The sequence below is a fragment of the Nicotiana tabacum genome, chromosome 1, assembly GCF_000715075.1.
Source record: "Nicotiana tabacum cultivar K326 chromosome 1, ASM71507v2, whole genome shotgun sequence".
Classification (NCBI taxonomy): Eukaryota; Viridiplantae; Streptophyta; class Magnoliopsida; order Solanales; family Solanaceae; genus Nicotiana; species Nicotiana tabacum.
Window position 1 is genome coordinate 211,403,175 of NC_134080.1, and position 60,948 is coordinate 211,464,122.

General features: G+C 38.1%; 2 protein-coding genes and 1 long non-coding RNA gene across 3 annotated transcripts; 2 read left to right on the forward strand and 1 right to left on the reverse strand.

The window, feature by feature from the left end:
* Nucleotides 1–27,845: 27,845 nt before the first annotated feature.
* Nucleotides 27,846–37,665, forward strand: LOC107808489 (uncharacterized). The gene is made up of 7 exons (XM_016633020.2): nucleotides 27,846–28,281; nucleotides 34,169–34,309; nucleotides 34,401–34,514; nucleotides 34,598–34,771; nucleotides 35,921–36,036; nucleotides 37,162–37,246; nucleotides 37,335–37,665. Exons 1-7 carry the CDS (start codon nucleotides 27,910–27,912, stop codon nucleotides 37,338–37,340), a joined length of 1,008 nt encoding a protein of 335 aa, XP_016488506.2. The 5' UTR covers nucleotides 27,846–27,909; the 3' UTR covers nucleotides 37,341–37,665.
* A 993-nt stretch (nucleotides 37,666–38,658) lies between these two features.
* On the forward strand, nucleotides 38,659–47,676 carry LOC107808486 (uncharacterized). The gene is made up of 2 exons (XR_001653144.2): nucleotides 38,659–38,878; nucleotides 47,397–47,676. It is a non-coding gene; the product is annotated as an uncharacterized LOC107808486 (long non-coding RNA).
* Nucleotides 47,677–48,810: 1,134 nt separating this feature from the next.
* Nucleotides 48,811–56,638, reverse strand: LOC107808485 (putative protein phosphatase 2C 1). Its single transcript, XM_016633019.2, has 6 exons — nucleotides 56,322–56,638; nucleotides 54,691–54,977; nucleotides 54,290–54,610; nucleotides 54,075–54,192; nucleotides 53,767–53,990; nucleotides 48,811–49,638 (listed from the first exon to the last, which is right to left on the reverse strand). Exons 2-6 carry the CDS (start codon nucleotides 54,949–54,951, stop codon nucleotides 49,168–49,170), a joined length of 1,395 nt encoding a protein of 464 aa, XP_016488505.1. The 5' UTR covers nucleotides 54,952–54,977; nucleotides 56,322–56,638; the 3' UTR covers nucleotides 48,811–49,167.
* Nucleotides 56,639–60,948: the final 4,310 nt, after the last annotated feature.

A 60,948-nucleotide genomic window follows, 5' to 3' on the forward strand; every position in this document is an offset into this window, starting at 1 on the left:
AGGGTGCGTATGAACTATTGCAAGCTCAACAAAGTTACAAGGAAATATCATTTCCTACTTCCCTTCCTTGATCAAATTCTTGATATGTTGGTCGGGCGTGCTTTCTATTATTTCCTCGATGGGTATTCCGGCTACAATCAAATTCTCATTGCCCTAGAGGATCAAGAAAAAAACTACCCTCACTTGTCCCTATGGTACTTTTGCATTCTCACAGATGCTATTTGGTTTATGTAATGCACCGGTGACTTTTCAACAGTGTATGATGACCATTTTTACTGATATGGTAGAGGATATTTTTGAGGTCTTCATGGATGATTTCTCCGTGGTTGGAAACTCTTTTGATGATTGCTTGAACAATTTAGATAGGGTCTAGGCCAGATATGAGGAGACTAATTTGGTGTTGAATTGAGAGAAGTGTCACTTCATGGTTGAGGAAGGCATTGTCCTCGGCCACAAAATTTCAAAACATGGTATTGAGGTCGACAAGGCCAAGATTGAGGTGATCTCCAAACTCCCTCCCCTACATCCGTGAAGGGAATGAGGAGTTTCTTAGGTCGTGTGGGTTTTTATCGCTGATTCGTCAAGGACTTTTCCTAGGCGGTGAACCCATTGTGCAAACTTTTGGATAAGGATGCCAAGTTCCATTTTAATGAAATTGTATGAAGGCATTCGAGTTGCTTAAGTTCAAATTGACTACTAATCCTATTATCACCGCACCAGATTGGAGCTTGCCTTTTGAGCTCATGTGTGACGCTAGTGATGTTGCGATTGGAGTGGTGTTGGGGCAAAGAATCAACAAAATCTTCCATATGGTCTACTATGCTAGCAAGACCGTGAATGATGCCCAAGTCAACTACACAGTGACCGAAAAGGAGCTACTTGTTATTATTTTTGCTATGGAGAAGTCTCGGCCATATTTGATGGGTACTAAGGTGCACCGACCATGCGACGCTTCGATATTTGATAAGCAAGAATGATTCTAAGGAAAGGTTAATGCGGTGGGTGCTTCTACTGCAAGAGTTTGATCTAGAGATTGCAGACCGCATGGGTAGTGAAAATCAAGTGGTGGACCACTTGTCCCGATTGGAGGAGGAGGGGAGGATACATGGCGGCCTTGAGATCAATGATTCATTTCCCGACGAGCAACTCCTAGCCGTTTCAATGACCAGGATTCCATGGTTTGCCGATTCAGCCAACTATCTTGTGAGCGGCATTGTGTCGAATGAGTTCTCTTCAAACCAAAGGAAGAAGCTCAAACAGGATTGCCTTGTTTATTATTGGGATGAGTCATATCTCTTTCAGATATGTACTGATGGTGTGATCCGACTATGTGTGCCAGAAGAAGAACAAGTGGGTATTCTTGAGGCTTGCCACTCTTCCGCATATGGTGGTCACCATGGTGGAGCAAGAACGACGGCAAAAGTTTTGAGTTGTGGATTTTGTTGGCTTACGCTCTACAAGGATGCTAGTGAGCGTGTCAAGCATTATGATGAATGCCAAAGGGCCGGTGGGATCTCAAAGAAGAATGAAATACCTCTCACCACCATTTTGGAGATAGACATCTTCTACGTGTGGGGTATTGATTTCATGGGTCTATTTATTAGTTCTTGTGGGAACACCTGCATTCTAGTCGTGGTTGATTATGTGTCCAAGTGAGTCGAGACCATTGCTTTGCCCAACAATGAAGCAAGGAGTGTGGTGGCATTCTTAAAGAAAAGCATATTTACGAGGTTTGGTACACCAAGGGCCATTATTAATGATGGGGGTTCACATTTTTGCAATAAGGCTTTTGATCCCTTACTCACAAAGTATGGTGTCACTCACAAAGTATCGACCCCCTACCATCCTCAAGCAAATGGGCAAGTTGAAGTCTCCAAACGGGAGATCAAGAGTATTTTGTCAATGACAGTCAATGCCAACCAGACGGATTGGTCAAGAAAAGTTGATAATGCTCTTTAGGCTTATAGGACGGCCTACAAGACGCCGATGGGGATGTCTCCATATCGATTGGTGTTTGGGAAGGCATACCATCTTCAGGTAGAACTTGAGCATAAGGCCATATGGGCTTTGAAAAAGTTAAACCTTGAGTGGGATATTGCAGCAAACCTAAAGATGTCAAAATTGAATGAGATTGATGAATTCCGGTACCATGCCTATACAAGTTCATCCCTTTACAAAGAGAAAATGAAGTGCCTCCATGACAAGTACATCCACAACAAGGATATTAAAGAAGGTGATCTTGTGCTATTGTTCAATTCCCGATTAAGGATGTTTTCGGCCAAATTGAAATCAAAATGGAGTGGTCCCTTTGAAGTAGTGAATGTAACCCTCTTTGGTGCTCTAGATTTGAAAAATAAGAATGATGAGGTTTTTAGGGTCAATGGGCACGGGGTTAAACATTATCTTGGCAAGGTTGATGATAGCCACATTGTGGCGGTTCTTCATTTAGAGTGATTGGTAATCTACGTCATGCCGCGACGTTAAATCAGGCGCTTCTCAACCCATATCTTTTTCTTTACTTTGTTTTTCTTCTTTAGAATAGATAGGTTTTGTTTTGTGCTAACTAGTTTTGAAGTGTATGCAGGAATGGGTGTGCATTGCAGGGACTGTGAAAGAAAATTTAGCTAAGTGTCACAAAAAGTGTGGACCGCATTGACACTCTGCGGTCGTATAATTCTATATGCGGTTGCACAACTAGAAGATAAAAAAATGCATGGTCTCTGAAGTTAGCCTGTCAAAAATGCCTAAGAAATTGCGGTCGCACACATTTTTGTGCGATCCGCACTAATTCTGCGGTCGTACTTATTTTTGTGCGGTATACAACAAGTCTTCACGGAAGCAGATAACGAGTGCGGACCACATCAAAATTATACAGCCGCACTCGGGTAAAACTGTGGGATCTACGGGTCAAAGTATAAATAGGGTCTTACTTAGCTTTTTACACTTTACGATCCTTGAACCTTGAAACTAAGCTAGCACAGTGGATATCCCCATTGTTTTCAATTTCTCCTCATTTCATCAGTGTTAAATCTCACCTGCATCTTCATTACCGGTATGTTAATTTCCTCTTTAGATTTTTCATTTTTTCTTAATTTTGTTCTTTGGTCTAGGGTTAATTACATGCTTCAAAATGTCAATAGTTAGTCATTCTTTGCTTAGAATCATGTAGGTAGCATATTAAGTGTTAATTGGGGTCTGGGTAAGTGGATATCCCTGTTTAATTGTGCAAACTAGGGGTGTTCAAACCGAACCGAAAAACTGCACCAATCCGAAAACCAAACCAAACCGATTAAAAACTCCGACTAGGTTTTGGTTTGGTACTGACTAAAAAAACCTGAACCAAACCGACATATAAATATATAAATTTTATTTATATTTTTAAGACTTTATAGTGATTTTTCTTTAGAGAATGTAAAAATATCTGGGATCCTCTCATGTATTAACCTTGAAAGCGTAAATTAACGAACAATTATTGTTAGCCGACTAAGAAAATAACTATCATGTGTTATTAAAAAATTTCTCCCATTAGAATATTTTAATAGATCATATGTTTGTCAATTTTTTCCATATTTACTAAACATATATTCACTTATCAAAGCTTTATCTATAATTTTAATAAAGTAAGATTGAAATAATATTCATGTAACAAAAAAATCCGAAAACCCGACAAAACCGAACCAATCCAAACCGATATAATTGGTTTGGTTTGATTTTGATAAAAATCGAACCAACTCGGTCCATGTACACCCCTAGTGCAAACTATGTCTAAATTATGAAAAGAATGCATGAAACCCTAAGAAAGTGCCGCCTAAATTCAAAATGTGCGGCCGCACTCATTTTTGTGTGGTCCTCACCATGAGCTTTGCGGCCACACTCATTTTTGTGCAGTCCGGAGCTCTCTGAGTTGGGGTAGTATGTGTGCATGACTTGTGCGGCTGCACTCAAATTTGTGGTGTCCGTAGTGGACTTGTGCGGCCGCACTCACTTTTGTGCGGTTCGCACTGATGAAACATCAGAGACCCCAGTAGTTTGAACCTAGGGGCTGTCCACACTCAAAATTGTGCGGTCCGCACTTTTGGTTGTGCGGACGCACTCACTTTTGTGCGGTCCACACCCGGCAGTTTGCGGTCGCACACACTTGTGTGCGGTCCGCACTGCCCCTTCTGAGACTGCTTTACTACAATTCTTATGCATGCATCTGTAGTTTACAAATCTAACTGACTCTTATCCTTATGCATTGCAGACAATGGTTAGATCACGTAGAAAGGGAGATATGTCAAAAGGGAGGGCAAAACTCTCCCGAGGCTGGGGTCGAGGTAAACGCAACCTACCTCTAGCACTTCAAAGAGTCATAAGCAAGAAACCAACCACAACCAGAGTTCCTAAACCCTCCGAGACCAGTGAGTACCTCACATCTTGGGAAGCTTCTGAGGGTAACTCCGTGCAAGCACAGCCGGAAGCCCAATTACAACAAATTCAGGGCAGATTCCACTTGGTGGATGAGTCATCTTCTGCTGCCAGTTCGTCTAAAGGTTCGAAAGAGGGTATCCAAGACTCTGAGCCCTCTTCCTCGCTTGCTCCAGCAGCTCCAATTAATGTGGATGATGATGATGATATCCCAGATGATGGAGGGGGTGATACTACAGTTGAAGGGTTAGAAAGATCACGGAGGCCAGATCTATGGGAAGACAGATTTGTCAGTGCCAATGCCTTTACAAAGTTTAGTGAATGGTGGCCGTAAAGGTTGCTCACTCTTGAACGACGATTCTTGATGAAGGATTTGAACAAGCACAACCCTAATGTCCTTAGACAATTCCAAGAGCAGAAAAGATGGAAATGGTTCACCAACAGCATCCTAGATGCAAATGAGCACCTGGTTAAGTAATTCTACGCAAATGTAGCTCACATCAAAAGGGGTACTAAGGTGACAAAAGTGTAGAATCTAAAAATCTGCTTTGACTCCTGTCTGAACAAATTTGTAGGGTTCGAAGAAGTAGAAGCAGTGCAATACTTGGAAAAGCTAGCTATGTGTGATGCAACTCGTCCGTGGTTAGCTGAGATTCTGGCAATTCGAGGGTCAACACCTCTGTGGCTCACAACAGGGGTTCCAATAGTCCGAGCCACCCTAAACTTTAAAGCAAAAGGGTGGCAAACAATCGTGTGCAGTCGCATTGATCCTTGCCTCAATAAGAATAACCTCCCACTTCCCCATGCAGTTTTGGTGGCATCCATTATGGCTGGGTATCCAATTAATGTTAGTGACATCATGTCTAACAATATCATTTTAGCTGTCTAGAAGGGTGAAAGATCCTATCCGTACCCGAACTTCCTCACAAAATACTTCAAGGATCAAGGAGTGGAGACGAGGCATTATGATACCGAAGTAAAGGCAAAGAAGCCTTTCTCATGGTACCACCTTTAGGGAGATCACAACCCGAAATTCAAGTGTAAAGCTACTACCTCCACTGGCTAGTCTGAGGAGCCAGCGGTAGTGGTTACTGATTCAGTTGCCAAGCCTTCCACAACAGCCGGTACTTCTATCAGGACAGTAGCCATGCCACCTTCATCTTTCGGACCACCTACTTCTGCTAGACTATCATTGTCATTATCAGTTCCAGCTTCATCTACTTATCCTCAAACTGTACTGCAAGTCTCAAATTGGATGCAGACAGCTACTACAAAGCTGATTGACATATCCAGTGTTGTTTCAGCAGTCCCAGCAGAGCCACAAGTACCTCCGCCAGTGGAGGAAACTTTGAAGAAGATTCTGGACAACCAAAAGACCATCTTGGATACTTTAGAGATGCATGGGAAGGCCATTAAGGATTTGGGCAAATAGGTCAAGAAGATGCGGAGGTCTCATACATCAAAGAAGTTGGTAGAGAAACTAAGGAAAGAGATTGAGAAGATTGCATCTGCTAGAGATGTACCACTGGATTTACTCATGGAGGGTGACCCAACAACACAGACAACACCAGCAGCAGTACCCAAGGTAGTAGCCGGCCAGTTTGAGGAGCCGATTGCGACTGCCTACACTACTGAGGAGATGATCCAAATGCTCATCAATCCCGTTGTCCCTCAGTTAGGAGATGATGAGATTCAGCTAGAGGAACCCGAGGGTGTTGTGGATGCCATGGAGGCTGAGACCACATAGCGAGTTTTCTTCACTCTCTACCCTTCTCTGTTCTTTTTTTATTAAGCATTGGGGACAATGCTTATTTTCATTTTGGGGGGTGGTCTATTTTGATTGATTTACATTGACATTTGGCATGTAGTAACTATTACACTATTTTTCTTTTATCTTTATTTTTCCTTTGGTATGTATATATTTGTCCCGTTAGAATTGATGTATATATTCATTCCCCTTATGTATATATTCATTTCCTTTTAGTTTGTATATTTATTTATCTTACTTTCCGTAGTCTATTTCGTAGCTTCTTTACCTTGTCTCTTTTAGTAGTATAACTTCTTATCTACTTTAGTAGCTTCTTTTTGATTTGTTAGCTTCTCTGTCTTTTCTTTGTGAACAATAAGACTTTGGTTTTCTTAATGCCACAGTTCTTTCTAAAGGTGAATTTTGTGTGAACCGGGTGGCTCTTCCCAACGATGGATGGTTAACAATCTTCTTAAGGGATTGAGTCTGTTTTCTTTTATGTTTAGGCAAATATAGCAGTAATAAATAAAAGGGTTTCAAGCAGGATTCACTTGGTACCAACACATTTACCTATGATCGTATGGTTAGAAATAAGTTGTGGCAGAAAATAGTTCTAGTTATGACCTTTTGACTCTTCTGTTGACTTAAACAGTCATTGAGTGGTTCAGTCAAGTCATTTGTGATTCTTAATCTTAGATAGGGTTGTTGTGGGCCCTCGACTCCATTCTCTTTAGCAATCCAGAAGCGTAAGAGGTGAGATGTTTAGTTACAAGTCCAAGTACCCGTGCTAATGGTCTAGAACTTGCCCCAAATATGTTTCTAGGCGAAATTCTAAGTGTAGCTTGGCTTGAGAAATGATTGTAGGTTCTCTTTGATCCAATCTAAAATTTTAAATCTTCCATAGCCTACCAATGTGATATCCCTAGTCAACCCCTTTGAGCCGAATCTCTTTTTCTCTCAATAACCACATTACAAGCCTTTATCCGTTTTGTAATGATCCTCTCTTGGCACCCAATATTTTCTTAGCATTCTTGAGAAACAATTGGCAAAAACATAAGTTTGGGGGAGAGACAAGAAGCTTGAAAGTGATAAAAGGTACAAAGAAAAGAAAGAAATGAAGAAAAGGGAAGGTAATGAAAAGAAAGAAAGAATAAAAAGAAAAATTCCAAAAAGAAAGTGAATAAGGTATAAAGTTGAAATGACTTAAAGAAAACAATGATGAAAGGTATGGAGTGAATAGAAAAGGAGAAAAATGAATGTCATGATCAAGAAAGAGTGACGTTACGTCTCTCTAGTTCCCCCGAGGAAGAAGAAAATGACTCAAAGAGTCGAGAAAGTATGAACCGAAAAGAGAAAATGGAGTGCTTAAGGAAAGATGAAACCATTCTATTCCAACAAGTCTTACCTTGGTCCAAAAGCCTTCATTACATCCCGCAAAAGCCCTACATGATTTCAAGTTGAGTAAATTTACATTAGTGGTGATTTACATAAAGGGCAAGCTTATGGTACTTAAAGCCAGACTTGTGACGTTCTTTTGAGATAGATGAGCGAACTTTTTATAGTCCTTGCTTCAAGTGTTACAGTCTAAAGTGAGATTTGCTAATGGAGAGTAGATGAGGAAGAGTTTGGGATCCATAATGACCTACGTAAAAGAGCGAGCTTCCTTGATGAATAGATCAACTCTTGATGCTCTAGTGTCACATTAGAACTATGGTACTCAAAAAGTCATATCATTGTGTTGTTGATAATTCATAAGTGTTGTGGTTAATTGTTGATCTCAATTGATGCGTAATTGATTCACCTTAGGCCAGCTGAAATATCCCTTTTCTAGTGGAGGTGAGAATTGCCTTAATTTCTTGAGGACAAGCAAAAGCTTAAGTTTGGGGGAGTTGATAAGTAGGGATTTTGACCATTTATTTGCTTTCTTTTACTTGCGTTTTAGCTCAAAAATGCTTAAAGGTATTCCCGAAAACTAATGAAATGTGTTTTCTTGCAGGTGCATTGTGAAACGAGCCAAAAAAGTCAAAATCAACTCATAAAGGAGTCAAAAGTGAACAAGAACCAAAACAGGGCAACAGTTCGGACCGCACAATTATAGTGCGGCCGCACAAAAGAGATTCAGAGAGTAGTCTTTGGGCCAGCTGAAGGAGTGCGGATTGCACCGAAAATGTACGGCTGCAGGATGTCAAGTGCGGCCGCACTCATTATTATGTAGACTACAGGAGTGAAGAATCAGAGAGTTGGGATCAAGTCCAAAGTCAAGGAGTGCGGACCGCATCATTTTTGTGTGGCCGCATAATCAGAAGCACAACCGCACTCATTTTTATGCGGACCGTAGAAGCCCCGAAGTTCCAAGCCCAAGTTCTAAAGAATGCAGACCGCACGATAATTGTGGTTGTTAAGTTTGATTTATTGGTTTGGGGTGGAGATTCTTAGTTTTTGATGTTATTTCGGTGTTCCGATCACGCGAGCAAGTTTGTATGATGTTGTTATACTTGTGTGAGTATTCGGTGTGGATCCCCGGGGGCTTGGGTGAGTTTCAGATGTGTGATAGGAGTGAAAACAGTCCACTTTCTGGTGTCTCATGGAAGCTGTTGCAGGTCTCGCAAATGCGAGGATCTGTTCGCATTTGTGATTATTGCATTTGCGAGGAAGTCTTTGGAATTGCGAATAAGACTGAGCTGGGCAGCGATCGTATTTGCGACATTTTGATCGCATTTGCGAACCCAGCAGAGTTCGCATTTACGACCCCTTTTGTCGCGTTTGCGTCCTTTGCAGAGGGAGCCCAGGTTCACATTTGTGATGTTTTTGTCGCAATTGTGACCTTACCATTTGCGAATCAGATGTTGCAAATGTGACATCTGAGACCTGTGCACAGCTTAATAAATGCAGGACTTAGACCATTTGGGTCTTTCAACTCTTAGGCGATTTGGGAGCTTTAAAAGGGGAGATTTCAACCTAGCTTTGTGAGGTAAGTTATTTCTACTTAATGTGAGTTTAATACATAGTTTATGGGTAGATTACAACATGTAAATTAGTGGAAATTATGAGTTTAGAGTAAAACCTAGGTTGTTGATAAAAATAAGATTTAACCACGAAATTCGTAATGGAATGAAGTAATAATCATATATTCTTGATCCTTAGGTTATGTGTGACAACTTTATTCGAAAATTTCCAAAATCCGGGCACGTGGGTCCGAGGATGAATTTTAGGGATCTTGCCTTTGGGGTTGGATAATCACTTTATAGCTAGATTATGAACTTGTAAACCTATAATGAATGATTTTTACACTATTTGACTAGTTTCAGATTTTGCGGCTCCGGTTTGAGAGTTTAAGCGCGTTCTTGGGTTGGAAGTAGGATCGAAACGAGGTAAGTCTCTTTTCTAACCTTGTAAGAGGGAAATTTCCTCATATGTGAACTTAAATAATATGTGATTAATTGTGGGGGTTATGTACGTACGAAGTGACGAGAGTCCGTACGTAGCTAGTATTCCTGTTATGTCCGGGTAGTTATAGGCTTACACCATGCTTTGGGGGTACCATTGTATAATTATAAATTGTTGATTTCCATTGAATGAAACTTCATTGAGAATGTCACGATTTCAAGGATTCCAAGCAAATATTTATTTTGAAAAAAATTAAGGAAACATTTACGTTGTATTTATACTTAACCGCATCGCAAGTATAATCCGCGAGCGGGGTGATTATTTCAACTACTCTCATGGGAGCAGGCCATTCGCCTTGGCAGGTTGATAATTGTATATGTATATGTTTCAAGCAATTCGACCCTCAACAATGCATAATTTACTTTTATGTTGGAATGGGCCGAACATCCTCGGTGGTATTTGTGTGTGATAATAGAACTAGAACCTCTATAATTCGTATGATTCATTGCTTGAAAGGTCACTTGTTTTAAATGAAGGAAGTGCCTAGATTTATTGATTTGATGAAAGGATTTTCAGTATTATTCTTGTCTGAGCTTGTTGTTATCTACGCACATTGAGAATTAAAATATTGAACTTCATATTATTATATTATTGACCCTAGTAAGTGTCAAGGAGGTTAGACTGGATACTTACTGGGTACATGTTGTTTATGTACTCATACTATGCTTCTGCACTTGATTGTGCAGGCTTTGAGGCAGGTGCATCTGGCCACCAGTCCGGCGCGTAGAGTGGACTCTTTGGCTTGAGACTTCTGGTGAGCTTCCCTTCTGAGCCGTTCTGCAGCAGCTGGAGTCTTTTTATGTCTTTACTTTTCCTATCTATTTCCTTTCCAGACAGTAGGATAGGATGGTTTCTTTTTTGTATATTCTACTAGATTTCCCACACACTTGTGACACACCAGGTCTTGGCACACACATTGGTAGATATTGTGATTTTTGGATTACTATTATGAATCTAAGTTTGTATCTATTACTTTCACTTGATTATGCTTAAGTTTTAAACCCCTAATTTCTTTATCAATAAGGAAAGTTTTCACGCACTAATTAATTAATTGAGGATTTACTAATTGACTAGTGTTGGCTTGCCTAACAACGATGTTTGGCGCCATCACGGCCTAATATGGAATTTAGGACGTGACAACATGGTATTAGAGCCCTAGGTTCACGTAGGTCTCACAAGTTATGGGCAAACCTGGTAGAGTATTACGGATCGGTACAGAGACGTCTGTACTTATCTTCGAGAGGCTACAAGGTATTAGGAAACTACTCTTTATTCATCTTCTATCGTGCAGTTGATGGTATACTAAATTTCCTTCTTCTATTCTCTCACAAATGGTGAGGACGCGTACGACAAACGTTTTAGACCGGGGAGGAGCTGCTCCCCCCATTGCTAGAGGCCGAGGTAAAGGCTGGGGGAGGGCACCGACCCGAGGTAGGGGACGAGGGCACCCCAGAGATGCCCCAATTGAACCACTGGCTGATCTAACAGGAGATCCCATTATTGAAGAGCAGGGCGAGGTACCCGCAGCAGAGCCTGCCCCGGCAGATTTCATGACAACACCAGGTTTCCAGGAGGTCATGGGTCGTATGCTGCAGTTCATGGACTCTATGACTCAGGCTGGTTTATTTCCAGCAGACCCAGCCACATCTCAGGTAGGTAAAGGAGCACCAACCCCTATTGATCAATCTCCTAGGCACGCAATTACCATATATCAGACTCCAAGTACTCTACCCGCAAGCGGTGCTCAGCCAGTTGCAGTAGTGACACCTGAGCCTAGACCAGTTACGGACGACGATCCGCAGAAGTTATTAGACAGATGGACTAGGCTATACCCTCCTATCTTTGGAGGTGAGCGTCATGAAGATGTCCAAGATTTCATTGACAGGTGTAGGGACAGACTACATAATATAAGGATATTGGAGTCCTATGGAGTGGATTTCACTGCCTTCCAGTTAGAAGGCAGGGCCCGTTGAGGGTGATAGTCTTACCTTCTCGGCAGACCAGTAGGTTTTCCTCCTATGACTTGGGATCAATTTTCACAACTTCTATTGGATAGGTATATTCTACCCTCTTAGAGGGAAGAGTTACGGTGTCAGTTTGAGCAGCTCAAGCAGGGTCAAATGTTTATGGCCGATTATGACGCGAAATTCTCTGAGTTATCTCGCCATGAACTCATGATACTTCCTATGGACGTAGAGAGAGTGCGAAGATTTATTGTGGGGTTACACCCTGGTATTCGAGCTAGCATGGTCTGAGAGGTTGAGATGGGGACTGAGTATCAGCTACTAATGGAGATTACTCGGAGGATCGAGGGTTACCGGTAGAGGGGTAGAGAGCAGTTGCAGCAGGATAAGAGGACCCGATTCTCTGGAGAGTTTAGAGGTGCCCTACCTAGGGGAAGAGGACAGGCCCCCATATTCAGCACCACCACCACCTCCTTGAGGTGCTCCAGTGAGGCCTTATTTCAGTGTGATGCTGGAGAGTTCTTATAGCCCGCCAGCTATTTTGTGTTCCTCCAATGGATATTCTAGTCACCAGGGTTTTTCTAGTGCCTACTTCAGTGCTTTGCCAGAGAGTTCATATCGCCCACCAGCCATTTAGGGTTCTTCTAGTGGGTATTCGGGCCATCAGGGTCAGGCTTCAAGACAACAATCTATGGCACCTGGGGTTGTTACGAGTGTGCGAATCCGGGCCACATGAAGAGATTTTGTCTTAGACTTCGGGGCAAGACAATATAACAGGGTCATCAGCCTATGATTACCGCACCAGCCGTCTAGCCGCCCAGAAGTGGGGGGACAGGTTGGTAGGGGCCGTCCTACAAGTAGAGGCCAGGTAGGGGGAGGTCAGTCAGTCATTGCTCAGCCAAGCAAAGGCCAGCTAGCCGGTGCTCCAGCCAGATTCTATGCTTTTCCGTCTAGACCAGATGCAGTGGCCTCAGATGCCGTGATCACAGGTACTATTTCTGTCTACAATAGGGATGCTTCGGTATTGTTTGATCCAGGGTCTACATATTCATATGTGTCATCCCTGTTTGCTCATTTCCTGGATATTCCTCGTGAATCTTTGGGTACTCTTGTCTATGTGTCCACTCCTGTGGGCGATTCTGTAGTTGTGGATCAGATCTACCGGTCTTGTGTGGTTACATTCTATGGTTACGAGATTAGAGCAGACCTTCTGTTACTTGACATGATCGACTTTGAGGTCATCTTGGGCATGGATTGGTTATCTCTATATCACGCCATTCTTGATTGTCATGCCAAGATTGTTACTTTAGCGATGCCAGAGTTGCCGAGATTGGAGTGGAAGGGTTCCTCCGTTAGTTCATCTAGTTGGGTTATCTCTTTTATGAAGGCTCAACATTTGGTCGATAAAGGTTGTTTGGCATATCTAGCGTATGTTTGGGACACCACCGCAGAGTCTCTGATGATTGATTCAGTTCCACTAGTCCGGGAGTTCGCTGATGTGTTTCCTTCTGACCTTCCAAGCATGCCGTCAGATTGTGACATTGATTTTTGCATTGATTTGGCTCCAGGCACCCAGCCTATATCTATTCCACCATATCATATGGCTCTGAAAGAGTTGAAGAAGTAGCTTGAGGATTTGTTAGCAAAGGGGTTTGTTACACCCAGTGTGTCACCTTGGGGTGCACCAGTCTTATTTATGAAGAAGAAGGACAGGACTATGCGGATGTGCATTGATTATCGCTAGTTGAACAAAGTCACCATCAAGAACAAGTACCCGTTGCCTCGTATCGATGATTTGTTTGACCAGTTGCAGGGTGCTAGGGTGTTTTCTAAGATCGACTTGAGATCGGGGTACCATCAGTTAAAGATTCGGGACTCAAATGTTCTGAAGACTGCCTTCCGTACTAGATATGGCCATTATGAGTCTCTGGTGATGTCTTTCGGCTTGACTAATGCCCTAGTGGCATTTATGGACTTGATAAACAGGGTGTTCAGGCCTTATATTGACTCCTTTGTTATTGTCTTCATTGATGACATCTTGATCTACTCACGTAGCCTGGGGGAGCACGAGCAATATTTGAGAGTAGTGCTTCAGACATTGCGAGAGCAGAAGCTATATGCTATGTTCTCCAAGTGTGAGTTTTGGCTAGAGTTAGTAGCATTCTTAGGGCATGTTGTATTAGGAGAGGGTATTAAGGTGGATCCCAAGAAGATTGAGTCAGTTCAAAGTTGGCCACGTCTCACTTTGGTGACTGAGATCAGGAGTTTCCTAGGATTAATAGGTTATTATCGCCGGTTCGTGAAGGGATTTTCATCCATTGTAACACCTTTGACTAAATTGACCCAGAAGGGTTCTCCCTTCCGTTGGTCCGATGATTGTGAGGCGAGCTTTCAGAAGCTCAAGACAACTTTGACTACATCATCAGTCCTAGTGTTGCCTTCCGGTTCGGGGATGTATAGTGTATACTGTGTATTGTGACGCTTCACACGTTGGTTTGGGATGTGTATTGATGCAGGAGGGGCGAGTCATTGCATATGCTTCACGTCAACTGAAGCCCCATGAGAAGAATTATCATGTACACGATTTGGAGTTGGCCATGATTGTTCATGCTCTTAAGATATGGAGGCATTACCTTTATGGGGTGTCCTGTGAGGTTTACACCGATCATCGCAGCTTGCAGCATTTGTTCAGGCAGAGGGATCTCAATTTGAGGCAGCACAGGTGGCTTGAGTTACTAAAAGATTATGATATTACCATCCTATATCATCAGGGAAAGGCGAATGTAGTTGCAGATGCCTTGAGCAGAAAGGCAGAGAGCATGGGTAGCTTGGCATTCATATCAGGAGAGGAGAGGACACTAGCTTTGGACATTCAGTCCTTGGCTAACAGACTTGTAAGGTTGGACATTTCAGAGCCCAGTCGGGTCCTTGCGTGTGTTGTTGCTCAATCTTCATTATTGGGGAAGATCAAGGCTCGACAGTTCGATGATCCGCATTTGGCAATTCTCAGAGAGACGGTGCTACAGGGTGGTGCCAAGGAGGTTTCTATTGGCGAGGATGGTGTTCTGCGACTCTAGGGTCGCCTATGTGTTCCTAATGTCGATGGCTTGAGGGAGAGGATTCTAGAAGAGGCACACAATTCACGATATTCTATTCTTCCAGGTGCTACGAAGATGTATCGTGACCTAAGGCAGCATTATTGGTGGCGGCGGATAAAGAAGGACATAGTGGAGTATGTAGCTAGATGCCTAAATTGCCAGCAGGTCAAGTATGAGCATCGGAGGCCACGTGGTTTACTTCAGCAGATGACTATACCTGAGTAGAAATGAGAGCGAATTACTATGGACTTCGTAGTTGGGTTGCCGCGGACTTTGCGGAAGTTTAATGCGGTTTGGGTCATTGTCGACAGGTTGACCAAGTCAGCACACTTCATCCCAGTTGTGAATACACATACTTCAGAGAGGTTGGCCCAGATTTATATTCGGGAGATAGTTCGGTTGCACGGTGTGCCTATCTCCATCATATCAGATAGAGGCCCTCAGTTCACTTCACATTTCTGGAGAGCTGTTCAAAGTGAGTTGGGGACGCGTGTGGAGCTCAGCATAAGATTTCATCCTAAGACCGGCGGACAGTCAGAGCAGACAGTTCAAATATTAGAGGATATGCTGAGAGCATGTGTGATTGACTTCGGAGGGCAGTGTGATCAGTTCTTGCCTTTGGCCGAGTTTGCTTACAACAACTGTTATTAGTCCAGCATCGAGATGGCTCCATTTAAGGCTTTATATGGTCGGCAATGTCGTTCTCCTATCGGGTGGTTTGAGCCTGGCGAGACTAAGTTATACGGTACTGACTTGGTGAAAGATGCCTTGGAAAAGGTAAAGTTGATTCAGGAAAGATTTCGCATAGCACAGTCTAGACAGAAGAGTTACGGGGATCAGAAGGTGCGTGATGTATCATTCATGGTCGGCGAGAAGGTTCTCTTGAAAGTTTCGCCAATGAAGGGTATTATGCGATTCGGGAAGAAGGGCAAGTTGAGCCCAAGGTTTATAGGCCCATTTGAGGTGTTGAGGCGAGTTGGAGAGGTTTCTTATGAGCTTGCTTTACCTCCCAGCCTATCAGGGGTTCATCCATTTTTTCACGTGTCTATTCTTTAGAGGTACCACGTCGACTTGTCTCATGTGTTAAGACTTCAGTACTATCCAGCTAAATGAGAGCTTGGGTTATGATGAGGAGCTAGTTGCCATTGTTGACATAATCGCCAGTTGAGATCCAAGAAGATTTTTGTGATAAAGGTCCAGTGGAGGGTCCAACCAGTCGAGAAGGCGACCTGGGAGTCCGAGGAGCACATGCGGGGCAGATATCCACACTTGTTCAACACTTCAGGTAGGAATCTAACCCGTTCGAGGACGAACGTTTATTTAAGAGGTGGAGAATGTAACGACCGACTGTTCGTTTTTCTTTCTAGAACCCCATTCCCTTAAATAAGACTTCTTGTACTTACTTTAACTGATTTATGAATTGCGGAGATGGTTAGTTAGGGATTTGGAAGAGTTTGTGTTGAAATCGGAGCACTTGGTTCCTTAAGGTTGGCTTAAAAGGCCAAGTTTGACTTTGGTCAATATTTTGAGTAAATGACCTCGGAATCGAGATTTGACGATTTCAATAGGTTCGTATGATGATTTTTGACTTGGGATTATGTCCGGATCGGGTTTTGGATGACCTGGGAGCGTTTTAGCGCATAATAATGAAAGTTGGTTCTTGAAGGTTTTAGAAGTTCTATAAATTTGGTTTGGAATGCATTTTGGTGATATCGAGGTCCTTCGGTATGGAGCCCCAATGGCTCAGATGAGCTTCAGATGTGTGATAGGAGTGAAAACACTCCAATTTTCTAGTGTCTCATGGCAGATGTTGCAGGTCTCGCAAATGCAAGGTTTGTTCGCATTTGCGAGGAAGGCTTCGAAATTGCGAAGAAGACTGAGCTGGGCAGCGATCGCATTTGCGACATTTTGATCGCATTTGCGAACCCAGCAGAGTCCACATTTGCAACCCCTTTTGTCGCATTTGCGACTCTTGCAGAGAGAGCCTAGGTTTGCATCTGTGATGCTTTTGCCACAATTGCGACCTTCGTATTTGCGAACCAGATATTGCAAATACGACATCTGAGACCTGTACACAGCTTAATAAATGTGGGACTTAGACCATTTGGGTCATTTTCTTTCAACTCTTGGGCGATTTGGGAGCTTCAAAAGGGGAGATTTCAACCTAGCTTTGTGAGGTAAGTTGTTTCTACTTAATGCGAGTTTAATACATAGTTTATAGGTAGATTACAACATATAAATTAGTAGAAATTATGAGTTTAGATTAAAACCTAGGTTGTTGATAAAAACAAGATTTAACCACGAAATTCGTTATGGAATGAAGTAAAAATCAAATATTCTTGATCCTTAGATTATAGGTGACAATTTTCTTCGAAAATTTCCGGAATCCGGGAACGTGGGCGGTGGGCCCAGGGATGAATTTTAGGGATCTTGACTTTGGGGTTGGATAATCAATTTAATAGCTAGATTATGAACTTGTAAACCTATAATGAATGGTTTTTACACTATTTGACTAGTTTTGAATTTTGCGGCTCCAGTTTTAGGGTTTGAGCGCGTTCTTGAGTTGGAAGTAGGCTCGAAACGAGGTAAGTCTCTTTTCTAACCTTCTAAGAGGGACGTACGTACGAAGTGACGAGAGTCCGTACATAGCTACTATTCCTGTTATGTCCGGGTAGTCTAGGCTTACACCATGCTTTGGGGGTGTCGTTGTATGATTATAAATTGTTGATTTGCATTGAATTAAACTTCGTTGAGAATGTCATGATTTCAAGGATTTCACATAAATATTTATTTTGAAAAGAATTGAGGAAACTTTTAAGTTTTATTTATACTTACTCGTGTCGCAAGTATATTCCGCGAGCGGGGTGATTATTTTCACTACTCTTATGGGAGCAGGTCGTTCGCTTCGGTAGGTTGATAATTATATATATATATATATATATATATATATATATATATATATATATGGTTCAGGCCGTTCGACCCTCAGTAGTGCACAATTTACTGTTATGTTGGATCAGACCGAACGTCCTCGGTGGTATTTGTGCGTGATAATAGAACCGGAACCTCTATAATTCGTATGATTCATTGCTTGAAAGGTCACTTGTTTTAAATGAAGGAAGTACCTAGATTTATTGATTTGATGAAAGGATTTTCAGTATTATTCTTGTTTGAGCTTGTTGTTATCTACGTACATTGAGAATTAAAATATTGAACTTCATATTATTGTATTTGTTGGCCCTAGTAAGTGTCAAGTCGACCCCTCGTCACTACTTCTTTGAGGTTAGACTAGATACTTATTGGATACATGTTGTTTATATAGTCATACTACGCTTCTGCACTTGATTGTGCATGCTTTGAGGCAGGTGCATCTGGCCACCAGTCCGGAGCATAGAGTGGACTCTTTGGCTTGAAACTTCCGGTAAGCTGCCCTTCTGAGCCGTTCTGCAGCAGCTGGAGTTTTTCTATGTCTTTACTTTTCCTGTCTATTTCACTTCCGGTAATATTCACTTCAACAATAATACGAACATGAAATAAACATGAAAAACAAGTAATTAATCTTTCATTTGGAATCTGAAAAATTAATTTAACAAACAACACATGAACATGAACTAAAAATTAATTCAAATGATAAACAAAACAAACATTTGTTGATTTTAGATTCGAAAATATCAAAACAAAATACGGGTAAAAATAAGACTCAAAATCTACCAACCGGATTGAAACGAAATACGTACGGACTGTTTTGTCGACCAAAGCTTAGAACAAACGACGATGAGAACAGACTGTCCGGAACCGAGTATCGCACCAAGATAATTTGTCGCCGAAGACGACCACGAACGGACGACCAAAGAAGATGGCCGCCCGTCACAAGAAGATGGCCTGTGAAGCAGATGGGGCGTGTTTGGTTACGAAGAAGAAAATGGCGCGGGCAGCAGTGATGGTTCTGTGAAGACGCAGCAACGGGGGGACTGGACGACGAGGCAGTCACATAACCAGCTTGGGGGGACTGGACGACGGGTTTGGAACATGAAGAAACAGCAGCGGGGGGGACTGGACGACGAGGCAGTCAAAGCAGCCATGGCGGACTACTTTTGTCGTTCATGGTGAAGCAGCTTGGAGAAGATGAAGCTCGACCAAACGACGACGAACTCGACGGAACGGAGCAGCAGCTCGGAGCAGATGAAGTTCGGAGAAGATGAAGCTCGTAGAACAGGAGCAGCTGGTCGACGACGTCCATGGCGGAACGGGCTGGACGTGACTGAGTTTGGACAACACAGCAGCGCCTGCCCGAGTTCCGACGAGAGGGGAAGCTTGTGTGTGGTTGATGTGTGTGCGTGTGTGCTGTCGATGGGGAGGCAGCCATCGGAGCTGCTCGTGTGGAAGGGGAGGTAGCCATGGTTGTGAGCTTGGAGTTTTGAGAGGATGAAGAGAGGAGGCGGATGAGTTAGTGTTTTAGGGTTTTTGGTTTTGTTATTTTTTTGTTTTGTTTTTGTGTTTAGACCAAAAAATGAAGAAAGGGGTTGGGTATTGGGTTAATGGGGCGGACCGGGTCGACCCGTGTGAAGTGGACTGGGTCGTGGACAATTGTTTGGGCCTGGGGTTGAAAATTGAAGAAGTGGCCCAATCCGATTTTTATTTGTATTTTTGTTCTCTTTTCTTCTTTTATTTTCTAAAACTAAATTATAAAAATACTTAAGTTATTATTAAGAACTAAATTAAATTATAAAAGCGCAAATTAACTCCCAATAACAATTAACGCACAATTAAGTAATAATTAAGCATAAAATTGTTCATTTGGACATTAAATGCTAAAAATGCAAAAGATGCCTATTTTTGTAAATTTTTAATTTTTGTAAAACTAATTTAATTACTAACAATTGTAGAATGAAATCCTACATGCAAAATGCGACATATTTTTATATTTTTTATTAACTTAACAAATAAGCAAATGCAGACAAATACAAATGATTATCCAAAAATATCACAAAATTACTCAAAATTGCACACCAAGAAAAATCATTTTATTTTGCATTTTCTGGGAGTATTTCTCATATAGGGCAAAAATCACGTACTTACAGCTGCCCCTCTTTGCCCGAAGATACGAAGGGTTTTCGCGCAAAGATAAAGTGAGCGATTTTTGCCTATCCGAGTACTCCGTGTGAAGCATTTTTTTTTTTGAAAAAGATTTAACCGAACCTCTGCTTCAAAGGTTTCCTACATATCACTGGCTAAAGGGGAATCAGGTTAATGTAGTTCGGGAAGTTTTGGTAGCTGGGACTACCATGGGATTGCGATGCTTGTTGCTACTGCTGTTGCTGTTGTCACTGCTGCGTCACTGACCGCCTTATTACAACCAAACGAAAATTGGAAACTGAACTAACTACTTATATGCATGTCAACTGCTAGTTACAAGATTCCTATCTATGATTCTTTTATGACTTGATCTTGAGTCTTAGCTGATTCTGCTTGTAGACTCCGATCTGAATCTTGATGCTTGCAAGTTGTAGGCGCCTATTTATTTCTGCAATACTGAATAGGACGGGGTTGGTAGAACTCGGGACCTTGATCAAACCTTTGAACGATCCGCCTCTCGCCTTTCCGAATATCTCGGGACATCTTTTTTGTCTTTTTCTTCTTAGATTCTGAGTTGAGACTCATCTCGTGGGTCATTTCGATCCGCGTGGCTCGAGGTTAGACCTGCGGGAAAAACAAACGAACGAAATTTTTTGCCCCAGTTTCACTAGGAAAATTTCGTGAATTATTCGCCAAGAAGTTCATAAAATTGATGAAAGAAAATATGAATGCTTAGTTCAGGGTTGGAGCCCTAATATCGACTAGCTGGGGAGAAGTTCAGTTTTAGAGTTGAAACTCTAATACTGACCAACTGGGGAAAAAGTTCAGTTTAGGGTTGGGGCCCTAATGCTGACTAAAGGAAAAGTTCAGTTTAGGGTTTAAAACCCTAATGCTGACTAAAGGAAGAAAGTTCAGTTTAGGGTTCAAAACCCTAATGCTGACTGAAAGGAAAAAGTTCAGTTTAGGGTTTAAAACCCTAATGCGACTGAAAAAGTTCAGTTTAGGGTTTAAAAACCCTAATGCTAACTAAAGGGAAAAGTTCAGTTTAGGGTTTAAAACCCTAATGCTGACTGAAAGGGAAAAGTTCAGTTTAAGGTTTAAAACCCTAATGCGACTGAAAAAGTTCAGTTTAGGGTTTTAAAACCCTAATGCTGACTAAAGGGAAAGAGTTCAGTTTAGGATTTAAAACCCTGATGCTGACTGAAAGGAAAAAGTTCAGTTTAGGGTTTAAAACCCTAATGCTGACTAAAGGGAAAGAGTTCAGTTTAGGGTTTAAAACCCTAATGCTTATTGCATGGAAAAGCTCAGTTTAGGGTTTAAAACCCTAATACTGGCTGAATGGAAAAAAGTTCAGTTTAGGGTTTAAAACCCTAATGCTGACTAAAGGAAAAAAGTTCAGTTTAGGGTTTAAAACCCTAATGCTGACTAAAGGAAAAATTCAGTTTAGGGTTTAAAACCCTAATGCTGATTAAAGGAAAAATTCAGTTTAGGGTTTAAAACCCTAATGCTGATTGCATGGAAAAGCTCAGTTTAGGGTTTAAAACCCTAATGCTGGCTGAAAGGAAAACAAGTTCAGTTTAGGGTTTAAAACCCTCATGCCGACTAAAGGAAAAATTCAGTTCAGTGTTTAAAACCCTAATGCTGATTGCATGGAAAAGCTCAGTTTAGGATTTAAAACCCTAATGCTGGCTGAATGGAAAAAAGTTCAGTTTAGGGTTTAAAACCCTAATGCTGACTAAAGGAAAAATTCAGTTCAGGGTTTAAAACCCTAATGCTGATTGCATGGAAAAGCTCAGTTTAGGGTTTAAAACCCTAATGCTGGCTGAATGGAAAAAAGTTCAGTTTAGGGTTTAAAACCCTAATGCTGACTAAAGGAAAAAAGTTCAGTTTAGGATTTAAAACCCTAATGCTGACTAAAGGGAACGAGTTCAGTTTAGGGTTTAAAACCCTAATGCTGACTGAAAGGGAAAATTTAGTTTCGAGTTTAAAACCCTAATGCTGACTGGTTGGGGGGTAAAGTTCGAGAATGCTAGCTAGCTTCTTTTTTTGGATTTTCTTGTTTTAGTAGCAGATAAAAGGGAGTCTCGTAGAAACTTACCTTTTGAGTGAATTCCTTATTGTCAAAATATTTCTTGTACCCATGTACCTTCTTCTTTGGGCGACACCTGCTTCTTGCACGGTTGTCTTGGATTATACCTGTTTCAACTTTTCAGACAGAGAACAATTGTTAGTTCGGAAATAACGGTCGGTTTGGTGACCTTGATCGTTCCTGTTGCTTTGTTGTGTCCTTATTTCTGTCGCGAAGTCCCGCCGTTGATTGGATTCAAATGGCGAAACTCTTTTGACTGCTCAGGCTTTGTATTTTCAGATCCTGTGATGATTTGCCTCGTAAGGCTCTCTTTTATTTATTTTTTTTGTGTCCCATCTTGCTTGGATATTCTCAACGGGGATTTTATTGGGGATACTCTGTGGGGATTTGTACAAAAGGAAGCTCTGTGGGGGGAATATTTACAAAGTGGATTTTTGTACAACGGGGCATGCTGGGGATTTGTTTCAAAGCGGGCTTTCTAGGATTTGTTGGGGTAAGCTTGTTGGGGAATTTTTACAAAGGGAATCGCTGGGGATGTGCTGAGGAAATTCCAACGGGGATTTTTTTTTTTTTTAATATTGGGGAGACTCTGTGGGGGATTGTACAAGGGGAGACTCTGTGGGGATTTGTAGAGAACGGACTTGCTGGGGATTTGTTGGGGCAAGCTTGCTGGAGGATTTTTACAAGGGAACTCGCTGGGGATGTGATCTTAGGATGTTTTGGCATCTTAGGAGAAAGATTCATCAGACTAAGATTTTGATCCTAGGAGAAGGTTCATCAGACTAGGTCTCTATCTTAGGAGAACAATTCGTCGGACTAAGATTTTGATCCTAGGAGAAGGTTCGTCAGACTAGGTCTTGTTTTTTTGGTATCCTAAGAGAAAGATTCGTCAGACTAAGATTTGGATCCTAGGAGAAGGTTCATCAGACTAGGTCTCTATCTTAGGAGAAAAATTCATCGGACTAAGATTTTGATCCTAGGAGAAGGTTCGTCAGACTAGGTCTTTTCTTTTTTGGTATCTTAGGAGAAAGATTCATCGGACTAAGATTTTGATCCTAGGAGAAGGTTCATCTGACTAGGTCTTGTTTTTTTGGTATCCTAGGAGAAAGATTCGTCAGACTAAGATTTGGATCCTAGGAGAATTCATCAGACTAGGTCTCTATCTTAGGAGAAAAAATTCATCGGACTAAGATTTTGATCCTAGGAGAAGGTTCGTCAGACTAGGTCTTTTCTTTTTTGGTATCTTAGGAGAAAGATTCATCGGACTAAGATTTTGATCCTAGGAGAAGGTTCATCAGACTAGGTCTCTGTCTTAGGAGAAAGATTCGTCGGACTAAGATTTTGATCCTAGGAGAAGGTTCATCAGACTAGGTCTTTTCTTTTTTGGTATCTTAGGAGAAAGATTCATCGGACTAAGATTTTGATCCTAGGAGAAGGTTCATCAGACTAGGTCTCTATCTTAGGAGAAAGATTCGTCGGACTAAGATTTTGATCCTAGGAGAAGGTTCATCGGACTAGGTCTTGTTTTTTTTTTATTCTTTTTTTTTATTTTAATTTTAATTATTATTATTCTTTTTTTTTTGCATAGCTTCTTCCTTCGAAGACTACCTCCCTTGAGAGTCGTTTTGCCTTTCCCCGAAAGGAATCGCTGAGGATACCGACTTTCCAACCTTGTGTTGGACTCCTCGCAACTGCTAGGGATAACACTGTTGGGGAATTATTTACTTACATGTTGGGGGTACCTGACTTCCAGAAAATTTTCTAAATGGAAGGAAAATTTTCTGCCCCAGTTTGATAATATCCCTGTGCATGCATTTCTGGCATCAATGCCATTTCCCTTACCTGTTTCAAATCAGACAAAATTTGTTAGTTTAAAACATGGTGGTTGGTTGTGATACTCCCACTGGGATGGTTTTCCCTTTCTCCTTCCTTGCTCTACGCTCCACAGCTTGTTGGGGATGATATTATGTGCTGGGGATAATCCCTTTCTGCTTGGGATATCCCTCTTCTTTTGCGACATAGCTCGGAAACTGGCATTTCCCCGACCTTTTAGTCTAGTATGAATTTACCAAATCATGTTCACTGCTCTCCCTGCTCTGTTCATGGGCCTTGGCCTTGAGGTTTATAACTTTTGATAAAGGCAGTGGTATCCCTCTTGACACTTGTCAACCCTTCTGTCAATTCCCTTTTTGCTAGGGATATCTTTTTGACACTGGCCTCGCGTTTGTTCCCTGTTGACTATACCACTTGGATGTACTAGTCAGATCTCATTTTGGAAAGCTGATGGCCTATTTTGAAGTCAATTCACACTTGTTCTGACCAAACAGACTCTATTGAGGATTTTTTTATGAAAGAAAAAAAAAGATAAAAGGGAACAGAATAAAAGGACAAAAGGAAAAAATGACTCTTTAACAAAAGAAACTATAAATAAAAATCTATCAAACGCAGATACCGACTCTAATGGCCATGACATGCGTATGTGGCCTATCCTCTACCGTCAATCATCTTTCAAGATCTTCAATTGGCGATTCCCCATCTGATTCTCAATCTTATTCGACTTGTAGTGCCCGAAGGGTTTTCACTATCAGGTCTCTCTCATTTTTGGTTCTTCTCTCAGCTTTCATCGCCTTATGGTGTCCGTGAAGATTTTCACCGATAAGACTCTCTCATTTGTATCACTTTCCAGCTGGGGTTTTGGAGTGTTGCCGGTATGACTCTTTCTGCTGTGGAATAGAGTCCTTTCTGCTGTGGAACAGAACGTTATGCTCACCGGTGAGACTCTCATTTGTCTGACTTGGCATCTTTTGAAGACTGATCAGAAGGTCTTTCTTTGGACCGTAATGTGGGTTTTGGATAGGGCTAGAAAGAAAAGGTATAAAAGGCTCAAAAATACATTAATTTTTGGGTTATTAGTTACAACCTTCGGAATTAGATTTATTTACAACAAACGCAACTTTTGCCCCAGCTTCTTGCCTGGGGATATTTTAATTGATTTTTTTTTCATTTTCAAAACTATGACCGAGCCGTGAAGCGCCTACGTATCCTCTTTGAGGAATCAGGTCAAACGTAGTTCCCAATTCCTCGTCTTTCAGTTGACTTTCTTTCTTTGTTATCATTTTTCTTTTCTTTTTTCTTTTCTTTTTTTTCGTTTTGTTGTTTTCTATTTTTTTTATTTCTTTTTGGAGCAATTGTCGCGCGAAAACAAAAATCACGTGCTCACAGTTTCTTTTTTGTATATTCTACTAAATTTCCCACACACTTGTGACACCAGGTCTTGACACACACATTGGTAGACATTGTGATTTTTGGGTTACTATTATGAATCTAAGTTTGTATCTATTGCTTTCACTTGATTATGCTTAAGTTTCAAACCCCTAATTTCTTTATCAATAAGGAAAGTTTTCACGCACTAATTAATTAATGGAGGATTTACTAGTTGCTAGTGTTGGCTTGCCTAACAACGGTGTTTGGCGCCATCACAACCTAATATGGAATTTGACTCGGACAGGAAGTCTGCCCACACCACAAACACAGAAGCCTGAACTTCTTGCAGCGCTGCAGGGATTACAAATTGCTGAGCAAAGAGGATTCATACCACTTGAGATCAACCCAGATTCGACTGAGGTAATAAGAATGCTTAATTCGGATAACCATGTCTTTGACTCAATATTTTTGAATGCAGGTCAATCATCCTAAGATTAGGAGACGTGGTGGTGAAGCACAACTACAGAATGACGAATAAAATAGTTGATCTGATGGCAAAGGAGGGTGCAAACAAATGTTTTTTTTGGTAGAACAAGCTATGACATTTCCTACGGTATTTGCAAATCAAGCTTTTTGGACAGATATTTTAGGAACTGTTTTTCCTAGAAAATTTTTGGATTGTAATATTAATACATTTGATCACAGCTCAGGGGTTAACTCATACCCCCCGAAAACAATACTCAGGGGTTAACTCATACCCCGGAAAACAATGCTCTTGTTTTAACTTAGTTGGTAATATATATATATATAATCATCCAGTTAACCCAAAAAAAATGGGACGAAAGGAATACTTGTTTTTTAAAATTGTTGTCCCTCACTTTCCTCGTGCTTTTTGTGTTTCGAAGTTTGCGCTTTAACGTTTGAATGAATTATTAATCTTTTATATACCATTGTCAATTCTATTGTAGCAAGGCCTTTTGCTTTCATTTAGAAGGGAGCATTGGCATAATAATCGGTAATATTGCTGCCATCTGATCAGAAGGTTACGAGTTCGAGCCGTAAAAATAATATTTTGTAGAAATGCAGGGTAAGGTTGCATACAACAAGACCTTTATGATCCGACTCTTCCTTGAACCTCACACATAGCGGGAGGTTAGTGCACTGAACTGCCGTTTTAACTTTCATTTAGAAAAAGGGATTACTTTCAATTATTTGGTAGCAAATATTAATGAAGAAAATACATAATTAAGATTAAAAACATGTATACGCATATTAGGCATTTATCCTGGTTAGATAACGCTTCATCAATGTTTCCTGGTTAACAACACATGACATTTTAGAAGATCCATTCAAATTTCCCAATATTTGTTGCTGAAATTTATTTGGTAAATAATTGTTGCTTCTTAGCACAAGTAAACCAAGCAAGCAATCAACTCAAAAAAGAGGCCTAACAAATTGTATGTCAATCTTGAAATAAATAAATATCTCATGTAATATTTTAATATAATCGAAGTATATCTGTTAGATAACAAATTCAAAATTGTAATAGGAAACTTAAATTGTTTAAGATTTAGTATTTGCTAGTTTATTTAATTCATGTATAATTAGGATATGTATTAGAATTATATAAAAAGAGGTTTTTATATTTTTAGTTAAAATAAGTTTCGTACTAGAGTATAAGTTTTCAAAGGAGTTGTAGTAAATTTATTTTGTTGTTTTTAAATCCCAGGTCAAGACTCAAAAGAGATGTTTGTAATTTTGCTTTAGGAAAAAGAGAAGAGAATATATTTTACTATGATTTTTCAAGTTGTCAAGTGATGAAATTAGAAAAAGATAAAAGCATTTATAGGATTCTAGACTGTGGTTTTGTGTTCTCACAATTGAAGAACAAAACTATTGTTGCATATAGGATAAGGGTTTGACGTTTTACTAATTTTAAGCCATATGTTTTTGTTGAAATTTGACTAAATAAAGTGGCAACCTAGAATAGACATCGTGGAAAATTGGTTTATAGAATCATACGAAGAAACAGCAAATTGAAACTCTTCCCTCTCCCCATCCCCCTCCCCCCCCCCCCCATTTTTCTTTTTCTTTTGAGAAGGTTATAGAATAATCTAGCTGGCCATTTTAATTTTTAATTAGCACTAACATTTTTAAACATTTCCAAAAAATTTGCCAATTGCATTTGAGTTGTATTTTTTGGGTTCTTTTGTTTTTCTAATTTATTTAATGATAAGTTTGTCATTTTATTGCCATTTTTTTTGTTCATAAGCAGCTGGTTCGGTTAGTTAGAATTTACATTCGTAGGCTTAATATGGGATAAAAATACTCTTTACCAAAAAAAATTACATATTCTTCAAAATCAACATATTTAATTAAAAAAAAAAAAGAATCTCAATCATCTCATCATGTAGACATATCCTTAATGGCGGAAATTCCCTTCCATATCATTTTTTCGACAAAAATAAAATATCCCTATAAGAAAATGTTTCTTTACCAAAATGTTTGACACTTTCTTTTTTCTATGAGGAGTAAACCCCCACCGACCAACTCTTTTAGCTAGCATTTCATTTTCTTTTTTCTGTTTTTTGCTAGGGTCTATGGACTATCGAAAAAAAGACGTCTCTATCTTTACAAGATAAGGACAACGTTTGCCTACACGTTACTTTTTTGAAACCCCACTTGTTATTTTATAGCGAATTCATAATTGTTTTTGGCAAAATACTAAATTGACCATCAGCCCAAACTTATTACATTCGCTAATTAAAAAATATATATAAAAATATAGTTTATGCATTTCTCTTTTTTAAATGAAAGAATAAAACTATTTCCTTTTCCCTTTGGAACTTCCTTCTCTTTCGGAACAACCTACCAATCATGTCAGCTCTCAAAAATTTTGCTACCCACACCCTCTCTTCTCCCTCAAAATCCAGAAATACTCAATTCTTCTCCATCAACTTTTCTCCGCACATCACCCGACAAAATTCACTACAAATCCCAACTCTTTCTGCAAAAACTAGTCTTGTTCGTCCAATAAATGCTGTCACAGAAGATAGGGAAGTAGACAGTACAGAAGAGATCAGCGAAGAAAATGAAAAGAAAGATTCAAATGGCAGTGAATTTGAGGAAACCAAGAATAGTTTGTCCATTTTGTTGGACAAAGATAGGTTTCTTAATGCTGCAATTGTACTTGGTGCTGGTACATTTGCCATCACAAAGCTACTCACTATAGATCATGATTATTGGCATGTAAGTCTTTTTATTATTTTCTTTGATTCTATTTTCTGCTATGTTTCCTATCTAGTAATTGTGAGCAAGAATTTCAATAATAACACTGCTTCAATATTATTTGTAAGCGGATACACGGATTGACTTGAGTCGTGCTAGGCACTGTCCTAAAAAACTATTTCAGCAGTGTGAGATGTATCTCCAGGATTAAACAAGCCTACTTTTATTAGGGAGGATACATGAATCAGCATAATATTAAATTACAAACTCAACTAGCTAGTAGGAAAAGTAAATAAGAAAAGAAACAACTAATATTTAATATTGGTCAACAAAGGAAGAAGAGAGGCGTGAAAGGAAATAAAAGAAATGATGTTTCTGTTATGTCAAATTGGCTGAAGGGAAGTCCCTTTTATAGGCAAAAAACTTAAGGCTTTTCTTGCCATTTGTCAAGTATAATTGTCAAAACTTGCATGCATCTTGCCACATGAATGGACATTTGTCCATTTTTTGGAAATATCACAACAGTTCCCCCATATATTTTCAAAAAATTCATATAAAGAGGAGTAAGATTTGCTGGATTTGTATGGTCCAAATGCAATGTGTTTGGTGTCTTTTGGACTATGAACCAAACTTAGATCAATAAAGTTTAACCCACAGAATTACTGGTGAAATATAATATTTCTATGAACTAATAACTCTTACTGTAAGTCAGAGATTTTATCAATCACATTTCGACCCCCGGTAATTTTGCTGTTCAACGCGGTTTTGCGCCCAATAGGCCATGTGCGTGCCTGGTTATTCATGAGAGCTCTAGAGACTAGGCCAAAATCTCATAGGAACGGCCTCACTCCACTCTCATATATGTGAATTCATCAAGTGTATACTGCTTTTAAATACACAATCCATAAGGAATATGAATTTCATTAAGAGTTATAACTTAACCTCTCAACTAGTAGCAGTCAAGCACTATTTTTTAGTGTTTTAGTGTCAATATCAACTTGTTATTACCTATATGAACCTACTTCATGGGATCTCCAATCACATAGGTTGGGTTACCATCTCTATTGACAACATGTCGGCCTTAACCCCATCTCTTTTGAGGTTTGAAGAATTAATTTTCTTCCCACATGTTTAGTCAGAGGATCGGCCAAATTTATCTCCGACTTCCCATAATCAATGGAAATTATTCCATCTCTCAACAACTGTTTTATAACATCATGTCTCAATTTCATGTATCTACTTTTATAATTATAAGATTTATTCTTTGCAATAGCTATTGCCGCTTGACAATCACAATGCATAGACACAGGAGGCAATACGTCCTTTATTAAAGGATATTAGCTAAGAAATTTCTTAGTTACTCAGCCTCAGAACCAGCTAACTCCAGAGCTACAAACTCTGATTCCATAGTCAATCTAGCAATGATCGTCTGTTTAGCCGATTTCCACGATATTGCACTACCACCAAGGGTGAATATATAACTACTAGTGGATTTTGTCTTATCTGAATCAAAGATCCAGTTTGCATCACTGTACCCTTCTAAAGTAGAAGGAAATCCACTATATAGGATACCATAATTCATGGTTCCTCTCAAATATTTCATTAGTCTAGCTAATGCAGACCAATGTTCTCTGTTGGGATTATGAGTATATCTACTCAGTCTACATACTGCATAGCTATATCAGGCCTTGTAAAATTCATTAAATGCATCAGACCCCCAATAATCTGCGCATACTTAAACTGAGCAACTGGGTCACCATTATTGTTTTTCAACTGAGAGTTAGCATCAAAAAGAGTGCTCACAGATGTGACATTAAAATATTCAAACTTCTTAAGAAGTCTCTCAACATAATGTTCTTGTGACAATATTATTCCATCTTCGCTCCTTATAACTTTAACTCCCAATATTGTATTTACTTCTCCCAAATCTTTCATATCAAAATTAGTAGACATAAATAATTTTGTACTTTGCACAATATTTAAATTTGTACCAAATATAAGCATGTCATCAACATATAGACATATTATCACATAATCATTGTCTACCATTTTAGTATAAACACATTTATCCACCTCCACCGAAGAAAAACCGTCTCTCAGTAAGACTTGTTCAAATTTCTCATACCACTGCTTAGGAGTTTGTTTAAGGCCATAAAGATATTTAATTAATTTACAAACTTTATTTTCTTGTGCAGGAATGACACAGCCTTCAGGTTGAACCATATAAATTTCTTCTTCTAAATCACCATTTAAAAAAGTTGTTTTGACATCCATTTGATGGATAAAAAGCTTATGGATAGAAGCTAAGGCAATTAAAACTCGAATAGAAGAAATTCTAGTCACCGATGCAAATGTATCAAGAAAATCTATATTTTATTTTTGAGAAAATCCTTTTGCTACTAACCGAGCTTTATATTTATCTAAAGATCCATCTGGATTAAATTTCTTTTTGAAGATTCATTTACAACCAATAAGCTTTGCACCAAGAGGTAAATCAGTTAAAAGTCATGTATTATTTTTCTTAATAGAATCAATTTCAACTTTTATTGCCTCTTTCCAATATTTAGCATCTGAAGAAAATATAGCTTCAAAATAATTTGATGGTTCATTATCGACAAAAAAAGTTTGAAAATCATTTCCATATGAAAAATATTCTTTCCTAGGCTTTTTGCTCCTTCTCAGTTCCTCATCAAAGGTAATTTTATTATTTGTTTCAATAGGTGTATGAGAAATTTTTTCAGACAATGGATAAATATATTCAAAGAACTCAGCATTTTTTGTCTCAATTATAGTATTACAATCAAGCACATCACTTTTTAAAACAAGAAATCTATATGTAACACTATGTTCAGCATATCCAATAAGCATACAATCAACAGTTTTAGAACCTATTTTTCTCCTTTTAGATTCAGGCAATAGAACTTTAGCAAGGCACCCCCACACTTTTAAATATTTCAAATTAGGTTTATAACCTCTTCACAATTCATACGGAGTTTTGCCAGTTCTTCTATGTGGTATTCTATTTTATAATTGACATGCAGATAATATAGCTTCACCCCACAAATTATCAGGTGCATTAGAGCTAGGCATAGAGTTCATCATCTCTTTCAATGTTCTATTTTTTCTTTCAGCTACCTTATTTGACTTGGGTGAATAAGGCGGAGTTACTTCATGAATTGTTCTTTCTTTTTCACAAAAAATATTTAAAGATAAATATTCTCTACCTCTATCTGATCTAATTCTCTTGATTCTTCTACTAAGTTGATTTTCAACCTCAGTTTTATAAGAAATAAAAGCATTAAAGGCATCATCTTTATTTCTAAGCAAATACAACTTAGTATATCTAGAAAAATCATCAATAAAAGTCACATAATATCTTTTACTACCTCTAGTCATAGTCTGCTTCAAGTCGCCTAAATCAGTCTGAATTAAAGATAACAATTCAGTTTCTCTATTTATGGAAAACAGGTTTTTCTAGTACTTTTAGCTTCAGCATATATTTCACTTTTCAATATTATTTGAGTCTAAACTAGATATTAATCCGAGTGACTGCATTTTTTTATATATGCAATATTAATGTGTCCTAATCTAGCATGCCATAAAGAGATAGACTCAGCCATAAAAGCACAAGCAGATACATTTCCATTGATAATATTAGAAACATTAAGCACAAAGAGTCCTTGGTTACAATAGCCTTTTCCCACAAACACATTATTTTTGGTCATTATGATCTTATAAGATTCAAATGACACTTTCACTCTGGCTCTTCCCAACAAGGATACAGAGATCAGGTTTGCCCTCATAGTAGGAACATGCAATACATCAACAAGGGCTAAAGTTTTTCCCGAAGTGAGTTTCACGAGAACTTTACCCTTACCCAAGACTTTTGTAGTACTTGAGTCTCCAAGGTAGACCTCTTCTCTATCATCCTTTACAGGAGTATAAGAGGAAAATGCTTCTCGATTTGCACAAATATGCCGAGTAGCCCTAGAATCTACCGCCCATTCTTTTGTATGTGCTACAATGTTTACTTGAGAAATGACAGCTGCAATAATATCACCTCCTTCAGTTAAGTTAGCTTTAGGGATATTAGTTTTTTCTTTGTCATTTTCTGCTCTGTACTTGCACTGTGTGGCGTGATGGCCTGGTTTTCCACAAACAAAACAAGAGCCCTTTTTTCTTTTAAGGTTAGGATTTTTAGGCTTGCAACCTTGGGACTTATTCTCATGCCTTTTGCGGTTGTTGTTGTTGTTGCTTTGCACTAAGTTTGCTTTAAGAGCTGCCATCCAAGCTTTGGCAGATTCTTTTTGTTGGAATCTTCAACTAGGATGTGGGTCACAATTTCCTCAATAGTGAAATTTTTCTGTTTGTGCTTTAAGTTATTTTTGTAGTCACTCCATGAGTCAGGCAACTTCTCAATTAGCACTCCAGCAGCAAACTTTTCTGGTAAAGACATCCCCTCGGCCTTCAAGTCTTCTAACAATTTTTGAAATTCGTTGATTTGTACGTCCATCTCTTTATCATCTCTCATCTACCACTGATAAAATTTTCCTGCTACAAATTTCTTGTTTTGTAGCATCTTCAGCAGTGAATTTTTTAATTAAGGCTTCCCAGATAGCTTTTGCTTCTTTATAGCTGCAATACACGTCAAACAATTCATTAAAAATAGTTTGCAATATAGTATGACGACATACCTTGTTGGCATGTTGCCATGATTCTACTATTTTATTATCAGTGTCTGGACTAGGTTGTGGATACAACAGTGCATGTGCAACACCATAGACATCAAGCAATGAGAAAATATGTTCTTGCCAACGCTTGAAATTTTCATTGGCGAAAATTTCGATATTCGACACATCTGGAAATGGCCTGGCATATGATAGTACAACTGGAACTGGGGCAATGGAGGTAGCGCTAGTATTGGTAGTATCAATAGTATTTTCAGCATCAGTGGTGTTTGCCATAGTTTCTTAGATTATAGTAATTGAGAGCAAGAATTTCAATAATAACACTGCTTCAATATTATTTTTAAGCGGATACACGGATTGACTTGAGTCGTGCTAGGCATTGTCCTAAGAAACTATTTCAGCAGTGTGAAATGTCTCTCCAAGATTAAACAAGCCTACCTCTATTAGGAGGATACAGGAATCAACAAAATATTAAATTACAAACCCAACTAGCTAGTAAGAAAAGTAAATAAGAAAAGAAACAACTAATATATTTAATATTGGACAACAAAGGATGAAGAGAGGCGTGAAAGGAAATGAAAGAAATGATGTTTCTGTTATGTCAAATTGGCTTAAGGGAAGTCCCTTTTATAGGCAAAAAGCTTAAGGCTTTTCTTGTCATTTGTCAAGTATAATTGTCAAAGCTTGCATGTATCTTGCCACATGGATGGACATTTGTCCACTTTTTGGAAATATCACAACATCCTATCAGGAAAGGAAAAAAAGGTTCTTTTATTCATTTACCCCTTGTGATCATAAACGAAACAGTTAGATAAATTGGATTTTCACAGGGCTAAATGATGACAAAAGGAATGAACTATGTTGGATAGTCCTATATTGAAGTTATAATTGAATTAATAAAAGTATGCCCCTTCTAACAGTTTAAGCTTTTAGATGAGATAATCACAAAATTCAACATGGTATAAGAGCCATGGCGAGATCCTAGTCTTACTGCCACTCATTATCAAAACTAATTTACACGTACTTATACCATGGAAAAGAAACAGCCCAGCATGTGAAGGGCACATTGAACATATAATTGAGTAAATACAAGTTAACCCTCTATAAGAAGTTAATCTGTTCGTTGAGATGATCACATATTTCGGCATCATTTAATCAGCCTGCTTATATAATTTTTTTTACCCTTTATATGGCTTTAATTTTCTTGATTGTGTGCTCAGGGATGGACCTTTTACGAGATATTAAGATATGCGCCGGAGCACAACTGGATTGCATATGAAGAAGCACTGAAAACAAATCCTGTATTAGCTAAAATGGCAATTAGTGGTATTGTCTACGCTCTAGGAGATTGGATTGCCCAAGTAAGCATTGTTCGTTTCTCAAATATGGTTTTTACAGTTTTGTGAGATGTTTTTGAATCTAAGTTTTTGTTGTTGTTCCATGGATTTACAGTGTTATGAGGGGAAACCTCTTCTTGAATTTGATCGAACTCGCATGTTTAGGTCTGGTCTTGTTGGATTTTCACTTCATGGATCACTTTCCCATTATTATTACCAATTCTGTGAGGTGATGTTTGTGGCTTTTATTTTGATTGATCAAGCATACTTTTGACATATTTACTAAAAGCTAAAAAGTTTCAACTGTAACAGGCTCTTTTCCCGACCAATGACTGGTGGGTGGTTCCTGCTAAAGTTGCATTTGACCAAACCATCTGGGCAGCAGTTTGGAATAGTATCTATTATGTGGTTCTTGGTTTCTTGCGTCTTGAATCTGCAGCCAATATTTTTGGCGAGCTCAAAACCACGTTTTGGCCCATGTTAACGGTAAGGAATTCTTCTAATGATCTGTTAAAGTGCTTACACCAAGTACCTTATGTATTTCCTGAAATTTAATATAGCTGTAATGCGAACAACAGCGTATTAGCTCAAGATTTTTCAATTTGTTTATGATGATTCAGCAGAATTTAGTCCAAGTTGTCTGTTTGATTTGCCTCTTTTTATGGATATATCCTCTTAGTAAGTATTGCCATACAGTAGTAGAACTTTTGAAAATGATGATACTTGTCAGTTCTACTTGAGATCTAAGATGGCCTGTCGGCTGCTTGTTAGCTAGCAATACGTCCAGAGTGGTAGAATTTTCACATTTGGCCCATCCTCTTATAGGATTCTAACTGTTGAATGTTTGAGCGGCCTAATTCTGGTTGTTGAAGTTAACTACTTCTATTTCCATTAGAATTTTGAAATCATGATTGCATAAAGAGCTTAATGTCTTTTCTTAATAATATATTAGTGAATGTCATGTAAATGTGAAGTTTCGGATGGATGAAATTATGAAGAAGCTATTTGTATCTGTTCAGCTGAACAATGAGATTATGATGATGCTATGTGTGTATCATTTAAGCTGATCTTAAGCTTGAATCACTAAATGTTTTGTGAATTATTCTTCTCTTAGATCATTCCGCTAGTTCTACTGCATTTTATACAGAGTAAAGGGCAGCCTGGTGCAAAAAGCATCCTGCATTCACATAGGGTCAGGGGAAGGGCCGCACCCCTAGGATTGTGATGTAGACAGCCTACCCTAGTATCAAGCATTAGTAGCTACTTTCACAGCTCGAACCCGTGACCTATACTTCAGATAGAGATAACTTTACCTTTACTCCAAGGCATTTTAGACAAAATATATGCTTATATTCCTAGGAACTGTACATTGCTGCAGCTCTGTATGCTTCTAGATCTAGATGTCTATGCCTGTCTTTCTTTATTTGTTAATGAACTCTGCTTGGTTTGACTTATTTATTTATGTGTGGATAATAGATTATAAGAAACTGAGATTATGCACACAAGTTGATTTGGAGACCGCCGTCATAAAATAAAAAATAACATACAGAGACATTTATATTTTTTTTACTCTAAAAAATAAGCTGGCATTTGGATGTCTTGGAGAAATACTAAATCAGTTCTTAATTCTTTCAGGCAGGTTGGAAGCTTTGGCCGTTTGCTCACCTAATAACTTATGGTGTTATTCCTCTTGAGCAAAGACTCCTTTGGGTGGACTGCATCGAACTGGTTTGGGTTACTATTCTCTCAACGTAAGTTTCTGATTTAATTTTACAATTGCTTTCGTACAGCTAGGGACAACAGGAGTACATGTAAATTGCTTGTATTCTCATTGTTAACAAATTTAAGGAACAAAGACATTTTGTAGTCATGCGATAGATGTCACTTGTTAACTTTTTCACTGTCATCTACGGATTAAGATAGGCGTCTCATTAAACTACGGTTATTTTGTGTCTTCCTTGCCTTGTGAATAAACAACCCTACTAAGGTTCTTATCAAGAGAGAAATATGTTGAGGCTGGTGCTTGTGCTGCACCGGATCTTTCTGAAGTAGCGGAACCTCTCTAAAATAGTGTATTAACAAAATTGTGTATCATAACTTTGTCTGTCTGCCCTACCCACCTCCTGGCTATTTGTGGATGCTTATATTTTGTTCCTGAGACTGCGGGAAAGTTGAGGCAATGGTGATTTCATTGAAAGAAAGAGAAAGGGAGTTTACGAAGAAAAGTGGGCAGAAATTAGTAGTGAACATTGTAGCACAATCTGCAAATGGATGGCTTATATAGGTTAAAAGCTGAAACTCAAGTTGGAGCTCAGCTTTTTCTCTGCTCTAAAGACGGAGTTTAAACCGGAGAAGTAAAGGGATCGGAGAGAGGTGAGGACATCCATGAGGAGATCAACATAATGGACAGAGCTACCCGATATGGAAGAATGAGAGAAATAACACGAATCTGAAAATGAGAAGTTCACGATTCTTCCTCCTCCTTTGTATCTGACTTTTGCTTTGTCATTGTGCATGGGGTATCAGTCTTCCCATGTCACTCATTTCCTATATGAAAAATCGTCGTTGACGGGAGACCAGTCTTTTTCATGCCTTTGCATTTAGGTTATCTGTGCTATCACCTAACATTTAGATTTTGGTTGAGTGACCTTCTGAATGCTATAGGCATAGACTTTTCTGTTAAAAACGAAAGAAACATGACTTTACTTTATAATTTCGATTAGTTGAGTGACCATTTGAGTAATGGACTCCTTCAAATTCTACCATTGTTGAGACTTTGCAATGCAAAGTGTCTCTCTACATGTCATGTATTTACACTAGAACATCATTAAAAAAGGAGTGTATCTTCCTGATACTTGACAATTCGTCGTTTGCAGTTATTCAAATGAGAAATCAGAGGCACGGATATCAGAAGAATCATTGGAAGCTAAATCTGATTCATCATCGAGTAAATCGCCCGAGGTACTAGTCCAGACTAAACTGCCTTCTTCAATCTCTGTGTTTCCTTACTTTTAAAGCACTAAACCATATTCTTGTGTTTCCATTGCAGGATTAATCAAGCGAACAACGTCAGAGATTCTATGAGTTCTTTGATCAAGTTGTAATTAAAATTAGCTTGTAATAAAAGCTATTTAGGAAATTAAAAGTGTCTAGTATAGCCAACAATGATTTTCTTCTTCTATATTTTGTTATTATTACGTGCTCTCCTTGCCCCTACCCCTTGTTGAATGTTGGGAAGATAGAGAAAATGCAAAAATTAGAATAGAAGAGTTTACAGTGTGGAGGTGATTTATAGATATACATATTTTCTACCTATTCAGAGAAACATTATGTAACTTTATGAGTTGGAATAAGTAATTTGGAAAGTAATTCAACCAAAATATACATCATGTATACTTTTAAGATACAAAAAGGGAAAAATATCTATTGGTAATGGAGTGATGGACCAATTAGTAAAAGAATGCATGTAGCTTGGACATTTTTTAGAAGCTTCCATACCTAACCACCCCCACCCCCACCCCCTTGCTATTTCTGCTTTTGAAAGAGATGGAATAAATACCATGTTACCTAGGGTAATCTCTTATTATAATGACTCTCAAAGTATTTCTATTTGAAAAAAAGTCTTTATTACCCCCCAAAAAAAGATGCACATGAATATTTTGTGTGCTTCTCATATGTCTAAACTTTGATGAGTGGAGTTAATTGATATCTGGAGTGGTGGAAGGTTGCAGGTGTGTGATGAAATAATCAATGTGTGCACGATTCTAAAATTAAGTTTAAAAGAAACACAATTTTGTTGTAGTTAATATAGGATAACTTTCTATTTATATATTGTGTCTTTATCACTTTTGTTTTGTTAATTTGGGAATTCAGATTAAATACCTTAAAGAAAAAGATTAAATACCCGACAAACTTAAACTTATTAGTTATTACTCTGACTAATTTTACATCCCTTTATTGTTTCATTTTCAGTTAAAGCGGATTTCTTTTTTAACCTGTTTGCGTTAAAATAAATTCTTTATTTCTAAATATTAATTTCAGGTAACGCAGAGCGGTGACAAGAGATCACACTTTAAACTTTAATGTCAGAAATTTATCCTTTATTTTTTTCCGAAACAAATTTATCTTAGTTACTATTGTTCTGGGACATTTCCTATTTTTCTAAATTAACTTTACAATAAGAGAAGGTAATTTCTTTATATTAAGAAAATAAAAATAAAGGCATCCCCACTTGCGATAAATCATGTGAATTTATTAAGCGTAAGCTGAGATAATAAAAATACATAAACTAACATATTTACTTGGAGTAAAATTTATGTAAAAGAACACATTATTTTCTCTCCATATATCTTCCCAACAGAATAAGATCTATTGGTACATTGCCTTTTGATATTTTCGATTTGCTCTTCTGATTGCTTTTCCTCTTATTAATGGCGAAGCTGGAATCAATGGAATACACATCACAGAAGAAGGCAAATAGGAACCATGGATCCACCAAATTATTTGTGATTTTAGATTATCTTTACCTCTTCATATTCTTCTGTTTCCTTTGCTTCTTCCTCGTCAAAATGGTCGGAATTTAATCCAGCCCAGGTGATTTCTTGCTACCCTTTTCGTTAAATTCCATTTTAATTTCTTTTCCTATTTTATCCATTATTTATTATTATCCTCGTTTGGAAATTTCAAATTTTTTGTTTCATGGGGCCTTTCAAGTGACAAGGTGTTGTAAGCTGTTGAATTTATTTTTAGATATGCAAGCATTTGGTTTAAATGGATCTTGTTTTGTAATTTGTAGAATATTGACTAAGAAAAAGTTTTCGAAGTTTGGAGCTGAAATTGGGGTGGTCAACAAAGCTGTTTTCTTATCGGAAAAAATGACACTGTATAGTCGCTCCCAAAATAATAGCTGAAAAATGTATATTTTTTGTATATATATACATATATGCAAATTTTATAGCGTCTACCAGATGTAAATAGTTTTGGCCGCGGGCTAAAAGTGATATTTGCCCTTTCATATCTTTGCCAAAATATTGAGTGTGGATATTTGTTTGGCAAATTTTGGCTGCTGTTCTTGTGAGGAACTTTCTGGCTTGGCATAATATGGTTAATTGGCATGTACTTGTTAATGATCAAATATATGTATATGTGTTTAGTTTATATTATTTGTTGAGGATGTTTCCAAGCTATTCAATCTATATTGAACTCTCAGGTCAAGTTTATAATTTTACTTTGATAGGTGAATAAATTTGATTGATAATAAATGGGGAGAATGCGTATAAATGAAGTATTCATCAAAGAAACCTTAATCTGATGTAGTTTATGAAGTTCGTATCTTGTCCTAAAAATCTTGTAAAAGTTGTTCTAATTACTTTCTTAGGAAGAAAATTCAGCAAGTTACCTGTTGTTGCTAAAGCACTGTGCGCAGTGGTTATACTTGTATCGTTTGCCTTGTTGGTAGCAGTTATGCTGAATGCCTTGTCTCAGTTTATTGGTCTTATGACATCCTTGTTGTGAATAGTATGATACATTTGAGAGCACTAACTTAGTTAGGTTGAGTGAGCAGTTCTAATGAGAACCTAATGTTAACACACCTTAACATCTGGGTTATCATCTCTCCATATGGCATTTAGTTGCTTATATAGATGAAAAGAGTCAAAAGTATTGTACTGAGGTGGTAATATTAAAAGAGGGTTATTTCTTTTGAGTGTTGTAGTGGTCTTTGGAGTATACTCGGACCTACAAAGTGTAAAATTCCTTACTATAGTGATATCAGTTGCTCCTCTCGGGGCCGTGGTTTTTTCCCTTATTAAAAGGGTTTTTCCACGTAAAAATCTTGGTATCAATTTTACTCTTTTATTCTTGTTAATTACCGTATCTCGGTGCTACATTATTATTCCGCTTTTATTACCGTAAATATTATTTCTGTGGGGGTTTATTCCTAACAACTGGTATCAGAGCACAGTTCTGCTCGTTCACTGAAATACTATTCACTGTCGGTAGTACTATACTCAGTGAAAAATAAAAATGTCCGGAGTAAAGTACGAAGTAGCAAAATTCAACGGAGATAACGGTTTCTCAATATGACAAAAAAGGATGAGGGATCTGCTCATCCAACAAGGATTACACAAGGTACTAGATGCTGATGCCAAAAAGCCTGATACAATGAAAGCTGAGGATTGGACTGACTTGGATGAAAGAGCTACTAGTGCAATCAGGTTGCACTTATCAGATGATGTGGTAAATAACATCATTGATGAAGACACTGCACATGAAATTTGGACAAGGTTGGAAAGCCTATAAATGTCCAAAATGTTGACAAATAAATTGTACCTGAAGAAGCAGTTATACGCCCTACACATGGGTGAAGGTACAAATTTTTTGTCACATTTAAATGTGTTTAACGGACTAATCACACAGCTTGCCAACCTCGGAGTGAAAATCGAGGAAGAAGATAAAGCCATCTTGCTATTGAACTCGTTGTCATCTTCATACGATAATTTGGCAACAACCATCCTGCACAGTAAGACTACTATTGAGTTGAAAGATGTTACATCGGCTCTTCTACTCAATGAGAATATGAAAAAGAAGCCTGAAAATCAAGGGCAGACTCTCATCACAGAAGGTAGAGGCAGGAGTTATCAAAGGAGTTCGAGCAACTATGGTAGATCCGGAGCTCGCGGGAAGTCAAAGAACCGATCCAAATCAAGAGCGAGAAATTGCTACAACTGTGATCAACCAGGTCACTTCAAAAGAGATTGCCCAAATCCAAGGAAGGGCAAAGGTAAAACCAGTGACCAAAAGAATGACGACAACACAACCGCCATGGTGCAAAACAATGATAATGTTGTCCTCTTTATAAATGAGGAAGAGGAATGCATGCACCTGTCAGGTCCAGAGTCGGAATGGGTGGTTGACACAACGGCATCTTACCATGCCACACCGGTAAGAAATCTTTTTTGCAGATATGTAGCAGGTGATTTCGGCACAGTGAGAATGGGTAACACAAGTTACTCAAAGATTGCGGGGATTGGTGACATTTGTATCAAGATAAATGTCGGATGCACATTGGTTCTAAAGGATGTGCGGCATGTACCTGATTTGCGGATGAACTTGATCTCGGGAATTGCTTTAGACCGAGATGGATACGAGAACTATTTTGCAAATCAAAACTGGAGACTCACTAAGGGATCATTGGTGATTGCAAAGGGAGTTGCTTGTGGCACGTTGTACAGGACAAATGCAGAAATATGCCAAGGTGAATTGAACGCGGCACAAGATGAGATTTCTGCAGATTTGTGGCACAAAAGAATGGGTCATATGAGCGAAAAGGGATTGCAGATTCTTGCCAAGAAATCACTCATTTCTTATGCCAAAGGTACAACGGTAAAACCTTGTGACTACTGTTTATTTGGTAAGCGGCATAGAGTCTCATTTCAGACATCGTCTGAAAGAAAATTGAATATACTTGATTTAGTATATTCTGATGTTTGTGGCCCAATGGAAATTGAATCAATGGGCGGTAACAAATATTTTGTTACTTTTATTGATGATGCTTCACGAAAATTATGGGTTTATATTTTGAAAACCAAAGATCAGGTGTTTCAAGTTTTCCAGAAGTTTCATGCTCTAGTAGAAAGGGAGACGAGTCGAAAGCTAAAGCGTCTCCGAAGTGACAATGGAGGTGAGTACACTTCAAGGGAATTTGAAGAGTACTGTTCAAGTCATGGGATCAGACATGAAAAGACAGTTCCTGGAACCCCACAACACAATGGCGTAGCCGAGAGAATGAACCGCACCATTGTGGAGAAAGTGAGAAGCATGCTCAGAATGGCTAAACTGCCTAAGTCATTCTGGGGTGAAACAGTTCAGACAACATGTTACCTGATCAATAGGAGTCCATCAGTTCCGTTGGCGTTTGACATCTCAGAGAGAGTTTGGACCAACAACGAGGTGTCCTACTCGCATATGAAGGTGTTCGGTTGCAGAGCTTTTGCACATGTACCAAAAAAGCAGAGAACAAAGCTGGATGATAAATCTGTTCCCTTCATATTTATCGGATATGGAGATGAAAAGTTCGGGTACAGATTGTGGGATCCTGTAAAGAAGAAGGCCATTAGAAGCAGAGATGTAGTCTTCCGAGAAAGTGAAGTTGGAATTGCTGCTGATATGTCAGAAAAGGCGAAGAATGGTATAATTCCTAACCTTGTTACTATTCCTTCTACTTCTAACAATCCCACAACTGCAGAAAGTACGACCGACGAGGTTGCCGAGCAGGGAGAGCAAACTGGTGAGGTTATTGAGCAGGGGGAGCAACTTGATGAAGGTATCAAGGAAGTAAAGCACCCCACTCAGGAAGAAGAACAACCTCAACCTCTGAGGAGATCAGAGAGGCCAAGGGTAGAGTCATGCAGGTACCCTTCCACAGAGTATGTCCTCATTAGTGATGAGGGGGAGCCAGAAAGTCTTAAGGAGGTGCTGTCCCATCCAGAAAAGAACCAGTGGATTAAAGCCATGCAAGAAGAGTTGGAATCTCTACAGAAAAATGGTACGTACAAGCTGGTTGAACTTCCAAAGGGTAAAAGACCACTCAAATGCAAATGGGTCTTTAAACTCAAGAAAGATGGAAATGGCAAACTGGTCAGATATAAAGCTCGATTGGTGGTTAAAGGCTTCGAACAGAAGAAAGGTATTGATTTTGACGAAATTTTCTCACCTGTTGTCAAAATGACTTCTATTCGAACAATTTTGAGTTTAGCAGCTAGCCTAAATCTTGAAGTGGAGCAGTTGGATGTGAAAACTGCATTTCTTCATGGAGATTTGGAAGAGGAGATTTATATGGAGCAACCAGAAGGATTTGAAGTAGCTGGAAAGAAACACATGGTGTGCAAATTGAATAAGAGTCTTTATGGATTGAAGCAGACACTAAGGCAGTGGTATATGAAGTTTGACTCATTCATGAAAAGTCAAACATACCTAAAGACCTATTCTGATCCATGTGTATACTTCAAAAGATTTTCTGAGAATAATTTTATTATATTGTTGTTGTATGTAGATGACATGTTAATTGTAGGAAAAGACAAGGGGCTGATCGCAAAGTTGAAGAGAGATTTGTCCAAGTCATTTGATATGAAGGACTTGGGCCCAGCACAACAAATTCTAGGGATGAAAATAGTTCGAGAGAGAACAAGTAGAAAGTTGTGGCTATCTCAGGAGAAGTACATTGAACGTGTACTAGAACGCTTCAACATGAAGAATGCTAAGCCAGTCAGCACACCTCTTGCTAGTCATCTAAAGTTGAGCAAAAAGATGTGTCCTACAACAGAGGAGGAGAAAGGGAACATGGCTAGAGTTCCTTATTCTTCAGCAGTCGGAAGCTTGATGTATGCAATGGTAAGTACTAGACCTGATATTGCTCACGCAGTTGGTGTTGTCAGCAGGTTTCTTGAAAATCCCGGAAAGGAACATTGGGAAGCAGTCAAGTGGATACTCAGGTACCTAAGAGGTACTGTAGGAGATTGTTTGTGCTTTGGAGGATCTGATCCAATCTTAGGCTATACAGATGCTGATATGGCAGGTGACATTGATAACAGAAAATCCACTACTGGATATTTGTTTACATTTTCAGGGGAGCTATATCATGGCATTCTAAATTGCAGAAGTGTGTCGCACTCTCTACAACTGAAGCAGAGTATATTGCCACTACTGAAGCTGGCAAAGAGATGGTATGGCTCAAACGGTTCCTTCAAGAGCTTGGATTGCACCAGAAGAAGTATGTCGTCTATTGTGACAGTCAAAGTGCAATAGACCTGAGCAAAAACACCATGCATCATGCAAGGACGAAGCATATCGACATGAGATATCATTGGATTCGAGAAAGGATAGAGGATGAGTCTATGCAGGTAAAGAAGATCCATACAAGTGAGAATCCTTCGAGTATGCTGACCAAAGTGGTACCAAGAGACAAGTTTGAGCTATGCAAAGAACTTGTCGGCATACACTCAAACTAGAACCTCCGGTATTACCTCCTTCAGGTGAATGGGTCTGGAAGGGGAGATTGTGGGGTCCATCCCCATTAAATAATATATATATAAAAAAAAAGGGAAAGCAATAATGATACCAAATCTGATTTTGGTTGAGTGAAATCTATAAGATTTCAAAAGTCAAGATTGGTAGGCATACCAGATCTGCAGAAGAGAAAAATGTCAAAAATAGTAGGCGTGAGAGAGTAAGGTTCCACCTATAAAAGGAGAGCTTCGACTCTCATTTTTATACACCAACAAAGAGAGAAAGAAAGAGTGATGTTTCACAGACAGGGTATAAGAAAATAGTCTGTGAGAAAAATAGAGAGTGAGTGATATTGTAGTGAGGTGAGAATATCAAAAAAGGGTTATTTCTTTTGAGTGTTGTAGTGGCCTTTGGAGTATTTTACTCGGACCTACAAAGTGTAAAATTTCTTACTATAGTGATATCAGTTGCTCCTCTCGGGGCCGTGGTTTTTTCCCTTATTAAAAAGGTTTTTCCACGTAAAAATCTTGGTATCGATTTTACTCTTTTATTCTTGTTAATTACCGTATCTCGGTGCTACATTATTATTTCGCTTTTATTATCGTGAATATTATTTCTGTGGGGGTTTATTCCCAACAAAAAGTTGGGGGATCAACTCGTGTGTATCTGGTTTTTGATGAAATAAGTGGAATATCATTAACAAAATAAAGGGAAGTATCAGCTCAAGAATAAAGGACAAAAAACTATTATAAGACTAAGGAGCTGATAAATTCTAAAAGCGACTCAGGGTTATATACAGGGGTAAGACTAACCCAACTAAAAAGATTAACCAAACATTTGGCCTTGATGATGATTCATGATGGTTGTTTGATACGATGTGCAAATACCTTGTATTAACTTTATTATTTGTGTCCTCCTCCCATCTGCAATTCCGCATGTTCTTCTTCTTCTTCATTGCTGCTAATATAGTTTTCATCATCATTATCATCACCTTTTGATGTATGTTATAATCTTCTCCATTATCCAAAACGATCATCACCACCTTCTCCTAGATTGATGTTCCTCACCATTTTCTCCTCCACGAGCAGTCTAAAATACTAAAACAAAGGTGCTTCAATTAAATCGATGACATTCTACGTGGGAAAATAAAAAATCAGTTACAAAGGTTCTTACAATGTTTGTTCAATCAAGAAGCTTTTTTTTTAAACTTAAGGAGAGGGAAGAGGGCTTTATAAGAAGGGCTTGGGACCTATGAACAGAACAAAATGATGAAATGAAGAAGAGGAAGCAGCAATCAGTCCTTTCTCCCAGGGTCTCGAATTGGATCTTTTCTTTCTTGGGCGCAGTAAAAAGAGACAGGGGGTTCTAGATAAATAGACAAAGAAAGGAGGGCTACAACACTGGCTAAACGATACCTGAATGGTGATGGACTCGCAACCCCCGCTACTCGAGCTTCGCCCTTTGTATTGTACCGCCTGGAAAGAGGTTCGCTAGCGTTTTTCTTTCCCTGCAACTAAAAGTTGCCTTAGTTCTCTTTTTAATTAGTCGATTTATTAGTGAACAAGGAAAAATATTATCAAGACGAGTGAATAGATTGACCTTGAAACAACAACGATTAATTACTCTTGCTATAAAACAAGCTCGTATTTTATTTTTGTTACCCTTTCTCAATAATGAGAAACAATTTGAAAGAACCGAGTCAACCGCTAGAACTACTGGTTTTAAAGCCCGAAATAAATAGGCTTACTTTTTCTTCACTTGAATCAGGACACTTGCTTTTCCTTGGAACTCTTACATTCAACCTTGTTGCCCTTCCAAACATCAAACGTTTTAACCTTTTATACAGGGTGTTTCACTCTCAATTTGTTGGATTTTGAAGCAGTAGTTGCTACAAATGATTACTTTTGTATGATTGGAGATCATGGAATGAAGGTTCAGTTCTATTTACATGTTTATTGAATTGATTAGTGACTGGTGCCAGGTTGATAGTTATCGTTTTGGCAAGTTAGAAAGTGAGGGTAAAAAAAAGTTTTTTCTTGATAGTGATCATGGTAATGACAAATGGAAAAGCCATGGACATCCATATTACTTAGAGTCGAGAATGCTATTAGATAAGACAAGAATCTGTCCTTGACACTGCTGTAGTTTTTGCAGGTTTTGTATTCGAAAGTAAATATGTAGTACCTTATGATTTTGTATGCCAAAACTGGAACAAAAGGCTTGGGAAATATTGGCCAATATGGAGCAATCTTGTATTCATGGATCCAAGGTCTGGTGTGTTTGGCTTAAGCTGGTTGATATCTACAAGCATATTGAACTCGTAATATCCTAACATGATAGCATCATGTGTTAGCTGATGTTATTTATTATATCCACTGCTTACTGACTGAAGTACGGACATGATGTTACTGAGTTATTCATTTGTATGCACAATGAAACCTTTGGCTAACTTGTCAGCTAGGTTACATTTTGTAGCGATGTGACTATATTATACTGTCCAGACCCCACTTGTGGGATTGTTGTTGTTGTTGTTGTTGTTGTTGTTGTTGTTGCTGCTGCTGTTATTGTTGTTGTGATGACAATATTATATTGTTTGTCTAGTTTCATCAAAAGTTTATGGTACTCTATTGGCGACACCATTCAAAATATACTATTCCCTTACTTTGAAATGGATTTTGTTGTATGCTTCTGCTTTCCTTTTGAAATTTTTACCTTATACTTAATTTGATATGTTAGGAAGTATAAGTACTCCTTCGTCCTTAACCAGAGGTGTTGGGTTCGAGCTCTGGGTATGGAGTCCCCTTTGTTAGGGAGCGCTTTGTCACCCAATTTGGGACTTCCCGGAGCGAATCCGGATTTAGTCGGGCCCCAATGCAGGTACCGGATTTCGGGTGAGAAACCCAAAAGAAAAATGTTAGGAAGTGTAACCTGTTCCAGTTTTGAAATTCATGTAGTTCCTGACTGAAACTATTTATGTGGAATCACATAGCCCATGAAACGGCATATAGAGGCTTTTCATCTTCTAAAATGGATGGGAAGCCTGCAATTATCCATTTTTTTTTTGTGGATTATTGTTGTTGACCTGTAAATTCGTCTTAATTTTCAGGTGATAGTAAGCTCGTCTCGAGATCAGAAGTTGTAAGTTTGAGAACTTTAATTGTTTGACTCCAATTTATAGTTTATTTTCTTCACATTTTGGGCCAGTGAGATTTGGAGAGGAACAAAGTTATCGCACTGGTGATGTTTCAAATTCGTCGGTGTGCAAGACAAATGACATAAAAATTCTTCATACATAGATATTTCAGTAGATTTCTTGGTGTACTTGACTACTCATTTACTGTAATATGGCTCCAAAATTTTGAAATTTTAAGTCACAATTGCTAGTATCACCTCCACTATTGTGAAACTTAAAATCCTGTGAATTCAACATCTTGTTTGACATTGATAGTGGCTAGTGGTGGCAAAATGGTTATAACAAATTAGTTATCCACCTATATTATTCCTTAAAAAATGTGTTGTATAATGAACTTTTTAAAAATGGGTCAAATATGGATAAAAACCATATTATTCATATTATCTACGGATTAATCCGTTTTTTATTCGTATTAAATATGGGTCGAATTGGATAATTTATCTATTCTTGCGTTACATGTTTTTTTGACTTGTCCATATTCGACTCGATGGATAATATGGATATCCATATTACTTTTTATCCATATTAAATATGGGTCAGGTCAGAAAATTTCTATTTTTGCATTATTTGTTTTTCAACTTGACTCACCCGTTTGCCATACCTAATTGTGACAATAGTTGGCATTTATTAGGAGCAGCTATTCGGGTTAATTATTCTATATATATACATGCGCATGGCCAAAGCCTGCATCCATTCATCCGTTACTCTCGACAAAAGTCATTTTTATCTGTGTACCAATTTTACTTATGCACATGGTTTAACTACCCGCTAATTTTTTCTGTGCAGAAATAATTTTTAACATATTCTACCGCTATACTCTCTCCATTATATGAACATGTTTGACTAGACATAGAGTCTAAGAAAAAAATGAAGACTTTGAATTTGTGGTCCTAAACAAGTTAAAAAGGGGCCAGGGTATTTTTATGGTTATAAAAGCTTCTCATTAAGGGTAAAATTGTAAGTTTAAGCTAAATTATTTCCAAATTTAGAAAGGGGTCATTCTTTTTTGAACGGACAAAAACGAAAATAGGTTCACATAAACTAAAACAGAGGGAGTATTTGAATAGCCAAATTTGGAATCAAGCAGCACGCTCCCTTATTACGAATAATGTTAATAATGTTACTGATTGGAAACAGGTATAAACAAAGTAAATAGTCAGAATCACTTGCATGTAATATAAACAATACATAATCATGTACCTCAGCATATGCAAAGCTATTCCTAACATATTTTGTAAAGCAATCATACAAACAAAAATGATTATTCAGATTAACTCTAGACAAAATAATTTCTGAAGAACTGTCCAAATGCAATTTAGATCATAAATCACAGGCAAAACTCTCATCATACAGAGAGCATACATAACATAAACTGTAATAATTGTCATGCCTTTGAAGGGAACATCCTAATAATTTACAATTCAAATGAATGCCAATTTAACTTGCTGAACAAACCAAATTAACCCGAACATGGAACATAAACAGGATAAAGATAAAAGGCTTACCCCGCGCATGAAGGTGCTCTCTATCAATGGCGAGAAGGGGTGGACGTATACATGGTCTAATGCCTACAGGAAAAATATATTTGCACAAGATATAGAGGATGACAATAATGCCACTCTCTATTTCATCTTTGAGACGAAGGGATGTGAATTATAACAAATAATAATTGAATAACAAGAGGTTAAGGTCCTGGCCGTTCTTCTGAAAATCTTGGAAGCTGAACCAGAGAGTTTACTCGAGTAACACCTTCTAATCCTGACCATTTCTGATCTTCTGTTACTACGGTTTCCTGATTTGCTTCTGCTTCGGCTACTACTTGTTTATAAGCATCATTCTCTTCACCTGATCTAACAGTGAAATTTCTCTGTAGACATGGCTCGGAGCTGTGCCCATCATCTGATTCGGCTGCGTTATCAGAATGGTTACGCTGAAGAGTAGCAGAAGAAAAGGATTGTTCCTCGTTGTCGGATTCCATGTCCATATGTCCGTCCAAGAATAAGCAAACAACAGCACAATCATCCATTTTTGAAGTTGGATATTTGGTTTTCCATTCACGAGCAGCAGAGTCGACTAGGATCCTGGCAGCTGACGACCGTGTAGGAGCTGATGACACTATATCAACAACTTCTTCATTACTCAATACATCCCAAACCTGCAGTTGAGAATAGACATTCAATTTAAAACAGTAGTCATGACACAGTCATACAACATCTACCTAACTTACAATCCTAGCCTTGCAAGTTTCTTTTCTAAATTTGAAGAAACAATGAATTAGAAAGCCTTTCCCAAGATTAAGCTACAGGAAAGCAAAATGCTACTTTAAATCACTAGGGTTTTATATTAAATTATTAATAATAATTGAATAATCAAAAACAAGATCTGCTTAATGGAGCAGAAGAGTAAAACCATCCTATAAGGAGAGAGATCCTGTCAAAAACTACTCTACCAATATAAAGTTTCCAGTTATATTTCTCAAATCATACTGCGTTGACGCCTGAGAGCTGTTATATATTTGATATCACTAGAGCAATTTGGAAACAGCCTCTTGCAAAAATGCAAGATAACGCAACGTACAATAGACTCGTGTGGTCCGGCTCTTTCCCCGACCCCGCACATAGTGGGAGCTTAGTGCACCAGGCTGCGAGAAATCACTGAGCGCTAATGGGGCACGGTTCGAAACTCGATAGATAATGAGCGCACCCAACTACTCTTTTACACGCAAATACCAGATTTTTGTCCGGGACATGATTCGAACCCATGATGTGCGCCTAAACTAGATATCATGTGTTGCACTCTTACGGTTTTACCACAAGACCAAAGCCTTGAAGCATGATTTCTCCCTTTTACTAGAATTGGGAAACCCATTCTAAAGGTCCAATGAATTGCCTTGATTTATTTAGGGAGAAACACCAAAGTTTTTAAAGTGAAGGAAAACGTTTTAGAAAAATAACTATTGAACATGATCCCCCGAGGAAGAAAACATAGCTCAGAAAAAGTAAGAGTGAAAATGATAACACCAAAAGATTTGTGAGTATTGAAGACATAATTAAGTAAATAGCGTGTTGAAGACATAATTAAGTAAAAGAGGTGTGCTATCTCTAACAGCATAACTTTTAGATGAGATGGTCACACACTTCAACATGCTACCAGAACATGCAGAAGTCTTGGGTTCGAGTCTCACCGCCACTCAATATTAAAAACAATTTTCACGTGCTTGGCTGGTCAAAAAGAATCAAGCCCGCACGTGAGGGGACTTATTGAAGACATAATTAAGTAAATAATGTTCTCTCTAACAGTTTAAGCTTTTAAATGAGATCATCACACTTCAACCGTGGGTATTATGAAACAAAAGGATTGGTGTTTCATTTTGCTTTTTGGGAAAAAAACGATGATATTATGGTTTTTGAAACCAAAACTATTTTACACACCAAGCACCTCATTATCTCAAACCAAAAAAGTTTTATGTCCTACACTCGCTTCCAGCAACAAAACGTTGAAAAGTTCAAGTGGAATGTATTTCGAGGGCATGGAATAGCGCTTCAGATTATAATTTAGTCAAACTTATTCACTTATACCTAATGAACATAAAAGCTAACATTCTTTTTCGAGATTAAGCTTCAATGCATAGGAGCACTGTGGACAAGAAGGAAAGGGTGCTGCAGACAACCAAACGAAGATAAATAGTACAGTAGAAGAAGGTACAAATGTTTTTAACTTTTAAACAAAAAGGAATACATTGTATGATTCATTCACGCGGGTAGAAACATTTGGTTGCATGTCAGAGAACTGCTAAAACATCAAGAGTTATTAGAAAATCACCGTTTAAGGGTGTCTGCTCAAGCGCAAACCACCCTTCAAAGATAAAAAATCTCTATTTTCTTGACAAACCTACTAAACCAGATGAGCTAATACATTTTTTCTTCTTTTTTTTACAAGTAGCTGAGGTAATACCTATTTGAAATACCAACGGATAGTTTGCTTATGAAGACTCTTGGCACATCTGATTCAAGAAACTATTTAAAATCCTTTCCTCCGAGGTACAAATGTAAACACCTGTTGTTAAACCTACTGGACTCAAAGACAACGTAACATAACATGTCCCTCTCTTCCATGATAGACAAACAACTATGATAGTCTGACCAAATACCTTTAACATACTAACAAACAAAAGCTACTTCCCACCAGATGCGGACGTACCCTGAGGGTAGGGAGGTCACCAGCCCTGGTAATTTTTTGGAAAAGATATAAGTATATGTGTATATATCTTAACTAATATGTATATATATTTTGATTGACACCCCAAGATTCAAAGCTTAGGTAGCTGCATTGACCGACTTAGGGGCGCACAACTTGACTTTTAGTGCGTTGCCTGAGTTTGATTTTCACTCCAGCATTTGCTCAAGTTTTTGTTCGATAATGATGCCCCTGCCACTTTCAACTCCTGGGTCCGTCTCTGCTTCCCACCAATCATAATAATTCACCAGTGAGAATGATAGCCAAGTGTCTTAGCTATGTAGGTACTTGGTAGCAATCACCAGTGATGCTTCAAACTAGCTTTGGTAGTCAGAGACGGATCCAGGATTTATATTCTATGGGTTCAACTTTTAAGATTTTTAATATTGAACCCATTATATTTTTAAATTTATGGGTTCAAATCTATTATTTTTACAATTTTAATAAATTTTCACACATAAATTTCTACTTCGCAAAAGTTATGGGTTCAATTGAACCCGTAACTACCATGGTGCATCCGCCCCTGTTGGTAGTACATTGTTAATGGGTATATAATATCCAAAGTCTTGGCAATTGATGTAGGAAGCAGGGTTAGGTGATCGTATAGAGGGAATCATTTTTCAGTTTATTTTATAGTTATGAAATGAAAAGGAAATTGAACTTTCAGATATATAATGGGCCATTTTTCAATTCGCTCTTTTTTTTCCATATCATAATATATTGCTCCATATAACATATTGCATGTAATTATGCGAGCGCGCACATGCACATATAATGTTTGGTTATATAGTTCCAATTCATCTAAGTCAAAATGCAGGATATAAGAAAGTCACATTCATCAAAATAATAGTATTGGAGTCTTCCAAAAGTCCAATACCAAGTAATAACAGGTCCTTCCGAGGATTGCATGTAAATAACTGTTGTCAAAGCTGACACTTCAAATATCACCCGTCTCCATTTTCTTTCTTCAACGGCGAAAGCTACAAAATATACAACGTACTACAGTAGATGAGCTAATACCTTTTTCAAATACTAAAAGCAATAGCTACTTTGCCGATGAGTAGACTTTGCGCATATGATTCATAATACTAATCAAATCCGCCTCCTAGGTACAAATGTACACATATCACCAGTCTGCTTTTTCTTTCTTCAACACCAAAAGCTATAGAATATTCAACCTACTACAGTACATGAGCTAATACCTTTTTCAAATACTAAAATGATAGCTACTTTGCCTATGAGGACTTGAGGAGTCTTGGCACATCTGATTCACACTTTAATCAAATCCGTTCCTCCTAGGTACAGACGTAAACACCTAATCGTTGAACTTTCCAGATCCATGACAACGTAAATGCCCCTTTCTTTCCCCAAACCCAGAAAGCTACATAACAGACAACCCACCAAATAGCCAGACCTAATACCTTTTTCATGTACTTAGAAAATACCTACTTCCCACCTAATCATAATATTTCACCAGTGAAAATAACACCAAATGCTTACCTATGTAGTTTTCCATCAATATCAATGCTTGGAACTTACATTGGTAGATTATTGTTAATTTATGTAATCTCCAAAATCTGCGCAATTAACACAGGAAGCTACAATAGGTGGCCATATAGAGAATTTAATTGCGCAATTACAAAATTAAAAGAGAACGAAATTTCTACTTTAAAATGCATCATTCAACGATTCGCCCTTTTTTCCTAACTATGTTACATTACATCACTCCATTTAACTTATTATACACATACATAGACCCAGAGAAACATACTATTAATTATATTTAACGCCAATTCAACCATACCAAAAAAGATATTACTAGGACGTTCAAGGTTGTAACTTTGATCATAATACTAGCATTAGAGTCAGCCAAAAGGATCAATTTGTTACGGAACTCTCATTGAGGCTTTATTGATTTTTTTTATAAGGGAAGCTTTATTCTCATATACTTACAAAAACTTAACAAATATCATTCAGGCTGGTTTCAACACTTCCGAAAAATGATTAAGCTAACAAATTAAAAAGAGATTCAGATAGCATAACATACCCCATCAGAAGCAAGAACAATGAACTGGTCCCTCTCTGTAAGAACCCGGTGAGAAAATTCTGGCATAGAAATTACCCCATATTCCTTAACACAAAAATCGCCAAATGCTCGAGCCATTGCTAACCCAGGGGCATTATCATATGGCAACCAAACTCTATGCACTTCGGGCTCATCTTGCAATGCAAAAACCCGACCTTTACACTGTTTTATCCTCTCAGCTTCCCCTGCCACCAGAAATACTAGATTATCTAATAGGAATTCATGAAATGATCATACCTTATGAAAAATTCACTATAAAAGAGACATACTAGGTAAATCAGGTTTCAGATCAACAGTCAACTGGACTGCTACCATTGAATCATTCTCATCCTTTGACGCCAAGATTGCTCGAGAATCACCAATATAGCCCATATAAAGGTTTGAACCCTTAAAACAAAAAAGAACAAAAATAAGGTTAGAATTGAAGAAAACAAAATGACATAAACAGCATGAGGAAAATAATGTTAAATGTGGCTCATCTTACCTGTTTTATTAGAGTAACAGCAGTGCTGCCGCTGCAAAAGCAATCTAAGTTAGGTTGGGACCTCAATTCTTTGTCCATTGCCTTGTATGATTGAAGGAAAGCGTCCTTCCACTGAGTGACCACTTTATCCGACGTCACTTGATCCTTATCGGGATCCACAGTTTCCACTTGTGGATTCTCACTGCGATTTGATTCAAATGACTGCAAGAGGGATTTTAGCTTCAGGGGCAGTGCATCCCTTACTTTGCGAGCAACAAGATGGCCATGTGGACCATGGCCATCAAATACACCGCAAAAAGTCACATCTTCTGACATGAAATCCTACACAAGTACATTCATATGACATATCAGATTCTGAAATATGCCAAATGTAGTATTATGCCTAAAAAAGTACAACTTACTTCCCACACGATCATGGCATCCTGGTTAACGCCTTTACGTCCCTGTTGCGTGAATATGCAAGAAGTCCGGCTCTTGCCATTCGTAAAGATCCGATTGGGAATCGAACTCAGATGCTGCAATATGGTTGCAGGATCAGAAAGACTTCTTCTAATCCTCTTTCGACCGAACATGTTTATTCCCAAACATTCATGTGAAATTCTTTCTCCATTGCTCCTACTACTACAAGTACTCGAGCTGCTACTCGAGACACAACCTCCCATTTTGCTCAGACTCACAGAGTGATCATCTGATTGACAACAAAGCTTAGATTTATGGTCAACCAAGCAAAACAATGCTGAAATGACAAGATTCCAGCACAGCAAAAAGGTGTTTTTTTGGGCTTAATGCAAATAACTAAGTTCTCTTTCTTCCTTGGTCAAATGTCAATTCAGTCAACTAATAAACCAGCTATACAAAAGAAGAAAAGATTAATTAATGGAATTTTTTATTTAAAAGTACATAAGAAGATGGAAATGCCAGCAAACATTGAAAATGGACTAATTGACCAGCACAGAGTTTAAAGGACTTTTGCATGTGAGCTAAGAAATATAATATAATTACTGGACTGTTTTAAGCTGTTTCCTTCTATGGGAATCTCAATTATACAAATCAAATTAATAGACATTTATGTACTCTCAGTCTTCAATAAAGCCATACTATCAAACAATTGTTTTAGCCCCATATGTTATTAAAGCTACATCTTTAATCAAACATTTGTTTTAGTCCTTCACAGATCAAAACTTATTACAATTCACAAATCTTATAAGTATGTTATTTTCCCTAACGGATTGTTTGGTTGGGAAACAAGTTATCCCAGGATTAATTATTCCGAGATTATTATTCCGTACTCCTATAAAAGTAACACTACAATGTGGGATAAACTCAACAACAAACAACATCAACAACCATAGAAATCAATTATTGGCTCTTGGCTCTGGGAGGGTAGTGTGTACGCAGAACTTGCATCTACCCGAGGGAGTAGAGAGGCTATTTCCAAAAGACTCTTGGCTCGAGAAGACTAAAAGAGACAATATATCATTACCATCAATAGAAACCATAGAAATGTAGGATAAAGTTATCTCAAATTTAATCCCAAAATCAATTATTCCTTATCTATCGTGCCAAACGAGCCTTAAGAAATTAAAAGTAGTGTTTTGGTTGTAAAGTCAAGCTTAAATTAATAGTAACACCCCTTTTAGAGACACAAAGCGAATCTGAATTAGTGTGGATACTATACTAAAAAAACTTAATAGGCATATATATAGCTCAAATGCTCAATTACCAAAAATGATAAATAAAAAAGCTAGAAAATAAGAATTCAACAAAAGAAAGAAAAATTGTGAACACAAATTCCAAAGTTCAGCCTTTTTAGATCAGATACAAACTAAAGAAAAGCAGTAACATTGACACCCAAATTGTAAAAACTGGAAAGCAGAGAATATAAAAGAGAGAAAAAAGCAAAAAAGAGGGGTTGTTCTGGAAAAAGATGAGATTTTTAAACCTAAATTGTCCTTTTTTATTTATAAAAAAAAAGAGCTTTTGAAAGCTTTAGAAGTCAAGAAACAAAGAGAAAATATGGATATGATAGTACCTTTTATCTTGGTTTTGCAGAAATTCAAGATTAATTGAGATCAACAATGTAGTCTAAACTGGACGAGACTTTTTAATCTTTTTTTTTTCAGAAAGAAGGAGAATAATAAGAAGTAGAGATCCAAGAAATGGGAAAGGAAAAAAAGTTGGCCTATTAATTGCAGAAGTGTGAAAAAGGAAGCAGTGCAGAGCAGAGCAGAGTGGAGGGAGAAAGTAGGACAGGTTGAGCTGTGAGTCGACCAGTGCCTTTTTCTTGATCTTTTTCCATTTTTAGAATTCCAATCCAAAATAAATGGCATTTAGACATAAAAATTATACTCCCTCTTTCTCAAATTATGTGTCAATATTTCTCTTTCTCAAGTTATGTGTCAATATTTCTCTTTTGCACATCGTTTGAGAAAAGATTAAATAGAATTTTTTAAAATTACTTATCCTTATTTATATCTTAAGGTATAATTTATTTTTATTTAATATTTTCTCATAATTAAGATATTTATAATCTTCAAGAATAATTAATATCAATGGTAGAATAGGAAAAAATAATTAATTTACTCTTAAACTTCTAAAATGTTAAATAATTTGAGACAACTATTTTTAGAAACCACGACAGATAATTTGAGATGGAGTTAGTACGAGTTTTGAAAAAAATAGTATTTGGATTTAAGTTAAAAGTAATATTTAAAATTTGAAATTATATTTGAACATACGTTACACTTGAAAAGGTAAAATAGTTTTGTGAGCGGAATTTTTATTTTTTTTTCCGGGAAACTTGAAATGTTATTGAAAACTCATTTTTTTAAAAAATTTCAAAAACATACAAATTTTCATGGACAAATATTTTTTTACAAATAATAAATGGACGGAGGCTACAACCAAAATCAGACAATTCAATTCTTTATTTTGTTTATTTTACTTTTATGCTGATATATATATAAACAAACAGTTGCATGATGAATGGGTCAAAACATTAATGTGGGATTTGGGCTGCTGTTAAAGGAATACTCCGATGGGTTAACCATTTGGACTTGTAGAGAGAAAACAGATTTTAAAGAGAGAAATATACAATGTTTCAGAAATTGCGGAAGAACGACATTTGATTGATTTTTTTAGACACAAATCACGCATCAATTTAGTCTATACGCCTACTTGTATAACTTAAAGCTCTTCAAGTATCAAATTAAATTTATAATTTCAGTGCTCTATGCCCTCATCTTTTGTACTACAATCTGTTCGCGAGGATCTTGGAAGTGGCGAAGAAGGAAAGATACCAGTGAGGAAAAGGGTAGACCATAGAAGCCATGGAAGGATAAAACAGAGGAGGAAGAAGAAGCCGGAAAGGTTTTTTTAACCCGGATTGTAAAATAATTAGGGCAGGTTCGGTTTATGGGATGAGTACTAAACCCATATGTGTTGTCTGACCCAAAATACCACGTGGCCCAATAAAAATATGCCACCTCATTAAATAGAAGGCCCACAAGCTCTGCCATTAGTCGCAAGGGGTAATTTTGTTAATAGAATTAACGTCGTGTATTTTTTTGGACGAATAAGTGGATGAAGGGCAACTGTAAACCATTTAGTAAATGATAGGGGTTGTCACTATGTATAATCACTGGCGTATTTAGAATAGAAGTTATGAGTTCATTTGAACTCATAATTTATGCATCCTATATAGCTACCAGAAAACTCATTAAATATATATAAATAATTGATTTTAAACTTGTTAAATTAGATAAAATGTGATAGAATATTAAATTTAACTGTTGAATCTTCCTATATTGGTAGTTAGTTGACCAATATTATTATTGGGAACTAGGAATAGACTACTTGACAACAACAACGACAACAGCCCAGTGAGATCCCACAGGTGGGAACTGGGAGGGTAGTGTGTACACAGACTTTACCCCTGCTCCGGAGGAGCAGAGAGGCTGTTTCTGGTAGACCCTCAACACAAGAAGGAAAAAGACAGTGTATTAGTAACAGCAAAGGAATCCAGAAAGATAGCACCAGCAACGCAATAACCAGAAAATAGAGAGCAAAGTAAGAACACTGAGCAGTAACAAAGGCACAGTACTACAGACGCAAGGTAATAATATGTACACAAAGGGCCACTAAACATACTACAGCCTAACCTACAACCCTAATGAAGTATTAAGAACACAACTGGAGACACCAACAACCTAAAACAAAACACCATCATACTAGCCTCCTATCTCCTAACCTAGAACCCTAATGCTCGACCTCCACAACTTCCTATCAAGGGTCATGTCCTCGAAATCTGCTTCCACACCATGTCTTGCCTGATCACCTCTCCCCAATATTTCTTAGGCCGCCCTCTACCTCTTCACATACCCGTCAAGACCAGTCGTTCACACCTCCTTACCGGTGCATCCAAATTTCCCCTCCTCACATGCCTAAACCATCCAAGCCTAGCTTCTCGCATCTTGTCTTCCATGGGAGCCACACCCACCTTCAGTCGAATATCTTCATTTCTAATCTTATCCAGCCTAGTGTACCCGCACATCCATCTTAGCATCCTCATTTTTGTAAATTTTATCTTCTGGGTATGAGAACTTTTGACTGGCCAACACTCTACATCATACAATATGGCCGGCCTAACCACCGCTTTATATAACTTTCCTTTAAGTTCCGGAGGCACCTTCCTGTCACACATGACACTAGACGCTAGCCTCCATTTCATCCACCCCACTCCTATAAGGTGCGTGACATCCTCGTCAATCTCCATCCCCCTGTATAATTGACCCCAGGTACTTGAAGTCCCCCTTTCTTGGGGATGACTTGAGAGTCTAGCCTCACGTCCATGTCTGCTTCACCCGACACACCGCTGAACTTGAACTCCACCTATTCAGTCTTAGTCTTGTTCAACTTGAAACCTTTAGACTCAAGGGTCCATCTCCAAACCTCCAATCTCTTGTTAATACCGTCTTGCGTCTCATCAATCATAACTATATCCTCAGCGAATAACATACACCATTGCACCTCCCCTTGAATATGGTGTGTCAGTGCGTCCATTGTCAGAGCAAATAAGAATGGGCTGAGTGTAGATCCTTGGTATAGCCCCATAACAACCGGAAAATGCTCTGAGTTGCCCCCACTATCCTAACCCGAGTCTTAGTTCCATCATACATATTCTTAATCAACCTAATATAAGCCACCAGATCACCATTCACCTCCAGGCATCTCCAAAGAACTTCCCTAGGTACCTTGTCATAAGCTTTTTCTAGGTCAATAAACACCATGTGCAAATCCTTCCTCCTACTCCATGTACAGTTCTACCAACCTCCGAATAAGATGGATCGCTTCCGTAGTGGAACGACCAGGCATGAACCCAAACTGGTTATCGGACATTGACACCAGCCTCCTCACCCTCCCTTCCACTACCCTCTCCCGCACTTTCATGGTATGACTCCGTAGCTTGATGCCCCTATAGTTGTTACAGTTCTGGATATCACCTTTGTTCTTGAATAACGGAATCATCGTACTCCACCTCCATTCCTCTGGCATCTTCTTCGTCCTGAAAATAACATTAAACAACCCAATTAGCCACTTCAATCCTGCTCTACCCATATACCTCCAAAATTCTACTGAAATATAGACGGCTTGAATAAACGCTTTTTTAATTATAATTTTGTACTAATTCAAATTTGCACCAAATAGCATTAAAAGATTGGATGTGTCATTGAATTTTTATTCTGGTGATTGGAAGTGAACATTTCTTTTTTTATTTCTCTTTCCCTTTAATGTGTTAAATTACTTAAATGAGCACTTTTTTCATAACCAATTTTAAAAATTTACAGGTTCTATATTATATTATTAAAAGATTCATAATTTTGAATTTAAGAACATCTTCATTGTTGTCTAATTTAGTTTCTTCTCTCGTTAATGACTATGTTAAAGATAATTTTCTGAATATTAGTAACATCTACAACGCTGAATATCTTTTAGTAGTACTTTAGTATGTATCTCTAATTTTCAATCGTTTGAAGCAATCTTCACCGGCAAAATGATATTTTTATTCGTATTCTTCATGCCAAAGCAAGAACGCCGACTTTGTCCTTTATGTGCTCCTCTCGGAGTGCATTTTCAAATATTATTTATTGTGACTTCTAGTTGGAGTGGCTTTAAACAATTTATAAATATATAATTAAAAGAAAAACTTGAAGAATATATGTTCAAATTTACATGAATTTGTGTATTTTGACCCTTGTAAAGCAATGCTTTTAAAATAATATGGGTTGGAGAAGATTGAGGATTAAACTACCACACAATTACATATAAAGCAAATAAAAAAGAAAGAAATAACACAAGAATATAATGAGATTCGATCAAGGCTAGAGGCAGAGGAAGAAAAAGAGTTTTTTACAATAATGGAGAAGAATGATTCAAGAAATCTTCAATTACAATCCCCGTTATTTATCCCAAGTGTTTCACAAATTTACTAGGTCAACAGGCCTCAAAATTGACTAAAACTAAATAAGATTCGGAATCTCAGTTGTGCCGTAAAAATAGCACAAGCTAGTTAGTTTTTAGACTGATAATTGAAAAACAGTCAGTATTTGAAAAACTATTAAAAATAGCTATTATTTTAGTGAAGCACGGAAAGTTGCAGC

Coding starts and splice junctions, on each gene's coding strand:
- LOC107808489 (XM_016633020.2), top strand. CDS start 27,910: ATGTCAGCTCTCAAAAATTTTGCTACCCACACCCTCTCTTCTCCCTCA. Junction 34,310..34,400: donor TAGGAGATTGGATTGCCCAA/GTAAGCATTGTT, acceptor ATGGATTTACAG/TGTTATGAGGGGAAACCTCT. Junction 36,037..37,161: donor TGGGTTACTATTCTCTCAAC/GTAAGTTTCTGA, acceptor CGTCGTTTGCAG/TTATTCAAATGAGAAATCAG.
- LOC107808485 (XM_016633019.2), bottom strand. CDS start 54,951: ATGGGAGGTTGTGTCTCGAGTAGCAGCTCGAGTACTTGTAGTAGTAGG. Junction 54,611..54,690: donor ATGCCATGATCGTGTGGGAA/GTAAGTTGTACT, acceptor GTACTTGTGTAG/GATTTCATGTCAGAAGATGT. Junction 54,193..54,289: donor CTGTTACTCTAATAAAACAG/GTAAGATGAGCC, acceptor TTTTGTTTTAAG/GGTTCAAACCTTTATATGGG.